Raw genomic sequence first — 66836 nt, 5'->3', positions numbered from 1 at the left:
GAGGACAGACTTTGGCAGCTCTCCACCACGCAGGCTTCTAAACTTCCAGAGAACAGATACCCGGACCTAGATTTGTTTTTTCATTTGTGAATTACACACACAGACACGTGCTCAACGTTGCATAAATAAATAAGATTCACAGTTCCAGACCTCAGACCAGCACGGAGCGGCGCAGGGCCCACCGCCCAGTTACTCCTGGCTTTTAGTCGAACAGACTTAGGATTTAGATCTTCCACTTAAAAGCTGGGAGCTCTTGGGAAAGCTAATCTCTCTGAGCGGGTTACCTCGTCTACACACAGAGAATAGTAAAACCTACTTCCCTGGGCTGTTGTGAGAGCATTGAGACCTTGCATTGTATGTGAAGTGCCTTGCTCGGCCCCTCCACCCACCTATGCTGCAGAGCTAAGTGGTAGAAGCCGTTATTACGATCATTAACAGGTAGCTACTGTTACTATTATTACTGATCCAGTAGGTAATAAAAACTATATGCAAAATGTAAACTAACGGCCACCTTTTCATCTGAGAACACCCCTTGTGAGTGTGGAATTGTCACCTACCCAACAGGGCCTCTCCAGTCCCTCCTCTTCCCCATCCCCAAGAATTAACTAATTGGTACTGGGTTTTTTGAAGACCTGTAGAATCAGCTCTCCTACTGGTTTTCCACCTGGGTTTTGGTGGCCAGTCTCTTAATTAACAGTGTTTATTTTCTTGTAAAGGCAGTGAATGCTTAAGGGTTCTGCAAGCTACAGCCTCTACTGTTTCCTCATTGCCCCTCTCTCAACACCTGGAGGTGTCTTTTCACTTCTGACAGTCTCCTTCCTGCTCTGCATGGAAAACAGCAGTGAGTGCAATGAAGTTGCATTAGACAGGACTGGGCTGGAATCCCAGCCTGTCCACCTTCGGTTTTCTGTGCCTCAGTGCCCTGAGTTGTAAACTGTGGAGAATGATCCATCTGTGGCATTGAGAGATTGGTGATCCAATCTGTGAGTGAAGTGCTTGGAACATAAAGGTGTTTACTAAAAGGCAATTGTTGATTTGTTTATTTAATCAGCATTTAGGGAGCATCCTAGGTGGTGCTAGTGGTAAAGAATCTACCTGCTCGTGCAGGAGACGCAGGTTCAATCCCTGGGTCAGGACAATCCCCTGGAGGAGGAAATGGCAACCCATTCCAGTATTCTTACCTGGGGAATCCCATGGACAGAGGAGCCTAGTGGGCTACAGTCCATGGGGTGGCAGAGAGTTGGACACGACTCAGCATCTGAGCCTAGCATAGCACAGCTCGAGGAGCATCCACTGAATGTCATACATTCTGGGAGAATGAGAGAAAGAAACATGGGTGAGGTAGGATTCCTGTCCTCAAAAGAGACTGAGGTCTGCTCGACGAGAAGGGCACCCACATCCTTGGGCCGAGGGGTTGGGAGGACATAGACGCTGCTAATATGAAATTAGAAAGCCTTAGTTCCAAACTGAGAGAGTGGTACTGCAGTAAAGATTGCTTTAATTCATTATAATTGCAAATGATATTTTCTTCTAAATATGTACATAACTTTCCAAGGCCACTGCAAAAATTAATGAATAATTTTATGAGGCAAGCAGAACCACTGGATGTAGGATTTAGTCCCTTAATAAGGTGACTCCAAATGCTTCCTTATACTAGCAATAACATGAACATTGTGTCTTTGTGAAAGCACCATATAGGTTAAACTTGCATGTCTTGCAATGCGTATCTAAGAGGGACAGTTCACACAGTCACCCTAATGGCCTCTGATGACTCTCACCTCCTTATGCATGTCCTTGGTGTCGAGCCTCCTCTGTTAAGCCTGGGCTTGGCCGCTGGGACATCCACAGACGTGGCAAATGAGGGCTGTTTGACTAGCACTTGTGCCTCGCTCCTTGCCTTCTGGAAATGCTATGAAGAAAGTGGAAAAAACCTGGTCCAACCTCCTCAAAAATGAAAGCCTGAGGCAGAGAGAGGTTTGTCATCCCAGCTGTAGCAGTTCCCCAGCCAACCCACCAGCTGAATGCCGCCATATGACAGAGGCCAGGCAAGTCTAGCCAAAATGACCCAGCCGTCCGAAGAGTTGTGAGAAATAAAATGGTGGATGCTTTAAGCCACTGAGTGTTAGCAGCAATAGATAAACTGATAGACGATGCAGGAGGAGAAGGGGGTGACAGAGGACAATATGGTCAGATGGCATCACCGACTCAATGGACATGAGTTTGAGCAAGCTCCGGGAGTTGGTGAAATCAGGGAAGCCTGGCGTGCTGCAGTCCATGGAGTCGCAGAGTTGGACGTGACTTAGTTACGGAGCAGCAGCAGACATATCACACGCAGCCATTTCCACAGTTCCAAGATCTTGGCTAAATTCAGCCAAGAGTCAATACTCTCACTCGTGTTTTCTGTCACGGAACACTCAGCTGAAGTTAGTATGTCTCAGCTTAACAGAGTATCACACTTCAAGTACTGCCTTCTCCCAAAGTTCTACATTGAATGACTACTCAGCCTGGTTAAAATCCTTCTGCAGCCAATAAGACAATGAGCTGGCAAAACCAGCTTAGAAACCCCTTTAAACATAGATCCTTGGAATACAGCAGGGGTTATAGAGGTTGGGTGTTCGTATCTCCCGTTTGATTATAAACTTCTTGATGATGAGCACTTCATTCTATTTGACAGGGTTTCTCTGTAGATCATGAAACATCCAAGGAGAAAGGGAAATTAAAGGTCAGCTAATCCCCTACCTCATTTTGCAGAGGAAGGCACTGGGGCTCAGAGAGATTAGAGATGAGAAGAGCCTGACAAATTCTCAGGGTCCTGGAGCTAGCTTAGGGCAGAACTGAGAAGACCAAAGATCTTCACACTGTTCATTGGACTGGATTGTTTGTTGGGTTGTTTTTCCCCTGTGACACTGGTTGCTCCCAAAAATATCCTCCCTGTGCTCAAAATAGCTTTACAACTTTCCTTTGTATTTAGGATAAAATCCAAAGCCTTCATCTGGCCCCACGAAGCCTGGTGCAGCCAGCCCATCGTTTCAGCGCCTGCTGTCACTCGGCACGCCCTGCCCTCTCTGACTGTCTTCCGTCCTGTGTCACTCCGCTCAGAGTCCAAGCCCTCAATGAAAGCCAGCTTGACCTGGCTTGGTCACATGACCTAGCTTGATCACTGCACCAACCGAAGAAGAATGGGACTCCCATAAAGAAAGCCCCCAAAGACAATCATCAAGTGTTGTCATCAAAAGAAGAGAAAGCGAACCAAAGGTGACCAAAACCAGTGGACATCTACTACATTATCTCAGGCCTCGGCTCAGCTGTAGCTTCCTCAGGAAGGCGTCTCTCGCCTTCTGCATCTCTTACTCTGTCATGACACTCCTGACCTTTCACTGTGCTCATCACATTTCATGACTACATATTTGTTTGTTTGTCATGTTCTCCCCCCATGCGCGAAGCGACCGTGCTGTTTGCCTGCTGCCGTATGCCTGTAACCTGACGTAGAGCCTGCTGCATCAGTGGCTCTCAAAATTTATTAAATGAACGAATCAATGAACGAATAATATAGGCCTTTGACTCTTCTGACTCATTCCATATGACATTAGCTTTATAGGAATGGTGAAAAAATAAAGAGAAGGTGGTGGGTATAGATTTGTGGAAGACACACCATGCTGGGTCCATCCGTGATCCTATGAGGAGGACGTGTACTCACACTCAGGGTGAAGGAGGAAATGATATCTTGCACGTCCGAGACGGGCCGTGTTGTGCTGGACCATGCCAGTCTTTCTTTTTTAGTTGTATTTCTTTATTTTCAGCCGTGCTGGGCCTTGGTTGCTGTGGATGGCTTTCTCTAGTTGCATCAGGCAGGGGCCCCTCTGTTGCAATGTGGGCTCTTCAGCAGGGGGACTCCTCTCATTTCAGGGCTTGGGCCCTGGGTGTGCGGGCCTCGGGAGTTGGGGCTCACAGGCTTAGCTGTCCTCAGCATGTGGGGTCTTCCCAGACCAGGCATTGAATCCATGCCCTGTGAACTGGCAGGCAAACTCCTAACCCCTGGACCACCAGAACAGTCCTGTGCCAGTCTTGGGGAATGAGTTCTAAAAGCTGAGAAGTAAGAAAGGGCTGGTCTGGGATGGGGAAGGCAGCAGGCCTGGGCGCTCACAGACAGGAGTCCTCAAAGTTGAGACTGGGCGCACCCTGGCTACAGCCGCCGGAGCACAGCTCAGCGCCTGGTCACGAACCTGGTCCCTTGGGCCTGGCCCTGCCCAGCTGTGTCATCTCTACAGCAGGATCCCAGGCTCATTGCTGATGGCTGCAGACCCGTGGAGAGGTTTCTGCTACTCAGAAGCAAAATGAGAACTTGTTACAGCAATGTAAAGCTAAATGCATTCGATTTTTATATCAGTGAATATTATACTCATGATGGCTTAGGGTTTTTTGTTTTCAGCAAAATAGAACATTGACAGTCTCAGTTTGCCCCTTAAATATTTTCATAATGTTACAGGGCCGTGCCATCTGAAAGCCTTGGACGTGACTGCCTTATAATCACAGAGATCTGGGTGACCCCCGCAAAGGCTCAGCAGACTCAATACACCGTTACTCGTTCAACTGCTATTGTCTGAATCATGCCTCTGTCTCCTTCTCTCTCACCTACGTGGCGGACACATTAGCAGGTTAGAATATGGAGCCTCAAGAGGCATCGCTCCAGGGACTGCGTCCGTGGCTCTGGGTTAGGAAGAAACTGGGGGTGACCCAGGACTGAGACTTTGGGCTTGGGGTTTGGTCAGTGACAGAGTATGTGTGTGTACGTGTGTGTGCCCATGCATATGTGTGCACACTCATAGGTGTGTGCTTGTGGCAAGGGGAGTCCTTCTCAGGTCACCAAAACTGTTCACCAGAGGGAGGCTACTTGACCCTAAGGGAAGATGTTGTTTTAATCTTACAAACGGGGAACTTCCCAGGCGGCTCAGCAGTAAAGAATCCACCTGCAATGCAGGAGCCACAAGAGATGTGAGTTCGATCCCTGGGTTGAGAAGATCCCTTGGAGGAAGGCGTGGCAACTCAATCCAGTATTCTTGCCAGGATAATCCCATGGACAGAGGAGCCTGGTAGTTTACAGTCCATGGGGTCACAAATAGTGGGACATGATTGAGGTGACTTAAAACCCACACATACAAAGGGGAAAACTGAGGCTTAGCACGTTTGAGACCAAGCCCAGCTGAATACAGAGGCCAAACACTCAACACCTTCGACAATGCTTCCTTCTGCAGGTACTCAACTGGTTAAAATTAAATCCGATGTGAATTCCCAGAAGCTGACATTTCAGAAAGACTCTTCTAGAGCTAAAAAAGGGGTGAAATTTATCTTCCCTAAGCTGCAAGAGGAAAATATCCAACTTCTTGTGTTTTCAAGAGTAGCATAAAGTCCCAAACTTTCACTTTCTCACCAGGAGAAGCCTACCCATGTCATACACTTAGCTGGAATTTTTGAATCCCACAGAGAAGACTGCTGCATAAGTATCAAGTCTTACAATAAAAATGTCTTTTTTCTCACTGATAGTAATATCAGACATACATAGTTTCTAAAAATTAAATAAAAAGACTTTGAGCCAAATTATACCTACTCAGTTCTACAGTAAAGGAAGGCTTGCTCATTTTTATAAAGCTGTAAAATCCCATATAAGGAAACTTTCAGGATCTCTGCTTTCAAGAGTCTGCCTGCAATGCAGGCGATCCAGCTGGGTCAGGAAGATCCCCTGATAGAGGAAATGGCAACGCACTCCAGTATCCTTGCCTGGAGAATCCCCATGGACAGAGGAGCCTGGCAGGCTACAGTCCAGGGGTCACAAAGAGTCAGACGTGAGTGACTAACACACACATTGGAGCAGTAATGCAAAGTTCAACCAAGACCTTTATGCTCACTGCCTCTGATTTTTGAAGTTTAAGTCTTCAGCTAAAAAATGGAAAGGAATCCCTGCTCCACCCCACTGCCAACAACCACAGCAAACTCTCAAGCCAGGAATGCCAGTGGATTCTTTCAACTTCAGTTCTTCACAACTTTCTCCCTGCTGGCAAATGTTAAGTTTCTGTTTGAAGAGAAATAAGAGTTTCATTAACTTGCCTGTCTTTGTAGTCGTCTGATTCCTTTCAGTGTTTCATGGCATTTTTTTTTTTTTTTTTTTGGCTTGAGAAAATAAGACCACAGTAACACACAGCTCCCCAGAGTCCCATTAAAGGCAGAACAGTTGAAACAGTTGGCATGGATGCAACAGAGCAGGAGCCTCTCCACTTTATTCCATAGGTTGTATTTCACTACAGGTTTTCAATTCCAAACCGGAAAGCAATGTTTCTTAATTACCTTAACTCTCAGATTCATAACCCTTAAGATCTGCATCAGTGACATATATACCAGCTGTCCTTTTGGTCTGGCACAATTTTAACATCAAACGATGTTTCCCGTCAGTGGTGCCCTTGTCCTCAACTGAACCTCATCATTATCAGAAAACACTGACGTGGTTTCTGAAACATAAATCACTCAGTCATGTCCAATTCTTTGTGATCTTGTGGATTGTACCCTTCTGTGTCCACGGAATTCTCCAGGCAAGAATACTGGAGGAGGTTGCCATTCCCTTCTCTGGGGGATCTTTCCAACCAAAGGGTTGAACCTGGGTCTCCTGCATTGCAGGTGGATTCTTTACCACCTGAGCCACCAGGGAAGCCTGTAGCCTACACTTAAATCTCTAATCACTCTGCACGTATTTCCTGAGCACTTCAAAGACGCAGACACTGCACTGAGTTTTGTGAATGCAGAGGCAAGCGAAAAAGACACAGTCCTTTGCCTACCTAGAAAACCTTGCAGACCAGGAGAGAGAAAAATAAACATGTAATTACAAATGATCTTAAGTGTTTTGAGGAAAAAAACCAGGTACTATGAGAAAGTTTCATAACAGGATTTAGTTCTAAATTGAGAGGGTGGAGAGGAACTTTCTGGAAGTGACCTTAAAGCAGAGACCTGGGAGGTAAACGGGGGGTTGGCCCTGTGAGGGGCCCAGGGGCCACATGGTCTTCCTTACTCAAAGATTCTGTGTTTCTTGTATCATGACCAAGACAAGGAGTGCAACTTCTCAAAGACTCGTTGCTTTCAGAGAGATGTCCAGAGAGCCCCGTGTGCACACAGGCACAGACCCAGGACAGGGTGCCCAGGGTCTTGCTTTGCTACTCAACCCGTCCCCTGCTCTCTCAATTCCTGACTCCCAGCAGCAGCTCGTAAAGGCTCACCTAACCATAAAGAAGGCTGAGAGCCAAAGAATTGATGGTTTCAAACTGGGGTGCTGGAAAAGACTCTTGAGAGTCCCTTGGACCGCTAGGCAATCAAACCAGTCCATCCTAAAAGAGATCAATCCTGAGTGTTCATTGGAAAGATTGATGCTGAAGCTGAAACTCCAGTACTTCAGCCACCTGATGTGAAGAGCTGACTCCTTGGAAAAGACCCTGATGCTGGGAAAGACTGAAGGCAGGAGGAGAAGGGGATGACAGAGGATGAGATGGTTGGACGGCATCGCTGATTCAATGGACCTGAATTTGAGTAAGCTCTAGGAGATGGTGAAGGACAGAGAGGCCTGGTGTGCTCCAGTCCATGGGGTCTCAGAGCAACATGGGGACACGACTGAGCGCCTGAACACCAAAGTGTGCATCCCTTAGGCTTGCAGTCCAGATGAGTGCTGCACCTGCTTCCTGTGTGTGTGCAGCCTCCACACCTATGCTGTAAGCTCTCAGGGGGCAGGTGACTCTGCCTTATTCTCCCTGTCTGATGCTCACAATGCTCAGAAAAGAGCTGGATTGGTAGCTGCTCTTCAGAGGACACCTGCTTAATTGAATCAGGCTTCATCTCAGTGTTTAGTCATATGGTAAACATCTGACATGAAAAAGGAGCCAAACTAGACAAATAAAGTATGCTTTAGAAGAGCTAAGATGAAAAGAAAATAGCATGAAGAGAATAGGAATGGAAGGACTTTCTGAAGCTTCTGGAAATGTAGCTTGTATGACTCTGTGAGGCCACAGTTCTAAGACTCAGCTGTAAGACACAAAACTGATTTGATATAACAGCAGTTTACTTGTCTGGGCGTGGGGAGGAGAGTTGGGGTGCTTTCAATGTGTGTTTATATTGAGAGTTATAGCCTGATTGCAGAAATAGTAAAATGTTCCCAGAACGTATCTTATAATAATAAAATAGTACTTGTCTATGGTTTTCATGGAACTTAAAAAATTATTTTCTCTTTTTTCTGCCTCATATCCACAGCAATTTTTTTCTTTTCTTTTTTTTTTTTGTGTGTGTGTGCCTCAAATTCCTTCTGAGAAATGCTTCTTCCTCATCACAGACAGCCTGCTGGGGTATTTGATCAAGGTACCCAGTTCTCCTCTAGTGCAGCAATGGGCTCCTAACCTGGCCGAGGACACGCAGATGTTGGAATGATGATTGAGGGTCAAAAGCCTGGCCCCAGATGGAACCTACTTATTCTAGATGTGGAATGCAGATAAGCCTGTCTAGAAGCTTCTGCTACAGCCATCCTCTAGAACTGCAGGCTCCAGGCATTTTCTGTTATCTACAGCCAAGAAATGCTAAGTCATACAGTGCCCTTAACTATTGGTGCAGGTAAAACTGGTGATCTTAACCTGGGGTCCATGGGCTTGGAAATGGTCCACGGACAGGTGTCAGGAGGTCCACAGACATGATGTAATTTTTGTACATGTACTTGTACATGATGTAAATTTTGTACTAATAAATGCATTTGCAGGAGGGTGAGATGGCGTACAGATAGCTTTTGTTAGATTCTCTAAGACATCCATGGCTGAAAATAGATTAGAAACCACCAACTCCAGAATAAGGATTCTTAAGCAACATCAGTGGATGAACTTGGTTGGGGAAAAATGATAACTTTGTTTCCCCTAGCTTCCATGCATGTTCCTTTCCATTATGAATATAAGTGACAAATCACAGTAATATTAGCAATATCTGTAACTTCACCACCAATATAAGATATTTTCATATCACTTTGTAGTGTTACAGATACCTCCAAATATAATTTGCACCTCTCCCTGCTTTAAGATTACAGTATTATTAGACCCACAACTAGGTCTCCTTATTCAATATGTTAATAAAGAAGCATTAAATAAAACACGATCACTAAATACTTTAATATTTTATAACTGAATCTCAATATAATTAGCTTCCTTTGTAATCCTCTATGCTCTATTTTATCCAAATCACCATCCTGAGAGGAAGTCCAAGAGCTTCATCAGACTGCCAAGGGGTTAGTCACTAGTCATACGAAAGGGTTAATAGCCTCGCTTGGGAAAAATTTGGTAGGATGGTAGGACCATCTCCCGCCTTGCCTGTGTTGGCTTCTGCAGCGTTACCTGTGTAGCATCCTCCCTGCAGTCCCTCTCCTTTCAACAACTTGATGTCTTGTCTACCATTTTGCAATCTCAGAATCCCTCCAAAACAGCAGGCATTATTGCCTGTGGTCCAGAGAAACACACAAACACTTCTATGAATCATAAGACAGAAACAAAAGCCAAAAACTAATAAGACATTTAAAAATAGAAGGGTCTGGAATAGGTAAATCCATGGAGACAGAAAGCAGATGAGTGGTTGGTTGCCAGGGGCTGAAGCGAGGAGGAGAGGAGGGGTGACTGCTTAATGGATGCAGGGCCTGCTTCTGGGCGATGAAAACGTCACGGAGCTAGGAGCCGATGACGGTCGGAGAGCACAACCCTGTGCGTGCACTAAATGCCGTTGTATTACCCACCATAAAAGGGCTAATTTTATATGAATTCTCTCTCAATAAAACATAAGATAAAATAATAAGTGCAGAGAAACTCCATTATAAAGTCACCTGGGAATTCAAGGCCCTACTTAGGGGGATAAAGTAAAAAGGTCCCAAAGTTTCAAGCTCTTTTGCTCCCTCTCCTCCCCATCCCGCCCCTCAAGCGGCCCATGGACACTCGTGAATTTGCTAATGTGTACCCTAGGCTACACATGAAATTCTGGTCTGCACTTATGCACATTAAAACACACCACTAAATACTCATCTGACAAGCTATATTTTAAACTTCAAACAAGGCTTTATTGTGCCTGGATGCATTTTAATATACCTACTAAATTTTCACTGGAGTGAAAAACGGCTGACAGTGATGACTGAGAAGAGAGGAGAGAGTCTCTCCCATCCTACCCACATATTCTGCTTTTGCCTTGAGGAACTAGGGATTGGCAGCCCCTACCTCCTGAGAGCTCTAGAGAGTTCTCAGGGAAGGTTTCCAGCGTGATCTGATAGCCTCAAGCAGGGTCTGAGAGGTCGCTGGAAGGCTTCCCATCCCAGTAGCTCTAGGACTTCTGTGTCTCCCACCAGGGTTCTCAGTCCTTGCTGGCCTCCGTCAGAGAAGGCTAGGATTAACCTTCCACAAGCCCCTCTCACATCCTTCATAATTCCCTTTCTGCCTGGGCTTTGAAATCCTTTTCCTGTTCACCAGCTCCTGTGACTCCACACAGCCTGTGGGATAATGCCCAAGTATCTCAGGTTGAAACCGTTTACCTCAGAGGACCCGGTGAAGCTCAGGTTCTTACTGTCTTGTGGCAGAAAGAATTCACTGAGAGACAAAGTGAAAGGTAAGGAGTGGTTTTATTCAGAGAGAAACACACTCCACAGAGCGTGCTGCAGAGGCTGTTGCAGAGGACGGGCGCAGCCTCAGAACGTGCTGTGGTTACTTTTCATGTTATTGTTGTTTAGTTGTTAAGTCATCTCCGACTCTTTTGAGACCCCATGGGCTGTAGCCCACCAGGCTCTTCTGTCCATGGGATTTCCCAGGCAAGAATACTGGAGTGGGCTGCTATTTCCTACTCTGCAGGATCTTCCCGGACCAGGGATTAAACTCACTCCTCCTGGGTCTCTTGCATTGCAGGTGGATTCTTTACCACTGTGCCATATGGGCTGGGTAATTTCATAGGTTCATGAGTGGGAAAATTATTCCAACTATTTTGGGGAAGGGACGGACATGACGAGGACCTGGGCCACTGCCCACTCTTTGTCTTTGACGGTCGGCCCTGGAACTGTCATGGCACCTCTGGTGTCAAGACATTCAGCTTGCCGATGTCACAAGTATATACTAAGGGTCAAGGCCTAGTCGAAGCTGACTTGTCTGTCATTCTGGACCCATTTGATTCTAACTAGTGTACATCGTCGGAGAAGGCAATGGCACCCCACTCCAGTACTCTTGCCTGGGAAATCCCGTGGACAGAGGAGCCTGGTGGGCTACAGTCCATGGGGTCACGAAGAGTCGGACACGACTGAGCGACTTCACTTTCACTTTTCACTTTCATGCATTGGAGAAGGAAATGGCAACCCACTCCAGTGTTCTTGCCTGGAGAATCCCAGGGATGGGGGAGCCCGGTGGGCTGCCGTCTATGGGGTCGCACAGAGTCGGACACGACTGATGTGACTTAGCAGCGGCAGCAGTGTACGTTGTGCCCTCAGGCTTCCAAGGTTGTGCCCTGTCTCCTCTCTTCCTGTTTCGAGCCCAGAACTGTCGTTTCAGGAGGGCCCAGACAGTGCTGGTTGCTGGGCTAGGTTTCCAATCGGGTGTCTTCAGCAGTGCTTGTGAACATCATGGTTTTCTCACGGTCGTTCACAGATGCAGAGACTAGGCTGGGGTCGCACCCGTCAAGCCCTCTCCGTGTCCCGCCACCTCCCTTCCATCCTCTAGCTTCCGTTCCTGTGCTCAGCTTCGGCCGGGCTTCCCCTCCTTGGCCCCTGACTGTATCACAGCGGCTTCACCCAGAATGTCTCTCCCCTCTGCACCCCGAACCCCCTCATTCCTCAGGGTGTGGCTCCCCCTTTCCAGGAAGCTTTCTCAGCCCCTTGGGGTGCCAGCCTCCTCTGAATGCACTTCTTACACCAGCACACACCAAGCATAGCAGGCGTCACCCGCAGCCACACTGGGTCTTGCCTCCCTGCCCTGCCCCACACCACGCCCAGAGGAAACTCCTCACTCAGAGAAGGGCCTGCGTCTTTTTCCTTTGTCTTTACTGCATGCAGTACCTGATAGGATTGAGAGATGGAAATCGCTTGCTTCTCCCATCAGCAGGAGATGGATTTTTTTTCAGACTGAAGCTTCGGGCCTGTTTCCCTGGCCCCTTTCCTTGCACCGGGAGGACTGACAGGGCTCTGAGTTGCTCTACACCGCCCCCCCTGCACAGGGGAGCCGGCCGCACTCGGGGCTTTGTCCCTGCTGCAAGTCCTCTCCCAGATGTGGCCTGTTGCCTTTGCAGCTGGACGGTGGAAAGGGCTCTTTCTCCCTTTACGTGTCCAATGGCATCACCCCTCTCCGGCAGGGACATTGGGAGATTCACGGAAGTGAAGCATGGCTGCTTATTCGGAGAAGGAGCAGGTTGGGCCCTGTGTCCCGGCGATAGCAGGCTGCCAAGTAAGTGGAATGTGTGAGGCAGGGATAGAGAGGCTCCGGGTTGAGCAGCTGGAGTTTGTTGTCTAAGGATAGATGTTCTAAGAGGAGGATAACATGAGAGACTGAGCCTTGCCAATAATAATAGAGACAAGATACTTCTCATTCTTGATGTCAAGGAGATCATTCCAAATACACATGCACAGAAAAACTCCTTGGAGGTCAAAAGGTGAGTGATGACAACCCCATAAGCCTCTTCGCTGGAATCCACCTTGGCTAAGAGATTCAAACGCACACCTAAGAGGATCCTGAGATCAACCAAGTACAGACTTGGAGTCAGACAAGGGAAGGTGATTGGCCCAAGGAAATCTGGAAAAAACACCCCATATAAGTGACTTAAACTCCCACAAGGGTGCGATGCTCTCTGAGTCTGCCTGTGTGTCTATTGACACATACTGTACTCTTTTTCTTCGTAACAAACACTTTACACGTTTTATTACTTTCCGTCTTTGTGGGAGTTCATTTCTGCAAGGTCAAAGGGCCAGAGCCTGTTATTGGGCACCGGTCCCTGGTGTGGTCCAGCGGTTAGGATTCAGCACTCTCACTCCCATAGCCTGACTTCAGTCTCTGGGTGGGAACCAAAATCCTGCTTCAAGCCACTTGAGACCACGAAAGATCATGTGGATCATGCTGGCAAGAAGAAAGGGTTCAGTGGCATTAGGCACCCACAGGAGAGGACAGGCCTTGGGTGGGGGTGGTGCACCGGGAGATTTCACGAGGCGGAAGACCCTACGGGGCTCCTACCACGTTTCTCTGACCTTGTGATGGTTTCTTCTTCTTCCTTTCTGGGCTCAAATCTCCTACCATGTTCAGTTTTTCTCTGTTTTATATTATGTGGCTTCTTCCCTTCTACACTGTCTTGCCTTAGACCCACATGTTGTTGGCAAGGGTAATTAGGGGCAGAGTGGGTATGATGACACGTGTTTTCTGAGATGGGTCCAGCTAGGAAAGGGCAAGAAAGCCCAGAATAAGTAGGCTTCACCCAGTTTCCACACAGGACTGATCGTCCCGCTGGGGACACTTTGACAGGTACCGGCAGTCAGGGGTACAGTAGGAGGGGAAGGCAGCGTCTGTGGGGGAAAGGGCGTGAGACCAGGGGCAGGGGGACAGAGGAAGCGTCTGACGCGGGTCAGCCTGAGCAGCTCCCTGGGACAGGCAGCACCGGCCACGGAAACTCTGCCCTGCAAGGTCAGGCTGAAGACGAGCGCTTAGAAGGGGAGCAGGTTTCTGGCGGGATCGCAGAGCGACGGAGGAGCAGCCCGCCTACAAGCAGGCAGGAAGTCGGAATGAGTGACGTCATGCACCCGCACACCCCCGCCCCTGTCGGAGGACAAAGCTCCAACCCAGCCCCCGTGGGGAGGGGCGAGGCCTGGAGGGGCGAGAGGTGGGGGGCTGGCGTTAAAGAGTACAGCCCGTGCTGCAGGGGCGGGGACTGGAAGGCTGAGCAGCTTTTCCACAGAGAAATCGCTGTGAATCAGGGACACAGCAGAAGCACTGTTGTATGAGAGAAACAAGGTGTGAGGTTTTTTAAATTATGGCAGGATACACATCACCTACCATAAACTGATAAAATTAATCAGTTTAACTGATTTAAAATGTACAGTTCAATGGTATTCATTACATTAACAGTGCCACGCAGCCATCAGTACTGTCTAGCTGCAGAACATTTTCCACACCCTGACCAGGAACCCTAGGCTTCCCATGTGGCGCTAGAGGTAAAGAACCTGCCTGCCAGTGCAGAGAGATGTAAGACACACGAGTTCGATCCCTGGGTCGGGAAGATCCCCTGGAGTAGGAAATGGCAACCCACTCCAGTGTTCTTGTCTAGAGAATCCCACGGACAGAGGAGGCTGGCGGGCTACAATCCCTGGAGTTACACAGAGTCAGACATGACTGAAGTGACTTAGTGTGAAACAAAAACCCCATACCCACGAATTAGTCACTGGCATTCCATCTCCCCACCAGTTCCTGGGCTGCCACTAGTCCGCTTTTTGTTTCTCTGGATTTGCCTGCTCTGGACATTTCATTTAAATGGAATCACACAACAGGTAACCTTTTGTGTCTGGCTTCTTTCACTTAGCATAATGGTTTCAAGGTTCATCTGTGGAGTAGTCCGTGATGGTTAATTTCGTGTGTCAACTTGACTGGGCCATAAGAGGCCCAGATATTTGGTTAAACATTATTTCTGGGTGTGTCTGTGAAAGTGTTTCTGGATGAGATGAACATTTGAATTGCTGGACTGAGTTATGCCCCTTTCCCTGCAGAGTGTGGGTGGGCCTCATCCAATCCACTGAAGAGCTGAATAGAACAAAAAGGCTGTGCAAGGGAAAATTCACCCTCTATCTCTCTGTCTGCCTGACTGATTTCAAGCAGGGATGCTGGTCTTTGAACTTGGACTTAGACTGGAACTTACATTGATTGTCCGAGTTCTCGTGCCTTTGAACTTGGACTTTAAACCATACCATTTTGGTTCCACTGTGTATTGGCTTTCAGGTTGCAGATCTTGGGTCTTGTTAACCTCCATCACCGTGTGACTTATTTCCCCATTTTGTAGGGATAACATAGTATGAATATATAATATATTAATATATTTTATATATTTATATATTTTCCCAAAACTTTTTATTTTGGATTGGGGTATAGCCAATTAATAATGTTGTGGTAGTTTCAGATGAACAGCAAAGGGACTCAGCCATCCATACACACGTATCCATTCACTTCCAAACCTACCTCCCATCCAGGCTAGCATATACTATTGACCAGAGTTCCATGTGCTATACCATAGATCCTTGTTGCTTATTCATTTTAAATACAGCAGTGTGTACATGACCTTTTGAAAGTCACTAACTACCCCTTCCCCTTGGCAGCCATAAGCTCATTGCCTAAGTCTGTGAGTCTCTTTCTGTTTTATAAGTAAGTCATTTCTGTCACTTCTTTTTAGATCCCACATATAACGGATGCCATACAATATTTCTCCTTCTCTGTCTGACCCAAGTATATATTGATATATTAATATATTTTATATATCTCCTAGTGGTAGATGATATGTAGGTACATAGGTATACCAATATTAATATATTTAATTATAAAATGTATATTTTATACATATCCTATTTGTTCCGTTTCTTTGGAGAATCCTGACTAATACATAACATGGATCAGTACTTCATTTATTTAAATGACTGAATACAATCACATTGCAAGGATATACCATGTTTTGTTTATCCATTCACCAGTGGATGGGTATTTGGGTTGTTTCCACCATGAACCAGATTTTGAATCCTGGTTAAGTCGAGTCACTTAATCGTTCTAGGCACCTGTTTCATCACACGTGACGTTTTTTATGAACAGTAAACCAGATAAAGCATGTAGAAGCCTGACATAGATAGGGCAATCAGCAAGTTGGTTTCTTTACCTGGAATCAGAACCCAGATCAGAATGAGTCCAACAGCAGAGCTAACTTGCAAGGGACCTGGGTTCTTTAACTTTGCCCTCAAATCAGAACTGGGCCCGGAGCCAGGGCAGGGTAGACACCTCCAGGTGGAGGACAATCAGTCTTAACTGTGAGTGTAAGAAGTCAAAACCTTCCTTGACCTTCCTGCTCCCAGCAGCATCCTTGAGGACTGAAGATTCTAAATCAGGGCTCCAAAGACGAGTATGGCTTTGTTTCATAGCATCTCAGGCCAATAAATACTGTGAGGAAATATCTCACACTTGCACCGTTAGAAATACCACACATTTTGCCAACATTTGAAAGATAAGGGACACACTGCCATCACACCTTATCCTAGAAATAAATACTCTTCAGGCTTATTTACAACTTTTGTTCAGATTATTTCAGAGCATGCATTCACATTACATAAAACTTGAGAAAAAATAACACCTATCATTCCCTAAATCACAGTAATGTCAGAAGTTTACACTTACATTCACTTTTTTTCACGTGTTCTGTAACTGCAAATGCTGCTCTATAGATATCATAAAAGGCAATCTGAAAAGTGAGTTTAAATGCACTGAGCCTTCTTTGCTCCAGGCACACAGATAGAAGAGCTTACCACCTACTTCACATGCACGAGTGACCAGGTCAATACCAACCTAAGAGCTCTCAAGGCCCGTGTGACGCTCCGGGGGTCGTGCACATGTCCCCTAATGGCGTGGAGCCTGCTTCTGCACCTGGGCAGGCTATTCACTCAGCAGCACTCGCCGAGGATCACAGGGAGCCGCCCACTAGGCCAGGGTCTGGGTTACAGAAGAAAGGAAGAGCTACACCTTCTGCTTTCACAGACCCAGTCCAGCAGCGATTTAGCTAGCACACTCAAGGTCTGACCATGTGCCAAGGGCTGTTCCTGCATTTCATACATATTAACTCATAAGATCCTTCCCACATCCCTACAAGTGGATACCATTACTCATACTATTATTACCTTCATTTCACAAATGAGGAAACTAAAGTACAGGGTGGTTCAGTAACTTACCTGGCTAGTAAGAGACCACTGTGCAGGTACTATGGAAAACAGAACTATCACGTGATCCAGCGATTTCACTCCTGGGTATAGATCCAGAAAAAATAAAAACACTAATTCAAGAAAATTCATGCAGCATTATTTGCAATAGCCAAGATATGGAAGCAACCCATCAACAGATGACTGGGTTAAGGAAATGTGTATCTATTGTTGTTGTTATTCAGTCGATAAGTTGTGTCTGACTCTTTGCAACCCCATGGACTGCAGCAAACCAGGCCTCTCTGTCCCTCACCATCTCCTGGAGTTCACCCAAATTCATGTTCACTGAATCGGTGATGCCATCCAACCATTTCATCCTCTGTTGCCCCCTTCTCCTTTTGCCTTCAACCTTTCCCAGCATCAGGATCTTTTCCAATGAGTTGGCTCTTCACATCAGGTGGTCAAAATATTGAAGATTCAGCTTCAGCATCAGTCCTTCCAATGAGTGTTCAGGGTTTATTTCCCTTAGGATTGACTACATATATATGTGTGTATATGTACACACACATACATACACATGTATATATATACACTTTGTAAACAAAGAGTATATATATATATATATATATGAATATTACTCAGCCATATAAAAGAATGATATAATGCCATTTGCAGCAATGTGGATGGACCTAGAGAATATTATCCTTAGTGACATAAGTCAGAGAAAGAAAAATACTGTAGATATCATTTATATGTGAAATCTAAAAAATAATACAAAGGAATGTATATGCAAAACAGACCTACAATTATAGAAAACAAATGTCTGGTTACCAAAGGGAAAAGGGAAAGGTGGGGGCAAATTAGGAGCATGGGAGCAATAGATACCAACTATTATGCGTAAAATAGGTAGACAATAACAGTTGATTGTATAGCACAAGGAATTATACCCCTTATCTTGTAATAGCCTATAATGAAGTATAATCTGCAAAAATACTGAATCACTATGCTCTGCATCTAAAAGTAACACAAAATTGTAAGAAGTCAACTAAACCTCAGTTTTAAAAAAGAGTCCACCCTGGACTATCCACTCACTGCAGACAGTGCCCCAGTGAGTATTCACATAATAGTCCTCAATGCAAATGACACAGAAACAAAGAGCTGAGCTATTGATTTTACCTGAACAAAGGTAAGGGAGGCATCAGACGTGACTCTGTATCTTGGCCAAAAAAATGAGTAGGGTCTCAGCCAGCACGGAAAGGGGAAAGAAACCATCAAGAGCACAACTCTGGAGGTGGCGCACATGTGACATAGTCAGGGAATGCCAAGAAAGCCCTGGTGAAAGCAGCAAGGCCGCACAGGTGAAAATGAAGCATAGGACACAGGCCTACTCTGAAGACCCTTCTGGTTCTCAGTACTGTGCCTTACTTACAAACTGTATCTATGATCCTTCATTCAAGGACACGCAATGGTTGTCTATCATGCTGGCCTTATGGAAGTACATACCTCTCTATCCCAACACCCAGATTTCCTTTAACCAGTTCATATGATATGTTGTATATTTCATCATGCATATTTCTAACATCTGCTGTTTCCTGAGCAAACACGTAGAGCACGAACCCAGTGCCCAGACCCTCTCCATTCCTACTGCACCGTGGGCCTCACGTCGTGCCAGCAGGCTCTCTCTCTGCAGTCCGTGTCCTCTCTCCTACGTGGCATGGATCCACCATTCTCATTTCCTAAGCTCTTCCCACTTCCACAGCCAACCACAGCTTCCAGTGCAAAGTCTGGCCTCTTCAGCATGGTCCTTAGTACTTCTCCCCACCGTCTGTGTCTAACCTGCAACCTCGTCTCCTGCCTCCCCTCACCCCTCCATCCCCACTCCATCCTCCCCAAGGCCCACCCACATCAAACCACCCCTATCCAAAGAGCAAACACTGTCTTCATTCCTTGGGGCCAAGATGGCTGTCACTGCTCTGTCCCACAGCTTTGCTTCTAAATGCACCGCAGTGCCCGCCTGACCATCCAGTTACCTCTGAAACACTGAGGTGCATTTCCCCAAATCTCCCCTGACCTGCTTTCTGTATGGTTACTCAGGCAACAAATGCATGCCCATCGAGGACCATACTAAAACAAGTCATGCTAATTTATGAATATTAACGTGGTTAGGTGGTCACTACTTACAAAGAAATGTTCGGGATATTTTTAGAATGTATTACTTAATATTCTTAAGACATTTACCAAATATATATTGAGCTTACCAGAGGAGAAGAGGGGAGGGATAAATGGGAGATCCAGACTGACATATACACACTACTGAATATAAGAAAATTAGAGATACCAAGGGAACATTTCATGCAAAGATGGGCTCAATAAAGGACAGAAATGGTATGGACCTAACAGAAGCAGAAGATATTAAGAAGAGGTGGCAAGAATATACAGAAGAACTGTACAAAAAAGATCTTCATGACCCAGATAATCACGAAGGTGTGGTCACTCACCTAGAGCCAGACATCCTGGAATGTGAAGTCAAGTGGGCCTTAGAAACCATCACTATGAACAAAGCTAGTGGAGGTGATGGAATTCCAGTTAAGCTATTTGAAATCCTGAAAGATGATGCTGTGAAAGTCCTGCACTCAATATGCCAGCAAATTTGGAAAACTCGGCAGTGGCCACAGGACTGGAAAAGGTCAGTTTTCATTCCAATCCCAATAAAGGCAATGCCAAAGAATGCTCAAACTACCACACAATTGCACTCATTTCAGAAGCCAGCAAAGTAATGCTCAAAATCCTCCAAGTCAGGCTTCAACAATGCATGAACCATGAACTTCCAGATGTTCAAGCTGGTTTTAGAAAAAGCAGAGGAACCAGAGATCAAATTGCCAACGTCTGCTGGATCATCAAAAAAGCAACAGAGTTCCAGAAAAACATCTATTTCTGCTTTATTGACTATACCAAAGCCTTTGACTGTGTGGATCAAATAAACTGTGGAAAATTCTGAAAGAGATGGGAATACCAGACCACCTGACCTGCCTCTTGAGAACTCTGTATGCAGGTCAGGAAGCAATAGTTAGAACTGGACATGGAACAACAGACTGGTTCCAAATAGGAAAAGGAGTACGTTAAGGCTGCATATTGTCACCCTGCTTATTTAATTTATATGCAGAGTACATTATGAGAAATGCAGGGCTGAAAGAAGCACAAGCTGGAATCAAGAGCGCTGGGAGAAATATCAATAACCTCAGATATGCAGATGACGCCACCCTTATGGCAGAAAGTGAAGAGGAACTAAAAATCCTCTGATGAAAGTGAAAGAGGAGAATGAAAAAGTTGGCTTAAAGCTCAACATGCAGAAAATGAAGATCATGGCATCTGGTCCCATCACTTCATGGGAAATACATGGGGAAACAGTGGAAACAGTGGCAGACTTTATTTTTGGGGGGCTCCAAAAATCACTGCAGATGGTGACTGCAGCCATGAAATTAAAAGATGCTTACTCCTTAGAAGGAAAGTTATGACCATCCTAGACAGCATATTGAAAAACAGAGACATTACTTTGCCAACTAAGGTCCATCTAGTCAAGGCTGTGGTCTTTCCAGTGGTCATGTATGGATGTGAGAGTTGGACTGTGAAGAAAGCTGAGCACCAAAGAATTGATGCTTTTGAACTGTGGAGTTGGAGAAAACTCTTGAGAGTCCCTTGGACTGCAAGGAGATCCAACCAGTCTATCTTAAAGGAGATTCGTGCTGGGTTTTTATTGGAAGGACTGATGCTGAAGCTGAAACTCCAATACTTTGGCCATCTCATGCAAAGAGTTGATTGATTGGAAAAGACCTTGATGCTGGGAGGGATTGAGGGTACAAATCGCAGCATGCCAGGCCTCCCTGTCCATCACCAACTCCTGGAGTTTACCCAAACTCATGTCCATCGAGTCGGTGATGCCATCCAGCCATCTCATCCTCTATCGTCCTCTTCTTCTCCTGCCCCCGATCCCTCCCAGCATCAAGGTCTTTTCCAATGAATCAATTCTTCAATTCCATCTTTCAGCTTCAGCATCCATCCTTCCAATGACACCCAGGACTGATCTCCTTTAGGATGGACTGGTTGGATCTCATTGCAGTCCAAGTCTTCTCCAACACCACAGTTCAAAAGCACCAATTCTTCGGCGCTCAGCTTTCTTCACAGTCCAACTCTCACATCCATACATGACCACTGAAAAAACCATAGCCTTGACTAGACGGACCTTTGTTGGCAAAGTAATGTCTCTGCTTTTTAATATGCTATCTAGGTTGGTCGTAACTTTCCTTCTAAGGAGTAAGCATCTTTTAATTTCATGGCTGCAGTCACCATCTGCAGTGATTTTTGGAGCCACCAAAAATAAAGTCTAACACTGTTTCCACTGTTTCCCCATGTATTTCCCATGAAGTGATGGGACCAGATGCCATGCTCTTAGTTTTCTGCATGTTGAGCTTTAAGCTAACTTTTTCATTCTCCTTTTACTTTCATCAAGAGGCTCTTTAGTTCTTCTTTGCTTTCTGCCATAAGGGTGGTGTCATCTGAGTATCTGAGGTTATTGATATTTCTTCTGGCAATCTTGATTCCAGCTTGTCCTTAATCCAGCCCTGCATTTCTCATAATGTACTCTGCATATAAGTTAAATAAGCAGGGTGACAATATACAGTCTTGATGTACTCCTTTTCCTGATTTGTAACCAGTCTGTTGTTCCATGTTCAGTTCTAACTGTTGCTTCCTGACCTGCATACAGAGTTCTCAAGAGGCAGGTCAGGCAGTCTGGTATTCCCATCTCTTGAAGAATTTTCCACAGTTTGTTGTGATCCACCCAGTTAAAAGCTTTGGCATAGTCAATAAATCAGAAGCAGATGATTTTCTGGAATTCTTTTGCTTGTTTCCTCTGCCTTTCAAAATCCAGCTTGAACATCTGCAAGGGCACAGTTCATGTACTGTTGAAGCCTGGTTTGGAGAATTTTGAGCATTACTTTACTAGCGTGTGAGATGAGTACAATTGTGTGGTAGTTTGAGCATTCTTTGGCATTGCCTTTATTTGGGATTGGAATGTAAACTGAATTTTTCCAGTCCTGTGGCCACTGCTGAGTTTTCCAGATTTGCTGGCATACTGAGGGTAGCACTTTACCAGCATCATCTTTTAGGAGTTGAAACAGTGTAACTGGGATTCCATCACCTCCACTAGCTTTGTTCATAGTGATGCTTCCTAGTGCCCACTTGACTTCAAATTCCAGGATGTCTGGCTCTAGATGAGTGATCACACCTTCGTGATTATCTGGGTCATGAAGATCTTTTTCGTATAGTTCTTCTGTGTATTCTTGCCACCTCTTCTTAAGCAACTATACTCCAATAAAAATTTTAAAAATTACATATTGAGTGTCTCCTCTGTTCCTTGAGCACACTAGGTGCTGGTGATAGAGTAGTGGGAAAAACTAGTGAGAAAGCCACCATGAAGAGCTTACAAAATGTTCCAAGTGGAAAAGCAGATGAACGCAAGGAAAGAAGTAGACATGACCACAGCAGGCCCTAACAAGTCTTCATCATCTGGAAACAGCTTACACCATCAGAACGGCCTCTAAAATGAGGTGACATTTGCACAGACTCCTGACTGGGTGCACAGGAGCCAGTCATGAGAACTGGAATAGAGCGTCCAAGGTCCAGGGCACAGCAAATGCCTAGGTCCAGATTGGGAAAGGGTTCTCTGGGTATTTGGAATAAAAAGGAGCAGAGTGTGTGTGTAAATTCGAGGGCAGGCAGAGCTAGAGAAACAGCTAGGAGAGCTGTTGAAACGAGTCAGTGAGAGAAAGTGTGTAAAGTGCATCATGGATACTCAAAAAGTGCTATCTGTCTATCAACTGTCATCATCATACGAGTTTATAGAGTTAGGTCACCATGCAGGTCACTGCAGCCCTTAGGAAATCTGAGTTTTAATCCAAAAACAACTGCAAGTCATTGATTAGGAGTTTGCAGGTAAGTGACATGGTCTGAGTTATTGTTTTGAAAAGATCCAGGGCTGCTCAGTGCAGAGAGATTAGAGCAGAACAAGAGTGGAAGCAGAGAGAGGAGTTAGGAGGCCTTTATAAGAATCTGGATGCAAGGTTTTACAACATAAAATGTCTGAACACCCATCTCTTATTTTGATCTTTACACAATTCATAAAAATCAAACTGTATGTACTTCTGAGTTGACTGCCCACTTTTGACAAATGTTTGTATCTTCTGACATTCTTCATGTTTAAAGATGAACAGCTTTATGTTGTTCTCTCAAGAAGGCCACTGGCGTGTTTTCCAACACCAGTGACCCATTCCGAGTCTCCAGGCACCAGCTGGGGAACCCACAGGTCAATTCTGATGCTACCAACCTGGAATTAGCGTCTGATCCCTGGTGGCTCAGTTGGTAAAGAATCTGCCTACCACGCAGAAGACCCGGGTTAGATCCCTGGAGAAGGAAATGGCAACCCATTCCAGTATTCTTGCCTGGGGAATCCCACGGACAGAAAAGCCTGGCAGGCTATCAACCAGGGGGTCTCAAGAGTTGGATGTGACTTAGCAACTAAATCATCACCACTCACAATGCAGCGAGCTCAGTTCCTTAAGGCTGCCTGACTTCAGATGTCCATCACAAGTCCTGGGGCCCCTGTACTTCTGAGTGATGGGCTTTAAGGTGGGAGTTCCCACCTCCCCCTAGTCAGCTTGATAATTTGCTAAAATGGCTTGTGGAACTCCGAAGACACTTCACTTATGATTATCAATTTAATATAAAAGCTAGAACTCAGGAAGAGTCCAAAAGAGGGCTCCCTATAGCTCAAGGTGTTTGCTCACTGAACCAGAAGCTTTCCAAACCCTGTTGCTTAGGGCTTTTTTTTCCTGGAGTTTTCATCAGGTAGGCCTGATGGGTTAGTAATCTAACCCATCTAACCCAATCTCTAGCCCCCTCTCCCTCCCCAGAGGCTGGGGAATGAGGCTGAAATTTCTAGACTTCTAATAAAGATTTGGTCTTTCTGGCAACACGCCCCCATCCTGAAGCTATCCAGGGGCCTATCAAGAGTACTTCATTAACATTCCTTGCATCCTTATCACTCAGGAAATTCCAAAAGATATAGGAGCTCTGTGTCCAGAACTGGAAATAAAGACCACATAGATATTTCTGATTATGCTACACCCATCGTTGGACTAATCTAACTATTTTACCTGAGAATAACACTCTTGCTCATTGAGTCTAAGACAAGACGTCTTAATAGTCTGTAGATAACCGCTCAGATCTGCGGGCAGGGCATGTGTCGTGCCAGGCAGTCTTGCTTATTCTGTAAAGTCATTGACGTCCGTAGATGTTACCCTCACAGGACTGTTGAAAGAAAGAAAGAAAAGTGAAGTCACTCAGTCGTGTCTGACTCTTGGAGACCCCACGGACTGGGGCCTACCAGGCTCCTCTGTCCATGGAATTTTCCAGGCAATAGTACTGGAGTGGATCACCATTTCCTTCTCCAGGGGTTCTTCCCAACCCAGGGATTGAACCCTGGTCTCCCGCATTGTAGACAGATGCTTTACCATCTCAGCCACCAGAGAAGTCCTATAGGACGGTTGGCTGCTCCCAAAGAACAGACCTGGTGATCTTTTTGTCTTTCTCTTGGCAAATACTTAGCACAGTTCCTGGTACATAATAGGTCCTCAATAAATGTTTTCCAAATGCACCAGTGAATATTATGTATTATGGACTGAATGCCTGAGTCCCCATCCCAATCTGTAGGTAAGAAAAATATTGTATGACATCTTTTGTATGTGGAATCTAAAAAGAAATGATACAAATGAACTTGCCTACAACATAGAAAGAGACTCACAGACTTAGAGGATGAACTTATGGTTGCCAGGGGAAGAGATAGTTATGGAGTTTGGGATGGACACGTACACACTTCTGTATTTAAAATGAATAACCAATAAGGATCTACTGTATAGCACAGGAAACTCTGCTCAACATCATGTGGCAGCCTGGATGGGAGCAGGGTCTGGGGGAGAATGGACACATGACTAGGTACAGCTGAGTCCCTTCGCTTTTCACTTGAAACTATCTCAACATTGTGACAGTTATACCCGAATACAAAATAAAAAGTGTTAAAATAAAGAACTCCTAACCCTCCACGTGATAGGATAAGGAGGTAGGGTCCTTGGGAGACTTGAAGTCATGATCAGGTCTCACCCGCCATGGACTGGATCTGTGCCCCTATAAGAAGGGAGAAAGGTCTCTCTCTGCCTGCACCCATCAAGGAAGAGGGCGCTCAAGAAGGATCTGATCAGGCTGGCACCCTGATCTCCAGCCTCCAACCTGAGAAATAAATGCCTATTATTTAAACCACCCAGCCTGTGGTATTTGTTACAGAAATCCAAGATGAAACAGACATTATGGGAGCACCTTGGTAAGAAATGGTCCCTTCCCTCAAGGAGCTTGTAGTACATTCAGGAAGGAAAAAAGAGACCTGAACCCTTATATAGTAATTCTTTTTGTGACCCTCACACAAGAGAGGTGCTGATATGTGGTCAGAGCTCTTAGACCCGGAATCAACTCGGGTACTGTGCACCCCTTGGTGAATTGCTCCAGCTCTTTGAGCTTTCCTGTCGCTTTCTGCAAAGGGCAGCTGGGGGAAGTAGATAATCTACAGAAAGTGCTTAGATAAGCACCTGGAACATAGAAAATGCTATCAATTTAAACCCCACAGAGGGGATAATTTTTGTGCTGAGTAGCACAGATGTCAAGGCTAAAGTGTTTGTTTGGGTTAATAAGAAACAAGGTTGATAATGAGATGATGGAAATCACGTGTGACTTGGCATCCTGTGACCCTCACAGGCATAATCCCAACCCACACAGAGGTGTCCGGTCCTCAAAAGAGCAACTGGCGTTGGCACCCCCTCTAGGTGGCCCGGACCTTGGCTGGGCCCTCCGCGGGTCCCTGCTGCAAAGCGTCCGCCGGGGAACAGTCCAGGCACGGCTGTGACTGAACCGTCTCCAAGAAGTCAGTCACTCTGCTTTTGGCTGAAGGGAGGTTTGGGTGGCCACGACTGCCAAGTTTAGCTGGACGCTGGCCACATGCTGTCAGTGAGGCTATGGGAAAATGTGACCTCTTGCTTCATTCTGTTCTGCACGGGCGCGTCTCCAGAGCTTGCTTTCTCTCTGGCATGGAGCTGGTGCAGAGCGATGGAGCAGCGGCCGCTCCTCAGGAAAACTGACTCGCCAGCCTGGGCTCCATGCGGGTGACCGATGACAAGGAGGGGCCTCCTGCCCATCTGATCTCTCTTCCAGACCCTAGCCAGAACATGCTGCCCTCCCAGAACTCCCCCCTAGCTGTTGTGGCAATACAGAGAACTGAAAACACCTCAGCAAGACTCAGAGCCAAGGGGGCAGGCTCCTCCCTCACTCTCACCCCAACCCCTTCCAACTATTGCCATCAGAGGTATGTCACACTTCAGGAAACACACGTGGAGAAGCCCTGCAGAAAACAAAGGAGATGCGGCAAAACACTCAACCTATCAAATTCTTCAGCTGCACTGAAAATGGTACCTGACACATTTCCAGAGCAGAACACTTTACATAAAGCTGGATACGATTACAGGGCAACATGCCCATCTTCTAAAGCTTTTCTTTCTGCCCCAAATCTAATTCAATGACAGTCTACTACTCTTCCTTTGAATCATCTTTCACTTTTCTCTACTTTTATATCATTTAAATGGAAATTTATCCTATGTCTTATGTTTATTATGTGCTAAGTTGCTTCAGTCATGCCCAGCTCTTTGCAATTCCGTGGACTGAAGCCCACCAGGCTCCTCTGTCCATGGGATTCTCCAGGCAAGAGTACTGGAGTGGGTGGTCATTCCCATCACCAGGGGATCTTCCCAGCCCAGGGAGAAAACCCATGTCTCTTCCATTTCCTGCTTTGGCAGGTAGGTTCTTTAGCCCTAGTGCCACCTGGGAAGCCTCTATGTTTATTAGAGGGAAGCAAAAGATCATGGTGATGGAGTCTGTTTGGGCTGGAATCTCAACCTCACCATTTACCCACCAGTGACTGGATCAAGTCCCCTAACATCTCTGCACTGTCTGTAAAAATGGGGCTTTATGAGGCACAAATTAGATCGTGCATTTAAATTCCTTAAGAGGAGCACCTAACATAGAAAGTCCTCAGTGAGTATTTATCAATAATACTCTTCTTCCTAAAGCTTTTGGTCAGTCATTCATATCATCCCCTCTTTTCCTTCTTTAGCTCCACTGACTACTAGCATAACAGGTATTTAGCTCATTCATTTATCATGCTTTTTAATGGATGAGTTATGTACTTTGATTTATGGTTATAATATTAACTAGCAGCGGTTAAATTTATTTAGTGTTTCCCATGTGCTGGGCTTTATGCTCAGCTATTTACACGTATCATCTCATTTAATCCTCCTAATGAATAGCTTCCAGAGGCCAGACATGGACTAGAGCTGGCATGAGACTAAAGTTGCCATCAGTCTAAAAATAAAGCCATTGGAAAACACTGTTCTTTCAAGCTATGTTCATTTAAAGAAATTAACTTTTCCTACTCTTTTGGTGTTAAAATACTCTTATCGTGAGGATAGATGATAGTTTATTTTTTGAAATATTCCTATCTGAAAAAAATAAAAGATTGGCAACCATGCATGAGTCACTAGACTGTTTTTGGCCCACTGAATCCGATAGTCTAAAACCTGTTCCTCACAACTCTAATGGGTAGATATTACTCCTATTTTACAAAGCAGAAGCCAAGGCTCAGAGAGGTTATGGGACTGCCCAAGGTCACACAGCCAGCAAAAGGCAGAGCCCAGCACCCCAGCTCCAAGTCCTTAGTAATAACAGCTTACTGAGTAGCTGCTGCATGCAGGACACACACCTCGTTTTATTCTCACAGCTGCTCTGTGAGGAGGTGTGATTCCCCATTTTACAGAACAATGAACTATGGGGGGTTTAAGAATTTGCTAAGGTTGTAGAGTCTGAAAATACGAGAACAGGGTTGGAGCACAGAATTCTCCGATTCCAGTTCCTGTTCTCTCAGCACCTACAGTGTGCCAGACACCCTGAAGCGCGGCCTGCCACAAAGTCACAGAGAGCTGAAAGACGCGCTCCTGCCTCAGGGACTCACAGTCTCCACAGCCATCATGGTGCCCTGAGAAGCACTGGGAAGGTGAGTCTGCAAAACTTGGAGAGCGCAAAGAGGGGGAACTTATTTTAAGGCCCCTGGAAACATTTCTGACAATATTGGGGCATCTTACTATATTGCATTTTAAAGAAGAGTTGACAGGATTTTTTTTTTTCATTACAAGCATCTTTCTTGTATTATTGGATTGGCCAATAAGTAAGGAAAACCCCAAATGAAATTTGTGGCCAACCCAATATAATATGTTGCTCTGATTAGTCATTTGGTATGAATTTTCTGGGATTTCATAGGCTAATCCACTTTATTTTGAAAGTTAGAAAAGATTTGCTTTAATAATAATAATAATAAAAGCCACCAAACACTTTAGATCCTGCAGCTCCTGTCATATCCTAAAATGACAAAACATTTCTCCTGTACCTTTAACAGTGCAGTTTGGAACTTTGGGAAAAGACTAGAAAGAACTTGATTCTGCTCCCCTTTGCCAGCCCCAGATTTATTTAATAGTTTGTAAATAATAAAATAGGAAACACAAACAGTAACTGAAGGTTAAATTATACCAGGTCAAAAGAGAAGTATAAAAGCTAAATTACACTCTAAGCCCCAAAGAGGTAGCAGGTGAAATGTCTTCAGGCCAAATCCTTTGCTCCAAACTGCACTGCAGAGGCCAAGTCAGATGCTCTGGACCCAAGGAACTCCCTCTGATGTCACTGCATGCTTGGCGACAGGCTGTTAAAGCTACAGGCGGGCATATGGCGGCCCTGATGGCAAAGCCTTGCCCTTGGACTTTGCCGTTGAGGGTTAATGTATCACCGTGCTTTCAAAAGTGTGGGCAGCCAGCTGGCTTCTGACAGGGTTTTGGGAACTGCTAAATCCCAACCTTTGAAGAGAAATATATTTTCTGACCTAATAGGGTAGATGCCTCCACAATGTACAGTGTCCTTGAATCTTGTTCTTTCAAAGTTAAAGATTCTTTGACCCAAAACTTAGAAGCTAGGCTTGCATCATCCTATTTTACTTTATTTTATCCATTTCCAGCAATCTATTCATGATGCTCTTTAACAAATATTTGTTGAAGGACTTGCAATGGCACATGGAGAAGCCAACAGAGGCAAGCATGTCTAAGCTGCACGAAGCTGAGAGTCTAATTAAAAGCTGGACATTAAATCAATCAAGTCAGTCACACTAGCTAATGTGTGCTACTGAATCCACAGACTCAGGAGTGAAATGACATCTTTAAGAGGGAGCAATCAGGGGACCTGGCCTAGAATGAGGAGTTAGGAGTGGAGAGGGTGAGGAAGAGGTTTCCAAGCAAAGGCCAGGGAGCCGGGGGCCGAGAGACCGGAAAGCAGGCAGCTGATGGGAGGGGAGCTGAGAGCCGGGCGGAGTTAGCCCGAGCCGGGCCGTCAGGGCTCTGTGGTTCGTCTGGTCCTCATCCTAAGTTCATATCTGATCAGACAGGCCTCTTGGCAAGACACCCTGGCAGCTGTGCAGAGAAGAGGAGGAGGGAGGTGGTCAGATTGTGATGTGGGAAGACCAGTTAGGAGACTCTAGTGGCGGTCCAGCCAAGGCCTGAAGACGCCTTGGCTGGGAAGATGGTAAAGAGGGTGGAGAGGAGAAAGGGGTATTTAAGTTAAATGTGATGAGGCTGAAGACGGTTGGATATAAGCCTGAGGGAGAAGGAGTCTTAAGGATGGTGCCTGGGCATCTAGTTTTTGGAACTGGGTAGATGCTGGTGCCGTTTAGTGAGATGGGAGCCCTATAGAAGGGCCAGATGCTTCAATGGGAGGTCATTCAGTCTCAGCCACAGGGGCTCTACGGTATCTTCAGACAGACTAGTGAGGATGGCTGTCTCAGCACGAGACTGGAGACAGGCAGGCCAGAGCTGGAGGTGGAAACTTGGGCGTCACCAGGCAGTTGTGGACGTCTAAGATGTGAATGGAATCCTCCAAGCCAGGAGAGAAAAGGGCTTGGGGGTGTCTTCAGGGATTTGACCATGCAGCTTGGAAAAAGCAGATGAGTGTAAAAAGGCCTGAGGTGGTTTTGCCAGGAAATAATTCTCCCACTGGTATAAGCCCCATCCAAGGCCTTTTATTCATAATTTTGTATTCTTTTAAAGAAAGACCCCTACATTGAAACTCTTTCTGTCTCCACAAAATCTGGTCGCACCTCTGGCATTCTTAGAGGTAGGAGGAAGTTCAGGAAAACAAACAATACACAAAATCAGCAGAAGATAGTGTCTTGTGCAGGAAGACTGGTTCCAAGCACGTGAGGCTGCTGAGAGATTAAGTCAGGTGATGGCCACACAGGGAGGAGGCAGGCCGCGAGGCAGGAGAGAGGACCCTGGGCAGGCTTCCAGCTTTGGGACCGGGTGGGTGGTGTGCACAGGCAGGAATTCAGAAAGAGGAGCAGGACTGGTTCAGCCCTCTCTCGAGGCCACAGAGAACTTCTTTTCCATCATGGAAATCAAACGTCAAGATCCCTGTGGGCCTCAACCTCTTTTCTTGAAAGCAACACTTTTCCTTCAAATATCTTCATTACTTTCTTCTGATCAAGCTCCATATTCAGAAACTGAAGCCCGCCTCCCTGTGTGGTCCAAGCAGCCCCAAGAAGCATACTCCATTACCAAGCCCCCTTATTCCATTCTTCATCTCAGCGATTCCCAGCTGGGGCTTCCTTTCACAGCCTTGCTTGCTTGTCAACTAAAAAAACATCCCATTTTCTGCTCATGTTTTGCTTCTAAGCTACATCTCCCCCTTACCTTTGTGCCATTGGATTTCTTTTACCCCAATGTAGCATCTTCCATTTGTCTTCATTAAATTTCGAATCTGTAGATTCAGTCCACCTCCATAGTTTATGAAAGATGCTTTCCAGTCCTGATTCTTCATGTAATGTGTCTGCAGAGATATCTGTCCTGTACTGTGACATGGTCTCCAGTACAGCAGACAACAGTAGGCGAGCTAATGATGCCTCGTATTGTTGCAGGCAAATTAGGAGAATCATGACCGCACAGCATAAATCTGTTCTCTGCTTACAATGGGTTACACCTCATTTAACATTTATGCAGGCATATGTATTTTACCTCACTTAAATTAGAGTTGCATGTAGCAACATGGATAAATCAAAATATAATGTTGAGACAAAACAAAAGAACAACTTACAGAATAATATGTGCAATATTATATTATTTGTACAAAGCTTAAATATGTAAAACCATCATGCACTGTTTGTGAATTCATTCATACACGGTATGCTCCTGCTGCTGCTAAGTCGCTTCAGTCGTGTCCAACTCTGTGCAACCCCATAGACAGCAGCCCACTAGGCTCCTCTGTCCCTGGGATTCTCCAGGCAAGAACACTGGAGTGGGTTGACATTTCCTTCTCCAATGCATGAAAGTGAAGTCTCTCAGTCGTGCCTGACTCTTAGCGACCCCATGGACTGCAGCCTACCAGGCTCCTCCATCCATGGGATTTTCCAGGCAAGAGTGCTGGAGTGGGTTGCCATATAAAAATATACAAATAAACAATAAATACAAAATTTAAGAGAATGAGCACCTTTGAGAGTGAGGAAAGGGGAAGGGAGACTTCAACTGTATCTACAAAAGTTATGTTTAGTTTTTTTAAACCTCTGAAGCAAATAGAGCAAAAATGCTATGATTTGACAAGAATGGGTACCTGGGAGTTTATTATTTGTTATACACTTTGTAAGGTGCTTAGAATATTTCGAAACTTTTAAAAAGTCCCAATCAACTGGAAAAATGAAAAGCAATATAAAAGAGGCATTGTTAAAAGATTATAGGAGGATAGGAGAAGAAAAAATTAATTCCTACAGGAGTTTTTATGATGCTAACTTCATCATCAAAAAAAATATGGCCAATGTATGTGTCTGGTTCTTCTAATTCAAACAACATTTATTAAGCACCATCATGTTAGTTATTAGAGACACACATATGGCTATGGCATCAGATCATACAGTCTAAAAAGGGAACAGTCTTCACAGATAGTGAAATGATAACCGGGCGATGTTACTTTAGGGGTAAGCGAAAGGTCTTGAGACACACACATCTGCCTGTAGATGGAGGAAAGCTTCACAGAGTGTGAATCTCTAAGAAATAGAAATCAATAAGAAGAAAGTACATGCATATTCAGTTGTGACTGGCTATTTGTGACCCCAAGGGCCGTGGCCCACCAGGCTCCTCTGTCCATGGAATTTTCTAGGCAAGAATACTGGATTGGGTTGCCATTTCCTACTCCAGGGGATCTTCCTGACCCAGGGATGGAACCTGGGACTCCTGTGTCTCCTGCATTGGCAGGAGGACTCTTTACTGCTGAGCCACCTGGGAAGCCCAAGAAGAGAGAGAAGGAAGGGCAAACAGGTGACAGGTATAGAAGGTACAAAGAAACGGAGTTGTGAAAGCTCCCAGGGACTAACAATGAGCCTGGAGGGAGACCAGGCCGTGAGAGGCTCCAGCCAGGGAGCATCTGTGAGAGCAAGAAGGGAGGGAGGGAGTAAGCGGAAGCATTTGTCTCAGCCTGTCGACAGAGTGCATCCAACGGGAGTGACTTCATAGGGAGTGCACGTGAACAGGAACAGTGCGGAGGAAAGCACTGGCTGGAGTTGAGGGGAGAGGGGTTGAGGAAAGACTGGAGGCTCTCACCTCAGCCCAGGGAGACTCTGAGGACCTGAACTAAAACCCAGGGACAGAGGGTGAGAGGAGAGATACGTCTGGGGGAAATGTCTGAAGTCAAAGCAGGAGACTTGAATAAATGATTAGTTGGAGGAGGTGACAAAAAGGAATAGAAGGAAGAGGTTGAAAAGTTCTTATTGGCTGGTTAAATTAACTCTACAAAGTTATGCTTTACATAAAGTTAAAATGTGTCAATTTTGATATGTGATTTTGATAAGTTTTGACAAATATCTACATCCATGTAACCACAGCCAAGACCTGAAATATTTTCATCATCCCAAAGGTTCTCTTATGCTCTCAGTCAGTAAACAGTTCCCCTACCTTGCCCAGATTGCATCCAAGTACTGCATTTCAGACTCTTGTTGACCATGATGGCTACTCCATTTCTTCTAAGGGATTCCTGCCTGCAATAATAGATATAATGGTCATCTGAGTTAAATTCACCCATTCCAGTCCATTTTAGTTCACTGATTCCTAGAATGTCGATGTTCACTCTTGCCATCTCCTGTCTGACCACTTCCAATTTGCCTTGACTCATGGACCTGACATTCCAGGTTTCTATGCAATATTGCTCTTTATAGTATCAGACCTTGCTTCTATCACCAGTCACATCCACTGCTGGGTATTGTTTTTGCTTTGGCTCCATCCCATCATTCTTTCTAGAGTTATTTCTCCACTGATCTCCAGTAGCATATTGGGCACCAAGCAACCTGGGGAGTTCCTCTTTCAGTATCCTATCATTTTGCCTTTTCATACTGTTCATGGGGTTCTCAAGGCAGGAATACTGAAGTGGTTTGCCATTCCCTTCTCCAGTGGACCACAATCTGTCAGACCTCTGCACCGTGACCCGCCCATCTTGGGTTGCCCTGCGGGCATGGCTTAGTTTCATTGAGTTAGACAAGGCTGTGGTCCTAGTGTGATTAGATTGACTAGTTTTCTGTGATTATGATTTCAGTGTGTCTGCCCTCTGATGCCCTCTTGCAATACCTACCATCTTACCTGGGTTTCTCTTACCTTGGATGAGGGCTATCTCCTCACCTCAGCCCCTCCTGACATTGAACATGGATTAGTTCCTCTCGGCCCTCCTGCGCCTGCTCAGCCACCACTCCTTGGACGTGGGGTTGCTCCTCTTGGCCACCACCCCTGACCTCGGGCATGGCGTCTGGTCCCATCACTTCATTGGAAATAGATGGGAAAACAGTGGAAACAGTGTCAGACTTTATTTGGGGGGGGCTCCAAAATCACTGCAGATGATGACTGCAGCCATGAAATTAAAAGACGCTTACTCCTTGGAAGGAAAGTTATGACCAACCTAGATAGCATATTCAAAAGCAGAGACATTACTTTGCCAACAAAGGTCCATCTAGTCAAGGCTATGGTTTTTCCAGTAGTCATCTATGGATGTGAGAGTTGGACTGTGAAGAAAGTTGAGCACTGAAGAATTGATGCTTTTGAACTGTGGTGTTGGAGAAGACTCTTGAGAGTCCCTTGGACTGCAAGGAGATCCAACCAGTCCATTCTGAAGGAGATCAGTCCTGGGTGTTCTTTGGAAGGAATGATGCTAAAGCTGAAACTCCAGTACTCTGGTCACCTGATGTGAAGAGTTGACTCATTGGAAAAGACTCTGATGCTGGGAGGGATTGGGGGCAGGAGGAGAAGGGGACGACAGAGGATGAGATGGCTGGATGGCATCACCGACTCGATGGACATGAGTTTGAGTGAACTCCGGGAGTTGGTGATGGACAGGGAGGACTGGTGTGCTGCAATTCATGGGGTTGCAAAGAGTCAGACACGACTGAGTGACTGAACTGAACTGAACAGAACCTTGCCCAGATAGCCACTGATATATTTACTTTCTGTCCTTGTAAATCAGTTTTCTTCTTTTCTAGAATTCTACATAGGTAGAATCTTACAGCATGCACTCTATTTTTGTATATGCCTTCTTTCACTCAGCACAATAGTTTTGAAATTCATGTAGGATATTGTCTGTATCAGTAGTTTGTGCCTTCATTTCGCTGAATATTATTCTGTTGTTTTATGTGCCCCGTTTTATTTGTTCAGTCACTCGCCAATGGATGTTTGTGTTGGTTTCAATTTGAAGCTGTTACAAACAAAGCTGCTTCTTTGTGTGAAATATGTTTTCAATTTCTTATCAAGGAAATAGCTTGGAGTGAATTGCCAGATTACAGAGTAAATGTAAAAGTAACTTTATCAAAAAACTGCCAAATAGTTCTCCAAAGTGGTTGCACCATTTTGAATTTCCACCAGCAATAGATGTTGCTCCATGTCCTTGCCAACACTTATGTTGTTGGTCCTTTTAATTGTAGACATTCTTGTGCACAGAGTCTAATATGACTGAAGTGACTTAGCAAGTACTCATGTGGGTATATAATGGTATTTTATGGTGGTTTTAATTTTCATTTATTTGATGACTGATGATGTTGAGCAATGTTTTCACGCACTTGTCCATTTGTATGTATTCTTTGTAAAGCATCTGTTCTGGGGGCTTTCCTGGTGGTCCAGTGGTTAAGAATCCACCTTGCAGTGCAAGGGACACTGGTTCGACCCCTGGTCCAGGAAGATTTCATATGTTGTGGAGCAACTAAGCCTGTGGCTGCAACTACTGAGCCTGTGCTCTAGAACTGGGGATCCGCCACCCCTGAGCCCATGCACTGCAGCTACTGAGGCCTGCGTGCCTCCAGCCTGTGCTCCACGGCAAGAGCAGCCGTGCAACTAGAGAAAGCCCCTGTGCGGCGACAAAGACCCACAACAGCCAGAAAATAAACTAAATAAATAAAAATTTTTAAGGTGAAAAATATAAAGCGCCTGTTCTGTCTTTTGATTATGAGTTAGTTATATACCTTGAGAGACGGGGAAAGTAGAGAAGGCATTAACTAAGATAAGCGAGCCGTAGAGAAAGAGGTGGACATAGCATTCTCAAGCCTGCGAGAGAGTGATCCTAAAACAGGGTGAATTTCAAGAAGTAAATGCTCGTTTAACATTAAATATCACCAAGAGTTCAAGTAAAAAAAGATTGAAAAATGAATGGTTTGTTTTCAGCCATGGTTTTGAAACTGTGGATGACAACCTGTCAAAAGTCAGGTTAGTGGAGCTTCACCAGTATTTCTTTTAATGAAATAGATTGGAAAAGTACCTTGCAGGTACTGAGCTTAAGTACAGTTTCATGAAACTTATTTTGTTATATACGTGATTAGGTAATGGGTAACAGTGTAAGATATAATTTTTGCTTTGGATTATGGTGGAAGAAAATCTTGAAAGAGGGAGAGCACAGAAGTTCTTCCCAATGTTATCCTTGTACAGGGTACAAGGCTGAGGATATAAACTCATCTGTGTCTGGGTTTAAGCCCTGGTGTCTTCCTCTTTGTTAGATATTTGTATAATCTTGACTATTATGGAAACTCTCAAATTTTCCCTTTCCTTAAGTGTAGATTGGAAAAGGAAATGGCAACCCACTCCAGAATTCTTGCTTGGGAAATCCCATGGACAGAGAAGCCTGTGGGCTACAGTCCATGGGGTCGAAAACAGTCAGACCCGCCTGAGTGACTAACACTACACACTAAGTACAGTACGAGAACGAGGATAGTTAGAAAAAAGAAAATTAAGTTGCTCAGTTGTGTCCAGCTCTTTTCCACCCCATGGACTGTAGCCTGCCAGGCTCCTCAGTCCATGGAATTTTCCAGGCAAGGGTATTGGAGTGGGTTTCCATTTCCTTCTCCAGGAACAAAGATAATATTTACCCAAAGTGCTGGTGACAGAGTTGCCTTTGTGCACAGTGGGGAGCCACGGCCTCTCCCTCAGAGCACACACAGCCACCAGAATCTGGGCTAGTTTTCAGTTCCCAGCCCCTCTGCTGGGCCGTCTGATGTAAGGCTAACCTACACAAGCTTTTGCCCCATGAGGATTAGGTGGGGTTATACTCATAAACTGCTGTGCACAATACCCAGAACAGGGCAAACTCTCCATCACCATTGGCTGTAGTCGATACTAGCTGTTATTCTGGTTAAGGCCAAAGCCAGATCCCACTAGGTTAAGGAAGTGGAGATAATACGTAGGGGCTAGCCTTAAAAGGTTTGGTTGGTGAACAGGGAATATAGCCAATATTTTATAAACAGAAAGTAAACTTTAAAAATTGTATAAAATTTTTAAATTTTTAAAAAGAAAAAAAAATGGTTGGTTGATGGAAACAACCCAGAGTTCATCAACTAAAGAACAAAATGTGATGCAGTGGAATACTATTCAGTCATAAAAAAGAGTGAGGTATTAACACATGTCACAAAGTGGATGCACCTAGCTAAGCAAAGGAAGCTCTTTGAAAAAGGTCACAGACTGAATAATAAATATTCGGAACAGGCAAACCCATAGCGATGACAAGCAGGTCAGTGGTTGCCAGAGGGTGGTGGGAAGAGGGAACGGGGACAGACTACTTAAAGGTGGAGGGGTTCCTTTTGGGGAGATGAAAGGCTCCTGGACCTGGGTAGTGGTGCTGTTTGCCCAGTATTGTGGATGAAGTAAGCGCTGTTAAACTGAACAGTTTAAAATGGTCAAAATTTTACATTTCATATGTATTTTACCGTAATTTTTTAAAGCACGATTCAACTTAAGGATGCTTCTTGGTTCTTTCATAACACATCCCCAAGCTATTTCCAAAAAAGAGAAAAAAAAATCAATTTGATTGGGAGCACAATGAGCAAGATTAGCTCAAGAAGGAAATTTCTGTGCAGCTCTAAAAGCTTCTTACGGAGATATTACCTGCTAAATGGTCCTCGGTGCCAATCCAGGACAATCTCCCTGTTGAAAGGACCCTCAAACAGTGAGGGAGGCACGGATGGCGCCTTCCTGCCCTCATTAAATGTGGAGCATACACTGTGGCTCTTCCTCAGGGAGAGGGGCGGGATTGGGAGATAATTAACAGTGATCCCCTGTGACTGCCTCTCTGGCTGTGGCCTCAGGAGCTTAGAAGCTAAATAGCTCTTTATTATACACTGATTTCTCAGTGAATGAGGCTATTGGTATTAATAATTAGAGCTAATTTACCATTATGTACATTATCGAGTGGCACAATACTGTGTATAATTTGGAGCACATGATGACTTTTTTAATGCTTTGCATTGTGTTCCAGGTATTTAGGGGCTTACCTTGTGGCTCAGCTGGTAAAGAATCCGCCTTCAATGCGGGAGACTTGGGTTCGATCCCTGGGTTGAAAAGATCCCCTGGAGAAGGGAACGGCTACCCACTCCAGTGTTCTGGCCTGGAGAATTCCATGGGCTGTACAATCCGTGGGGTCGCAAAGAGTCGGGCACGACTAAGCAACTTTCACTTCACTTCACTTCCAGGGGTTTGACTCCCCTCTAAGACGTTTCCTTCTTTTAAAGTTAATTCATTTACTTTTGGCTGCACTGAATCTTTGTTGCTGTGCACAGGCTTTCTCTAGTTGTGGTGAGCAGGAGCTGCTCTCGAGTAGCAGTGCGTGGGCTCCTCACTGTGGGGTCTTCTGTTGTTGCAGAGCGTGGGCTCTAGGACACGCAGGCTTCAGCAGTTGCAGTGTGTGTGCTCAGCAGTTGCGGCCCCCAGGCTCTAGAGCAAGGGCCTCGGAGTTGTGGCGCTCAGTCTTAGTTGCCCTGTGTCATGTGGGGTCTTCCCAGGCCAGGGACTGAACCCATGTCCCCTGCATTGGCAGACGGATTCTTAACCACTGGACTGCCAAGGAAGCCCCAATACATTTCCTTTTCTGATTCTGTCTGATGCGGGATAATTTGAAAATCACTTTACATTCCCAGAGGTGGGCCATGCATACATCTTCCTTCTGGCTTCTTTCCTCCCCCAAACATGCATGGTATGGCCCATTCTAAGAAATTTTAGCCTTAGGCTAAAACCAGTGGGTTTTTTTTTTTTATTCTGTAAATAAAATTATTGAGAGTGGGATATATTGGATGATTATGACAGTAATTAATATGGCTCTGATTAATCTGCCATAAGACATTTTGGCAGTGCCTGCTAGTCAATATTTAAGTCTCCTTGTTAAGTTAATCATTCAATATTTGAGGCCAAGTAGCAGGAGCAGGAGATGCAGAAGTAAATAAGATGTGAGTATTGTTCTCCAGGAACCACTGGTATAGAAGAGGAAACAGGCATAGAAAGAAATATATGCCCACAAATTTAGTAAGTATAAGGAAAAAGCAATCAACTCAACCTGGGGTGAGGCTTTCGGGGAAAATACACACGAGCACTGTCTACAAATATTGCCTCCCTGCAGCCCAAAGATATGATCCCGCTTTCATTTATGTAGATCCAACCCAATCTGAGATTAAAATTCACCCGTCTTCAGTGAGCTGAGACTCTTCTTTAAACTGTTGCTGATGAATTTGTTTTTTTCATTTATTATTAGCCTGATTGCATTAACAGTGTTGCTTTTGTGGACACAGCCCAGCTTCTCTCCATCAGCCTAAAAGAATGACAGGCAATAAAAAGCTCCACTGTTTTCCTGGCAAATGTCTCAGGCCTGAAGTTTATAAAAAAGAGCTTTCGGCCAGCTGCGGGAAGACGGATGATCACATCCAGACGCCAGTTGTGGGCCATGTGTGTTACCACCCCGGGCTCTTGAAAACTCTTTAATCAATAGATGTTAATGAGGCCTTTCTGGGGTTGGGCTACAGCACAAGGGGATGAAAACAAGAAGCAGGTGTTATTGTTCTCTATCCACCTGGGGCCAGAGGTGAGCTGGTGCCTTTTTATTTTTAACTTTTTATTTTGTATTGGAATATAGCTGATTAACAACGTTGCGATAGTTTCAGGTGGACCCCAAAGGCCCTCGACCATCCATTCTCTCCCACACTCCCCTCCCATCTAGGCTGCCACATAACATGGAGCAGAGTTCCCTGTGCTATACGGTACCTTGTGATTATCCATTTTAAACGTAGAAGAGTTACATGTCAATCCCAAACTTCCTGTCTCGCCCCCCTATTCTCCCCGCCAAGTCCCCAAGCAACCATAAGTTCCTTCCCTAAGTCTGTGAGTCTCTTTCTGTTTGTAAATAAGTTCATTTGTACCATGTCTTTTTGATTCCGCATGTAAGGGGTGTTATCTAATGTTTCTCCTCTCTGACTTACTTCTCTCAGCATGTTAATCTCTCGGTCCCGCTGTTTCCTTAACTGGGGTGAGGACAGGGGTAGGTCGGTGAGTGGGGCGAGAGGTGTAGCTTAGGGGGTCTGCTCCCCACCCCCGGCGGTGTGCGTGCAGGGAGCATGAGCAGTAGCCCGCCTTTGCTCCCGGCACCTCGGGAACGGCCATTGGTGTCCTGTTCTCCTAATTGTCCCAATTGCACATGCATGCAGTTATTTTTCGGTCCTCACAGTTTCTTTGTGTTTGGTTGCTGGAGGAGACTTTGTCCAGGTGCAAGCACTCTTACTTTGGCAGCGGTCCCAGGTCCCAGCCTGTGTCACCCGCAGACGCCTGATCCGCGCAGGGCTCTTGACGGGGTGGTTGGTGGACGACGCTTGCTCTCGGCTGATGGGCTGCCCTCCTCCGTGCCTGACCTGTCTCAGGGTCGTGCAGTCCGGGGACAATAGGTTCAGGGTACTGTTAACACTTTGGTGACCAAGACATTAGTAGGATGATAAGTGAGCATAAATTTCACCTCTCCCAGGCCTCCGTGAAGATATCATGGTGGATAGCATTCCAGATTTTTATGCCTCTGGCTGGGGCAAAGTCTCTTCAACACTGTCCAAGTGAAAGGATAAAGAAGACAAGGTGATTCTGTGGTTGGAATGGACCTTAAGGTCTTCTCAATTCAGCTCAGTTGTTCAGTCATTGATTCATGCATCAGTATTTAATGAGTGCCCACAGTATGCTAGGGACTGTGTGTGGTGCTAGGCTGATCTATGGAATTTACAGTCTAGCAGGGGAGAAAGACAGGAAATGAGGAAACATAAATAAGTCAATACAAGACCTCAAATCAGTGTAGGAGGATGGGAGTGGCAGGCACCTTAGATAGGGTGGTAGCAGCAGTTAGGGCCAGGCGATTAAGGCCAGATGTCACCAAAGTAGGATTGGGAGTTCTGGCTGGAGAAGTGGAGAGACTATAAGTTTCGCTATTCCACCCTGGTGCTACAAGAAGTCTCAAAAAGGAAGCTGAGGGACTTACCTGCTGGTCCCTTTCCAGGCAGTCCAGTGGCTACTTGTCTGCAGTCCCAATACAGGAACCCAGGTTCAATCCCTGGTCAGGGAACTAGATCCCCATACTGAAGTTAAAGCTCCCATGTGCCGAAACCAAGACCCAGCGCAACCAAATACACAAAGAATAAATATTTTTTAAATAAAGAAGCTGAGCCTGGAGAGAGGTATGACCTAGCTTTCATCAGTAATAGAATTGTAGAGATTATCTAGCTGTTAGGGGCCAAAGTTTTCCTCCTACCCAAATTCATATTTTGAGCCCCTAGACACCAGAAAAAAGACTTTGTGAACAAATAGCAAGAAGCTGCCATTTGCAAGCCAAGAGAAGAGGTTTCTGGAGAAGCCAAGCCTGTCAATCACTTATCTTGGACTTCTACCCTGCAGAACTGCAAAAAGACTAATTTCTGTTGCTTAAGCCACCTAGTCTGTGGTCTTTTGTTGTGGCAGCCCTCCCAAACTAATACACTAGCCTAAGGGTTATTCATATCAGGTGTTTATTAATAAACATAACTTTGGGTCCTGTGCTCCACTCCACGTAAAAATAAAAAATAAAAGTTTACATGGGGAATCGGATGTATGTATGTGCTCGGTCCTGTCCAACTCTGTTGGACCCCATGGACTGTAGCCCACCAGGCTCCTCTGTCCGTGGCATTTCCCAGGTGAAAGTACTGGAGTGGGCTGCCATTCCTTCCTCCAGGGGGTCTTCCTGACCCAGGGATCAAACCTGATCTTCTGCATTGGCAGGCGGATTGTTTACCACTGCGCCACCTGGGAAGGCAGGGAAGGGGCTAGAAAGCTGGAATTTAAGCAAGCACCCTCTCAAAAATAAATAAATAATCCAATAATTGTCAAAATTTTCATCTGCACTGAAACTTGAAAAGCGCTACAATTAAGATCAACCTGCTCGTTTGATCCCAGGAGGCAGGCAGGTTGGGGAGCAGGACGTGCCAGCCAGGTCTCCCGATGCTGAGCTCACTGCCCTGTGCCCTGCCTCGGCCGGGCCTGGGAGGTGCGCTGCTGGGAGTCAAATTCCAGACTCAGCAGAGGCCGCTGAGCGAGCATTGCTCACCAGGTAGTTGGCAGGAGCGCCTGCAACCATCTGTCCCCTGGAGCTGAGACTGAGGGCGTGTGGGTGCGGTGGGTAATGAGATCAACAGAAAGCAGCGTGAGCGGGTCCTTATCTCAGAGCCACGCCCTGTGCTAACACTGCAGTCACATGGATGCTTAGTAATTCTGGAATGAGGTTCCACTGTAGCCTCTCAACATTTCTGGCTATAGCTAAAACCTACTCCTTTTTTCCTCTTGGCAAAGAAAAATAACTGACCACTATTGTTTGTAATAACCTGCCCTATAACAATGGAGAAGGCAATGGCAACCCACTCCAGTACTCTTGCCTGGCAAATCCCAGGGGCGGAGGAGCCTGGTGGGCTGCAGTCCATGGGGTCGCACAGAGTTGGACACGAGTGAAGCGACTTAGCAGCAGCAGCAGCAGCAGCAGCAGCAGCCCTATAACGAAAGCCACTGACTGGTAAATTTCCATTTTTTTCCCCTGAACAAATACCCATCTTTAACCTTTCAGCAGAGCTCATTTTTTACAAGAGTCTTTATCAATTTGTTGGTTTTTATAGTCTTTCAAATGCTTCCCATATTTGGGGACCCCAAACTAGCCAAAATAAAAATGTAATCCATGACAACTGAATAATTATGTCAATAATGAAGAAACAATTCTCCTTTTTATTGCTCCGTTCTTCTAGGCCATGTTTGTGGTTTAAAAAAAAAAATCTATAAGAACATAAAAGAACCCATGCATTTACTCACAGAAGATTCATCGTGCAAAATGTTAATTTGTGAGACATAAATGCTTCAGTTTTAACACATAATTACCAGCTTGCACTGACCTGGTCTCTCACGGCTTTATGCAGTTCTTTAGATGCCATGTTCGTTTCTTATTTTCTGATCGCCTTGTCTTTTACCTCAATCTTGTTTTGATCACTTTTCACTATAAAGCACTTTTTCTTTCTTTTAGATAATGAGAAAGTTGTTGTCATGGGAAACCAGAGTTCTGCTATTTACTTAGCTGGAGCAGGGGCTCCCAGGCAGGGAGGGAGGGATCTTTGGGGACGGGAGTAGATCCCAGGCACCAGCCAAGGTGCTTTCACATATCCAGTCACTCGACCCTCTCCCCAGCCCCAGTCCCTGTCATACAAAAGGAAACTCAGCAAGACTAAGTGACTCTTCAATGCACAGGAAATGGTGTTGCTGGGATTCCAACTGTGTGACTTTCAAAGTCCCAGGTGGCACTAGTGGTAAAGAACCTGCCTATCAGTGCAGGATGTGGGTTCTATCCCTGGGTCAGGAAGATCCCCTGGAGGAGGGCATGGCAACCCACTCCAGTATTCTTGCCTGGAGAATCCCGTGGACAGAGGAGCCTGGTGGGCTACAGTCCATGTGGTCACGAAGAGTCAGACTGAACGACTAACACTTTCACTTTTCATCCACATGAGGACAGCTATCAAGAGAGAAAACAAATGGAAGCAGAAAATCACTCATCAAACCAATTTTGCTGCATTGTTGTTTAGGTGACTAATCTGGGGGTTGGGTCAAAACTGGAAGAGAAGGATCTGAATGCCAGACCCTGTGAACTTTGGTGTTTGCTTTCCAGAGACTCGGTCTCGGTAGCTCAGTCGTGTCTGACTCTTTTGTGACCCCATGGACTGTAGCCCACCAGGCTCCTCTGTCCATGGGATTCTCCAGGCAAGAATACTGGAGTGGGTTGCCATTTCCTCCTCCAGAGAATCTTTCCGACCCAGGGAACGAATCTGCGTCTCGTGCACTGGAAGGCAACTTCTTTACCACTGAGCCACCAGGGAAGCCCTAGGCAAGATTGAGGACACTCGAAAAAATGAGCGAAAGTGTGATTGGGCTGGCTGCCAGTAAGACAGAGGTTACAAAGCAGAGCTCTGGAGCCTGACAGAGTGAATCCCAAACAGCTCTAGCACCTAAATAACCATATTTAGGTTCTCTCCCCTTCACTTTCCTCCTCTATAAAAGTAGTATAAGAATGACTTCTACTTACACCCTGGTTAAAACAATTTACTGAGATAAATATACTTCAGGTATTTAGAAAAGTGCCTGGTATTAGTTGTAAGTAACTGAGAGTTTCTCAATACATAAAATTCTCACAGAGTCTTTGGGCAGCTATTATTAGCCCTCTTTGATAGCTGGCAAAGTAATGCTCAAAATTCTTCAAGCTAGACTTCAACAGTACATGAACCATAAACTTCCAGGTGTTCAAGCTGGATTTAGAAAAGGTAGAGGAACCAGAGATCAAATTGCCAATATCTGTCAGATGATAGAAAAAACAACAGAGTTCCAAAAAAAGCATCTACTTCTGCTTTATTGACTTTGCCAAAGCCTTTGTGTGGATCACAACAAACTGTGGAAAATTCTTCAAGAGACTGGAACACCAGACCACCTCACCTGCCTCCTGAGAAATCTGTATGCAGGTCAAGAAGCAACAGTTACAACTGGACATGGGACAAGACTGGTTCCAAGTAGTTATGGCTGTATATTGTCACCCTGCTTATTTAACTTATATGCAGAGTACATCATGCAAAATGCTGGGTTGGATGAAGCACAAGCTGGAATCAAGATTGCTGGGAGAAATAACAATAACCTCAGATATGCAAATGACACCACCCTTATGGCAGAAAGTAAAGAGAAACTAAAGAGCCTCTTAATGAAGGTGAAAGAGGAGAGTGAAAACGCTGACTTAAAACTCGACTTTCAAAAAGCTAAGATCATGGCATCTGGTCCCATCACTTCATGGCAAATAGATGGGGAAACAGAAACAGTGAGAGACTTTATTTTCTTGGGCTCCAAAATCACTGCCAATAGTGACTGCAACCATGAAATTAAAAGATGCTTGCTCCTTAGAAGAAAAGCTATGACAAACCTAGAAGCATATTAAAAAGCAGAGATATTACCTTGCCAACAAAGGTCCGTCTAGTAAAACTATGGTTTTTCCAGTAGTTATGTATGGATGTGAGAGTTGAACCATAAAGAAGACTGAGCACCAAAGAATTGATGCTTTTGAATTGTGGTGTTGGAAAAGACCCTTGAGAGTCCCTTGGACAGCAAGGAGATCAAACCAATCAACCCTAACGGAAATCAACCCTGAATATTCATTGGAAAGACTGATGCTGAAGCTGAAACTCCAATACTTTGGCCACCTGATACAAAGAACCGACTCATTGGAAAAGACTCTGATGCTGGCAAAGACTGAGGGCAGGAGGAGAAGGGGATGACAGAAGACGAGACTGTTGGATGGCATCACTGACTCAATGGACATGAGTTTGAGTAAACTCTGGGAGTTGGCAATGGACAGGGAAGCCTGGTGTGCTTCAGTCCATGGGATTGCAAGGGGTCAGACACAGCTGAGCGACTGAACTGAACTGAATGTACATAATGTCAACACTGTACACAGAGTGAACCTGTTGACTCAGAAAGTGAAGAATCTGTCCACAATGCGGAAGACCAAGGTTCAAAAACTGGGTCAAGAAGATCCCCTAGAGAAGGGAATGGCTACCCACTCCAGTAATCTTGCTGAAGAATTCCATGGACAATGGAGCCTGGTGGGCTACAGTCCATGGGGTCACAAAAAAGTCAGACTTGACTGAGCAACTGAACAACAACGTAGCTGAAGAAACAGAGATTTAGAAAATTACGTAACTTGCCCGAGGTCACTGAGGAGTGCAGATTTGATGTCTCCAAGGCCCTCTTTTCACCTACATTTATAATCAGCAAGAAAGCTCACAGCCCAGGAAAATCAGCTCCACCAGGTCAGGGAGTTGAGTGGTGAAGAAGACGGAGAAACGGAAAGCGACGAACATAACACAGGAATGAAACCAGGGATTTCAACCACTAGAAGCCCAAATTAAAGCCTAGTTAACAGAAGGCAAGTTCAATGGCTTAGATGAAACCAATGCAAACATGTTGACTGGAGAGTATGCTGTGCAGATGACCAGTACCTTGGTCCAGAAAGAAAGCCCTTCAAGACTCCAGGTTCCTAACGCCTTCATCCAGATGGGATGTGGTCCCCAGGGATTCTGTCTCTGGGCCCCAGCACCCTCACCCCTTTAATATAAAGGTCCTTTAATAAGGAACTGTAAGGATCAGAATATGACACCCTAAAATGTGCCATTTTGGCATAGAGATTATCTCTGAGTTAAACAAGTTAAGAAGTGGCAAATTCAGAAGCAGCTCTTTGCCCTCACCCTACCTGCCTGAAAGCTGACTAAAAAGTTTTCTTTGCGAACATTTTCTCCTTCCTCTCTTCCACACCAGGAGAACAGCCAGGAGGAGACAGAGAGCCCCAAGATGGGTCTGCACAAACAAGTCTTGCTAAAATAGCACCCGACTTCCATTAGTTTTCTCCAGCTTCCCTTGTGGCTCAGCTGGTGAAGAATCTGCCTGCAATGCAGGAGACCTGGGTTCGACTCCTGGGTTGGGAAGATTCCCTGGGGAAGGGAAGGGCTACCCACTCCAGTATTCTGGCCTGGAGAATTCCATGGACTGTATAGTCCATGGGGTCACAAAGAGTCAGACACGACTGAGTGACTTTCACTTTCAAATATTTATCTTTCCACAATTTATTGCCCTTGTCTTGTCATTTTTCTATAAGTAATTGCCCTTTGATACAACAGTATGTAAGCCCCCAGGTTTAACTGCCTTGTTGAGCCTTCATTTTTCTGTGAAGGTCTCTGTGCATGTAAAAAATTAAATATTACCATCAAATAAAATTTGTGTGTGACATTTCTCCTCTTTATCTTTGTTTTAATGTTCTTTATTGTGATGGAAGTCACATAATATAAAGCATACTATTTTAACCATATTTGACGGTACAGTTCAGTGGCACTAAGTACATTCTCATTGTTGTGCAACTCTTACCTTCATTCATCTGCTGAATTTTTCATTTTTCTAAACAGAAACTCTGTCCCCACTAAACACCAAGTCCCCCTTCCCCCACTGTTATTCCCAACCCCCGAAACCCTGGCATCTACCAATGTCCTTTCTGACTCTATGAATTTGACTATAAGTGGAATCAAACAGTATTTGTCTGCACCTAGTGTTGGATGTGACTGAAACAGTCAACTTAGCAGCAGCAGCAGTGTTTACTGACATGCATTTTTCAGTTCAGTCACTCAGTTGTGTCCAACTCTTTGCGACTCCATGGACTGCAGCATGTCATTCCTCCCTGTCCATCACCAAATCTCAGAGCTGGCTCAAACTCATGTCCATTGAGTCGGTGATGCCATCCAACCATCTTATCCTCTGTCAAACCCTTCTCCTCCTGCCTTCAGTCTTTCCCAGCATCAGGGGCCTTTCCAGTGAATCAGTTCTTTGCATCAGGTGGCCAAAGTATTGGAGTTTCAGCTTTAGCATCAGTCCTTCCAATGAACGCTCAGGACTGATTTCCTTTAGGATTGATTGGTTGGATCTCTTTGCAGTCCAAGGGACTCTCAAGAGTCTTCTCCAACACCACAGTTTAAAGGCATCAATTCTTCAGCGCTAAGCTTTGTTTATGGTCCAACTCTCATATTCATACATGACTACTGGAAAAACCATAGCTTTGACTAGACAGACCTTTATTAGTAAAGTAACATCTTTGCTTTTTAATATGCTGTCTAGGTTGGTCATAGCACTTCTTTCAAGGAGCAAGCGTCTTTTAATTTCAAGGCTTCAGTCACCATCTACAGTGATTCTGGAGCCCCCAAAATAAAGTCTCTCATTGTTTCCATTGATTCCCCATCTATTTGCTATGAAGTGATGGGACCAGATACCATAATCTTAGTTTTCTGAATGTTAAGTTTTAAGCAAACGTTTTCACTCTCCTCTTTCACTTTCATCAAGAGGCTCTTTAGTTCTTCTTCGCTTTCTGCCATAAGGGTGGTGTCATCTGCATATCTGAGGTCACTGATATTTCTCCCAGCAATCTTGACTCCCACTTGTGCTTCATCCAGCCTGGCATTTTGTATGATGTACTCTGCATATAAGTTAAATAAGCAGGGTGACAATACACAACCTCGATGTACTCCTTTCCTGATTTGGAACCAGTCTGACTTTCCATGTCCAGTTCTAAGTGTTGCTTCTTGACCTGCATACAGATTTCTCAAGAGGAAGGTCAGGTGATCTGGTATTCCAGTCTCTTGAAGAATTTTCCACAGTTTATTGTGATCCACACAGTCAAAGGCTTTGGCATAGCCAATAAAGCAGAAGTAGATGTTTTTCTGGAACTCTCTTGCTTTTTCAGTGATCCAGTGGATGTTGGCAATTTGATCTCTGGTTCCTTTGTCTTTCCTAAATTCAGCTTGAACATCTGGGAGTTCACGGTTCACGTACTGTTGAAGCCTGACTTGGAGGATTTTAAGCATTAATTTGCCGGCTTGTGAAATGAGTGCAATTGTGTGGTAGTTTGAACATTCTTTGGCATTGCCTTTCTTTGGGATTGGAATGAAAACTGACCTTTTCCAGTCCTGTGGCCACTGCCGAGTTTTCCAAATTTGCTGGCATGTTGGGTGCAGCACTTTCACAGCATCATCTTTTAGGATTTGAAATAGCTCAACTGGAATTCCATCACCTCCACTAGCTTTGTTCATAGTGATGCTTTCTAAGGCCCACTTGACTTCACATTCCAGGATGTCTGGCTCTAGGTGAGTGATCACACCATCGTTATTATCTGGGTCCTTAAGATCTTTTTTGTACAGTCCTTCTGTGTATTCTTGCCACCTCTTCTTAATATCTTCTGCTTCTGTTAGGTCCATACCATTTCTGTCCTTTATTGAGCCCATCTTTTCATGAAATGTTCCCTTGGTATCTCTAATTTTCTTGAAGAGATCTCTAGTCTTTCCCATTTTATTGTTTTCTCTATTTCTTTGCATTGATCACTGAGGAAGGCTTTCTTATCTCTCCTTGCTATTCTTTGGAACTCTGCTTTGAAATGGGTATATCTTTCCTTTTCTCCTTTGCCTTTAGCTTCTCTTCTTTTCTCAGCTATTTGTAAGGCCTCCCCAGACAGCCATTTTACTTTTTTGCATTTCTTTTTCCTGGGGATGGTCTTGGTCAATGCCTCCTGTAGAATGTCACAAACCTCCATACACAGTTCTTCAGGCACTCTGTCTATCAGATCTAAACCCTAAATCTATTTCTCACTTCCACCTTATAACTGTAAGGGATCTGATTTAGGTCATACTTGAATGATTTAGTGGTTTTCCTTACTTTCTTCAATTTCAGTCTGAATTTGGCAATAAGTTCATGATCTGAGCCACAGTCAGTTCCCAGTCTCGTTTTGGCTTACTGTATAGAGCTTCTCCATCTTTGGCTGCAAAGAATATAATCAATCTGATTTTTGTATTGACCATCTGGTGATGTCCATGTGTAGAGTCTTCTCCTGTGTTCTTGGAAGAGGGTTTTTGCTATGACCAGTGCATTCTCTTGGCAGAACTCTGTTAGCCTTTGACCTGCTTCATTTTGTACTCCAAGGCCAAATTTGTTTGTTACTCCAGGTATCTCTTGACTTCCTACTTTTGCATTCCAGTCCCCTACAATGAAAAAGACATATTTTCAGGATGTTAGTTCTAAAAGGTCTTGTAAGTCTTCATAGAACCGTTCAACTTCAGCTTCTTCAGCATTACTGGTCGGGGCATATACTCAGATTACTGTGATACTGAATGGTTTGCCTTGGAAGCAAACAGAGATTATTCTCTTGTTTTTGAGATTGCATCCCAGTACTGTGTTTCAGACCTTTGTTTACTATGATGGCTATTCCATTTCTTCTAAGAGATTCTTGCCCATAGTAGTAGATATAATGGTCATCTGAGTTAAATTCACCCATTCCAGTTTATTTTAGTTCACTGATTCCTAAAATGTCTATGTTCACTCTTGCCATCTCCAGTCTGACCATTTCCAATTTGCCTTGATTCATGGATCTAACATTCCAGGTTCCTATGCAATATTGCTCTTTACAGCATCAGACCTTGCTTCCATCACCAGTCACATCCACAACTGGGTGTTGTTTTTGCTTTGGCTCCATCTCTTCATTCTTACTGGAGTTATTTCTCCATTGATCTCCAATAGCATATTGGGCACCTACCGACCTGGGGAGTTCCTCTTTCAGTATCCTATCATTTTGCCTTTTCATACTGTTCATGGGGTTCTCAAGGCAGGAATACTGAAGTGGTTTGCTATTCCCTTCTCCAGTGAACCATGTTTTGTCAGAACTTGCTTTGTCAGAAATGCATTTTTAAGGTGAATTTAATATATGTCCTATAAATAGATTGTACCATCTTTTTCCCCCCCCCTGTGCTATACATAAGTTCTCATTGGTTACTTATTTTATGCATGTGCTAAGTCACTTCAGTCAGGTCTGGCCCTTTTTGACCCTATGGACTAATACCCGTCAGGCTCTTCTGGCCATGGGATTCTCCAGGCAAGAATACTGGAGTGAGTTGCTGCGTCCTCCTCCAGGGGATCTTCCTGACCCAAGGCTCAAACCCGCATCTCTTAAATCTCCTGCATTGACAGGCAAGTTCTTTACCACTAGTGCCATCTGGGAAGCCCATTTGAGACACAGTATATATATCAATCCTGCTGCTGCTGCCACTAAGTTGCTTCAGTCGTATCTGACTCTGAGCTACCCCATAGATGGCAGCCCACCAGGCTCCCCCGTCCCTGGGATTCTCCAGGCAAGAACACTGGAGTGGGTTGCCATTTCCTTCTTCAATGCATGAAAGTGAAGTCGCTCAGTCGTGTCCAACTCTTCACGACCCCATGGACTGCAGCCTACCAGGCTTCTCCATCCATGGGATTTTCCAGGCAAGAGTACTGGAGTGGGGTGCCATTGCTTTCTCTGGGAAGTAAGTAAACAAGTAATGATAGGACTTCCCTGGTGGCTCAGATGGAAAAGCGTCTGCCTACAATGTGGGAGACCTGCATTCGATCCCTGGGTTGGGAAGATCCTCTGGAGAAGGAAATGGCCACCCACTCCAATACTCTTGCCTGGAAAATCCCATGGACAGAGGAGCCTGGTAGGCTGCAGTCCATGGGGTCACAAAGAGTCGGACACAACTGAGCAACTAAACTAAACTTTAAACAAGTAATGAAATAAACAAACAAATAATATCAAAATATTTTCTGGGCTTCCCTGGTACTTTGGGGTGAAGAGACCACCTGCCAATACAGGAGACACAGGCTCAATCCCTGATCCAGGAAGACCCCACATGCCTCGGAGCAACGAAGCCTGAGCGGCCAGACTATTGCGCCTGTGCTCCAGAGCCCGGGAACCGCAACTGCTGAAGCCTTTGTGCCCTGGAAACTGCAAGTTGCAACTACTGCACCCGCATGCTGCAGCTACAGCAGCCTGCGCACCTGCAGCCCACGTTCCACAGCAAGAGAAGCCACCGCACTGAGAAGCCCGCACACTGCAGCTGCAGAGAAGCTCGTGCGGCTGTGAGGAACCGGCACAGCTAAAATAAGTCAATAAAATTATTTTTAGTATTTTCTAAGATGTTTTAATACCAGCAGATAGTAAGTGCTCAATAAATAAATGAGGAAATTAAAAGATGTTACAAGAAAGGCAAGTCATGAAAGCAAAGAAAATCAAGTGAGCCCCTTTCACAGTTTTATTGAATCAGCTTTGTGACAGTTACTTTTGGCTGTGTGTGGAAGACTTGATGTCTCTGGCTTCCAGTTGTTTAGGAGAAGAAGATACTCCAAAAAGAAAACAGCAGGATGGTTGGGGGCGGAGGCTGCGCCTTGCACAGACAGAGGAACAGGGGATCACACTTTCTCATTCTCAGTCAGGAGACCTCCCCATGACACTGTGCAGAAAGGCCCCCTGGAGGTCAGACAGGAAGAGGGCGCGGAGCCCAGCAGACAGGCAGAGGCGCAGAGGCCTCAGAGAGGCGCTCGGCCGGAGCCGCGCGGCAAAGCTGCATGGTCCTTCCCAATGGAAGGTCTGGGGACACTGCTCTCTCCCTCGCGTCGTTGAAAGTTTCGGCGGTAACGAGATGGCGGACAGGGTCAAACCTTTCCGCAGGACCTTGTGAAGGGAATCAAAGATGCCATCTGGGGAATCTGTGCCCTCTCAAAGCTGGATGCTCAAATTCAGCAAAAGAGAGAAGTGGCTTCAGAGAAGGGCAAGAGGTGTCCTGGCTCAGAGAAGAGCCCAGAGCTAGGGAGGAAGCAGGAGGATGAGCCACGTGCTGTTAGCAGAGATTTTCAGTACTGAGCTTGGAAGGGTGGAGTCGTCTGGTTCCGGCTCCTCTTGTTTTATCCAGTGTTTATCCCTGTCCTCAATAAAGGCCCAGATTGGTGATCTGGGTGATCCAGATTGGTGATCCGTCACTACCCAGGGATGTCTGCTGGTGGCTGGGGTTCTTCCTCACGTCAGTTTTCAGGGCTGTCTGGATGCTCCCCCTCTCTGTGCTCAGCAAAGTCCTCGGTGCGATTTGCTTTCAGGACATAGCTGACCTGGCACTCGAGCTATCGGCGAGGAGGCCTCCCCCATTCCCTGGCGTGGCTGACACGCTCTTCAACCTCTTGCTTGAGGCCCTCTTCCTCCTGCAGGAATTGAAATGCGCCTGGGGCTGTCAGACATAGAAAGGAACTGGCCTTGCCACTTTGGATTGGTTTGTCCGACTTTCCTCACAAGGCGGTCCTCCCGCATTGACAGTGATCCTCTTCTCTGGCCTCTTTCCTCTAGTCATCATCAGTGACAGTGAAGCAAAGACCCCGGCAAAGCATAGCTTTTCCAGGTGCACCTCTTCTCCTTGGTGGTTTTCTTAAGCAACAGCCTCTTCCACAAGCTGGTCTACCTGCGAGTGGCCCTAAGGAGCTCCACTTCTGTGGATAAACTCCCCTCTCCACACTGAGACTAGGACTGAAGGCTGCTGGGGCTGCAGAGGGGGTCACCTGCCACCCACCACCCGGCTGGGCTGGAGGGCCACCGGCTCCCCTCCACCCCCTCCCAGGGGAGGCACGGCCTGCCCGCCAAGAGCCCTGCCCGCCAAGAGCCCTGCCCGCAGTCCCTTCCCTCTGAGGAATCTGGATTTTTGTCTCTGGTGCATGTAAGGCAGAATCTTCCTGACACCAGTATGGATTTTGAACACCAGTGAGTCTGAAAGGACCGCAGGTTTTTCTGCAGCTCTTTTCTAGCGTTTGCCAGCCCCGTGCCTGGACTGACTTGAATACCCTTTCTCCCTGCACCATTTCCCCTCCCACTTCCTCTGCCTGCCTCCTACCACCTTCCTGCCGCCCTTGGATGAATGGACTTTTGTAATTCTAGCTGTTGTATTTTGTGGACCTGTTATTGTTATTTTTCTGTGAAGCACATATGTTGGATGCGGGAGGGACGGAGGCTCCGCTGCTCCTGGTCACTCCCTTTACAGGCATCTACATTTAAAGTTCCCCCAAAGATAGGGAGGTACCAATTTCCGACAAGTGCCACTGCAACACAGAATGCTCAGAGAAGCTGAACTTTTAAACTCTGGCGGTCTGAACTTGACTGTTGGCCACTGCTGGGTCTGTCTGGTGTTTCAAAGGAATATTGGGTGCTGCAAATAGAAACTAAAGGCATAAACTTATTAAACCCGTTAAACCTTTAAAAAAGGCGGGGAGAGGGGGCATCACCTCATGTAAGTGGTGCTAACTACCCACAAGCCTCTTCGCTATACCCCATGTTGGCTAAGAGATGTATGTGCACACATGGGAGGAGCCTGAGACATACCAAATATGGACTCAGAACCAGGCAAATCAAAATGACTGGCCAAGGAAACCTGGAGAAAATGCCCCAGTTAAGTGACTTACAGTACCACAAGGGCACAACTGTCTCTGAGTCAGCCTGTATGTCTACCCACATGTACTATACTCTTTTTCCTCCTCATAAATACTGTACTTGTTTCACTACTTTTTGTCTTTGTAGGAATTTTTTTTTCTGCAAAGATGAAGCACCAGGCCTTGTCACTGACCACCGATCTAGGGGCTAGGATTTGGAGCTTTCACTGCCATGACCCGCCCTCAGTCTCTGGCTGGGAATCAAAATTCTGCTTCAAGTCACTGCAGACCAAGGCTGCCAGAGATCAAAAAGACAGTGATCACAAAGAAGTGGTACACTTGATTAGGATTATTTAAAAGTAATACAAATGTTGGCGTATGTGTGTGTCTCTCCAAATATTTTTGGAGCTAATTGGTAAGGGATAGTTTTAATAGAGTGCATAGATTGAATAACCCTACAATATTTTAAGGCTAAATAAATGTCTGCGATATTAGCTGAACACAACTGAATACATAAATGAAACCCAACTTTGAAAGAGAGTTTTCAAGCAGAGTAAGCTTTGCCTTAGAACATGGTTCAGACTGGTTTTCTGTATCTCTTGGGTTGGTACATTATTTTGGTGCAGCCGAAGAGTTTACCCTGAGCTGAGAAGTAGCTTGATTCTCTGAAACAGGCCTCCTCCTGTTTTAGTGTTTTCTTCCTTTTCTTTCTTCTCTGTTTCTCCTCTGTTCCTTTTCCCTTTTATTCTTTTAAATCTATAACATTGCCCTAAATGGTTTTTCTCTGTTTATGTACACAGTTCAGTTCAGTTCAGTCGCTCAGTCGTGTCCGACTCTCTGCAACCCCATGAATCGCAGCACGCCAGGCCTCCCTGTCCATCACCAACTCCCGGAGTTCACTCAGACTCACGTCCATCGAGTCAGTGATGCCATCCAGCCATCTCATCCTCTGTCATCCCTTTCTCCTCCTGCCCCCAGTCCCTCCCAGCATCAGAGTTTTTCCCAATGAGTCAACTCTTTGCATGAGGTGGCCAAAGTACTGGAGTTTCAGCTTTAGCATCATTCCTTCCAAAGAATACCCAGGACTGATCTTTAGAATAGACTGGTTGGATCTCCTTGCAGTCCAAGGGACTCTCAAGAGTCTTCTCCAACAGCACAGTTCAAAAGCATCAATTCTTCGGCACTCAGCCTTCTTCACAATCCAACTCTCACATCCATACATGACCACAGGAAAAACCATAGCCTTGACTAGACGGATCTTAGTAGGCAAAGTAATGTCTCTGCTTTTGAATATGCTATCTAGGTTGGTCATAATCTGTACTAATGACTGAGCATTTATTTACTTACAACTAAACTTTCCCCAAAAGAAATGCTTTGGGCTGTGATCTGGCTCTTATGGGTCACTCATAGCTCTTCATTTCCCTTTCACCCAGGAAACATTTCCCCAGGTCTCATTTGAATCCTAAACGTTGCTAGACCTGTGTAAGTGGTTTAAGATCAACTGGAACCTGCCTTCCTTCAGGGATCTGAGACTCTTTTGCCACCAGGAAACATGGGCACGGAGGCCCTGCTTCTCCCATGCTTTCTGGGTCAGGACACTCTGAACAAAGCCACTCAGAAAATTTGCAGATGGGAGGAAACCATTATTTGAAAGTTTTAGAAACCTTGTGGTTTTTGGAAGCCCTGAGCCAGTGGAAACTCCTGGCTGTTTTATCTGAGGATGTTTGCTGATGACAGCGCAAGCAGGACGCAAGGACCTGGGGAAAGGCAGCCACACCAGCCACCTCTGCCCAGGACCTGAAGTTGCTTCTTCTTCCTGGGTCTAGGAACACAATCACGCCCTCCCTGAAGATGTCTGCATCCTAATCCCCAGGATGTGTGCTCCCTTACAGGGCAAAAAGGCCTTTGCAGATGAGGTTTAATTGAAGGTCCTCACAGGAAGGAGGCGGGGGAGGCTCAGAGGCAGAGGAGTTGTGACGACAGGAGCAGAGGCTGCAGGGATGTGCTTCCAAGGCGAGGGAGAGGCCACAAGCGAAGGAACGCCTCTAGGGGCTAGACAGGCGGGGAAAAGACCCTCCCCTGCGGCCTATGGGAGGAGCATAGCGCTGCCCACACCTTAGTGTTAGCCCAGGGAGACGCATTTTGGACTTCTGAGCTCCAGAACTTGAAGATGATCGATTTGTGTTGCTTAAAGCCGCCAGTTTTGAGAAACTCTGTTCATCCCTTCTTTCAACTGTTCCAGCAGCACTGGGGACGGAGGCAGTGAAGCGGCGACAGGAGGAAGAAAAGCAGAGAGGTTAAGACCCCTGGGCCTCCCGCCTATCGCCCCTCCGCCCCAGATTTCAGGTGCTCCCTTCCAGCCTTCAGGTGGGGGCGATGTCACTTACCGGGCGGCAGAGAGAGGCAGAGGACTGTGCTCGGCGTCCACCAGCCGGCGGATTCCACAGAGGATTCTGGCGTTGGCAGCCCAGGCAGCGCGATCGCAGGACTAGCAGAGCTGCTCAGCCCGTCTGCCCAGGACAGACGTGATCAACAAAGATGTCCTCTGCGGCGGGACGGGGAGAGAGGAGGGGATAGCTTTGAGGTGAATCTACCTGCTGCTCATTCTAGGCGCCCAGGCCCCGCCAGGCAGCAGTCACATGCAGTGTCAGGCTGGCCCGTGGCCAACATTGCAAAAGAGGAAAGGCCTGGTTCCCCTGCTGTGTGCTCAGCATTGCCCAGTGCAGCTTGTGGGGGGGGGGGGGGGGGTCTCAACTCAGCCTCACAGTGGAATTGCTGGGGAACCTCAAAGACCCCACACCCAGCCCCCAGCCCCAGGAATCCCCCAGGGATTCCCCCAGGGGGGGCCTCTGGCACCAGAAATTTTTTCTGAGTTCCCAGATGGTTCTCGAGTAGGACAACTTGGGAACGCCTCCATCAGAGCCTTCCTAGAGCGTGTGGGTCAGTCTCTATCCCCGGACCGTGAGGGGGAGCAGGGGAGCCAGCCCCCCGAGAACCCGGACCAGGCAGAGCCAAACAAGCAGCGCCAATTTCAAGCAGGCAGTAGACTGCAAGGCTTGGGTCACCTTCTCCAAATCAGGGAGGGATCTCCAACCCCACAAACAGGCAGACTGAGGCTCTTAGAGTAAGCTGCCACCTGCCCTCTTTCGTACAGCATTCTCAGGCGCTTGAGTCGTAAATCCCACGCCCTCAGACCCCCAGTCCTGAAGCCCTGCCTGCACCCAGCGAGGCGGGCTGGTTGAGGCTCTTCCCTAAGCTCCACCCCTCAGGGCTAGGCCCCGCCCAATCTTCCGTTTCCCTGCCTTTAAACTCCTCGGCTCGCTGCCTGCCATACCCTCCCCGCCTCTCTGTCTACCCAGGAATCCCCTCAAGTTCCCGGCAGTGATCACTGCCCCCTCTTTCCTATTGGCCAGCTATGATCCTGTCTCCTCCTGGTTTCTGAACCCCACTCCAGCTCTCCCACCCTGCCTGGCACCTTCTGGGTGTTCTGGTACACTTCACCCCTCCATGAGGATGGGGACCCCTGATGCCACCCCAAGGGGCTCATTCCCCTGGTGTTTCCTGAGAAAGCAGCAAGATCGGGGCCCTGTACTGGGGAGGAGACTCTCACCCCAGCAGGAGGCCGGGGGGAACCTATCAAAAGAGGTTCTTGTTTGGCCAAGGTTCACAGGATACACAGAGAGCCCCCCACCCCTTACCTGGGGACTCAGGGGAGTCCTCAAGAGGAGATGGGGGATTGCACCGGAAGCGTGTCCCAATCCAAGAGGAGAGATGTCTAAACAGGAGGAAGGTGCAGGGGCACGCTTGATCAGGCCAAGGCCCTGGAGGGGTAGGGGAGTGTCCAAGCGCGTGGGTCAGAGCGGCGATCCGGAAAGCAGGGGAGAAGGGAGGGCAGTGGGCAGGGCACGGCTCAGCCACCGGGCACAGGTCACCCCCTCTCAGGGAACAGGCGGGAGAAATGAGGCGGTTCTGTTGTAGCAGAAGATACGATAAGTAACCTACATGTCCAACAGGGAATCCGTTAAACCACTCATCACCCAGCTATATGTGGCCATAGAGAAAAAATCAGCTGGAAATCAGACCACCTGAAAATACAGTATTTCCTTAATGTCTTAATATAGACATATCTCCGCCACATCAACTTTTGTTGAATGGATAAAAATTATGAGCAAGTAAATGACTGAGGAAAAGAATGAAATAAAAGAAAAACTAGTGTTTTTCTATCTCTGTCATAAATTAAATATCCCTTATCAATAAAATTTACAGCAGAGGAGGGATAAATTGGGAGTTTAGGATTAACACATACACATTACTATATATAAAATAAACAACAAGGACCTGCTGTATAGCACTGAAAACTATTCTCAATATCTGTGATAACCTTTAATGGAAATGAAAGTGAAGTGGAGTATATAAATGTGGAACTGAGTCACTTTGCTGTACACTTAAAGCTAATACAACATTGTAAATCAACTATATTTCAATAAATTTTTTTTAAAATAAAATTTAAATGCGTTAGAAACTATACTCCAAAATATTTTGATATTTTGGATATCTTTCCCACCTTAACATGAGTTCAGTGGACATAAACCCTTCTTTGCTTGATGACTCAGAGTCATATTTCTCTGTACTATAATATAGAAATATATGGAGGGATTCTTGAAGCACTTCCCCCTCTATGTCAGAGACTCTGGAGTGGCAGATGGTGAGTTTGGACATCTGCTAGACATAGTGGGCTATAGCTGCTCCTTCTATTAGAATTACAGGTGATACTACCAGCACCTTAATGGAACAGGTTGCTGCTAATCTTTAGTTCGCTAAGAGACCAGAAACCACTCATCAAAGTGAGTTAAAATTGTGTCCAATATAAGAATAGAGAAAAATAGTACAGATGAATCTATTTGCAAAGCAGAAATAGAGACACAGATGTGTACAACAAATGTATGGACACCAAGAAGGGAAAGGGGGTGGGATAAATCGGGAGATTGGGATTGATGTATACACACTGCCGTGTATAAAATAGCTAGTGAGAACCTATATAGCACAGGGGATAGAAAAGGAAGGCACAAAGCTGTTTGTAGGACATACATTAAGTTAACCCTAAAAATGCATTCCAATATACATTGCTCAGTCACTTCAGTCATGTCCAACTCTTTGCACCCCATGAACTGTAGCCCACCAGGCTCCTCTGACCATGGGATTCTCTAAGCAAGAATACTGGAGTGGGTTGCCATGCCCTTCTCCAGGGAATCTTCCCAACACAGGGATCGACCCTGCGGCTCCTGTGGCTCCTGCATAGACGGCAAATTCTTCACCATTGAGCCACCAGGGAAGCACAATATGCAGACAAATACTGTTTGATTCCACTTACTTGAGGTACCTAAACAGTCAAACTGAGAGTCAGAAAGTACATTGGTGGAGGCCCAGGGCTGGGTGGTGGGGAGGGGTGGGGAGGGAAAATAGGGAGTTAATGTTTAAGGGGGACAGAGCTTCAGTTTAGGAAGGTGATGAAAATTCAGGAGATGGATGATGATAAAAATTGTACAGCAATGTCAATGTACTTAGTGCCATAGAACTGTACAGTTAAATATGGCTAAAATAGTATGTTTCATATTATGTAAATTTTACTACAATAAAAAACTTAGAAAAAAATATATTGACTCTGAGTGAAGAATCATGAAGCTGGACTCTTAAGAAAAGCGCGTGAGCTTAAGTTTGCTGATTTGAGTCTATCTGTTTTACTCGCTCTGTATTTGGTTTTGCTTCAGGGTTTTTTGTTACTGTTTTTGTCTTGAGGGACACTGGTTTTGGGGTTTTTTTTCTTCTTTGTCTTTATTCTAGGTCATCTACTTTTTTCAGTGAGTCAAGGCTGCCACTTAACTGCCTCCTGATTACTCGCTGTCCCAGGGCCTAATCCCAAGCTTCTCTGTGTCTTTTCAGGGAGCATATTTTGATATTAGATGATTAGAATACTAGATTACAAGAATCTCTTTTCCCAGGTGGTTGTCCTGACTGGAACCGACAGTAATTAGCATAGTGACTGTGCCTGCAGTATGTCGAGATTTATAAATTCTGGATTCTAACACCAAATCACCTAATTCATGGTCTGGAGCACAGCATACATTCAAAAAAACCAATTCACCTCCCTTGAGACCATGTTCTTATCACTATGCCCAGACCTTATATGACATTGTGGCCTATAACTTGGTGATAACTTGCTGTTTTCTTTTTCTCTTTCCTGAGTTAAAAATAAAATGACTAAAAATATATATACAAATGTGCACACACACATACACACAAATAAATCCTCCTTGAGGTCCCACTAAATTTTAATTCATGGAACAGAGACATGACTAAAGCTTATTCCTAAAAGTTTACTTACTAGAATAAACAAAGTTGCAGGAAGAATACTGAGAGTAAAAAGTGTGCTTAAAGACAGTCCTTCAGAAGCATCAACATATTGCACACACAGTCCCTATGCTAACTACCAATCATTGTCAGCTCCAGTCAGGACACCCACCTGGGAAAGTGTATACCCAGATTGAGCTATCATTGAGTTATTATTTGCGTTTAGGAGTATAAAAAGTGAATTTCTTTGAAAATATTCCATAAGTCAGACAATTCTTCTCCCTAGCTAGTCTCAATAAGCCAGGCTTGGCAGAATGGCCTACAGAAAGGGATTGAACCAGAGCGATGCTGAATACACACTTTCTTCATCGTTTCCTTTCATCTTACAAAAGGAGATGAATTCTAGTCTTTTGATTTGCCTGATGTACTTTGACAGCATGGATGTTCAGCTGTTCTTCCAAAGATGCTGAGTCCCAGTCAGACCTCTAATACAGCCATTAGTTCTTCCCCCTACTCCCAAGCATGGCACCCTCCCCAGATAATGATCCTTATACAAATAAGACAGTCTGTATTTTAAGAATCTCTTATGTAGTTCAATCGACATAATGGGTATACTGCAGGAGAGATGCATTTTAAAGTATTATTACCAGGAGAGTATTTCACAAATCCCTAAGTCATAAGGATAGATACAGCAATTTAGAAAGAGTTGAGCACAAAGTCTTTATGTGTGCATTTCATGAAGTGGATTGGACTTCATGAATTTCAATGTGGCAGAATCTTCACTCTGCTGTCCTGCCATTACCAAACAGGATGCTTGTTATAAAAAAGAAAAATGCGTGACTGGTGAGGACATTGTGTTATTAATGACCGTGTTCTGTTCTCTGTAAAATCCTTCATTGGAAGTTGTCACCTGCGCTAAAAGATATGCACAAACTTTCTTACCTAAATTATCTTGCCGAAGACAGCCATAAGATGCTAACTCCACAAATCTCTGAATAAAAAGGCAGTTTAACAAACCCTCGTGTCCTTAGATTTAATGTAGGAATAAAATGCCAGAATTCTGACATCTGTGGATGATTCTTCTCTAGTGGGCTGCAAGATATTTCTCTTTGTTAATTGCTCCATGAAGTTAGTTTTAATAAGCAAAAGCTGTGTAAAAAGCCAAGAGACTTATATTTTTAATTTGTGAAAGTATGATTGGCTTATGAGGTGCTGTTTGTAATAAAATGCATGGAGCTAATTACTCTGAGGATATTAGGGAGGACATCTACAGAAGAGGTCAGGATTACCTCCACTGTGGGCAGGGAGGGGGTGTATCTGTGAAAGAAGCCCATGTGTCTTCCTTCTGACAGCAACCCCTCCTTTTGCTGAGCTCTTGGTTCCACCTTTCCAGGCCCTTTCAGGGTATTGTCCTTTGTAACACTGCCAGCCTCTCTTTTTTCTATCGGCTCCTCCCTCTCTGCACACAATCCCGCTCAAATCTTCCCTCACCCGAGAACTCTCCATGGTTCTCCAGGTGGACAGATGGCTCCACTAGCCTACTCCTGCAGCCATCACTTTTTTAACCTGCTGCTCATTTCTTCAGGGCTTCCCTGGTAGCTAAAGAACCTATTTGCAATGCAGGAGATCTGGGTCTAATCCCTGGGTTGGGAAGATCCCCTGGAGACTGGACTGGCTCCCTACTCCAGTGTCCTGGCCTGGGAAACCCCACAGACAGAGGCGCCTGGTGGGCTACACAGTCCATCGGGTCACAAAGAGTCAGACACAGCTAAGTGACCAACAGTTCATTTCTTCATGTCGAAAGAACTGTGTTCACCTCTACCTCTCCTTGGAAATTACACTATGCAAAAACACAAATGGGCTTTTAATCCCAAATTTAACAGCAGGTGTGCTGTGTCCTCAATCTCCTAGTCTCTCTGGATCTACCGTATGGCTGGTGTTTCTGAGGAAGGAGGACCTCTCGGACTAAGCACGTGCAGAAAACTTCCTTCAAGGTCAAAATGGGAAGAGGGGTGCCATCCCATAGTAAGTGATGCTAACTACCCACAGGCCTTTTCAGTAGAATCCATTTTGGCTAAGATGTGCACACATAGGAGGATCCTGAGACATAGCAAATATGGACTCAGAACCAGGCAAATCAAAATGATTGGCTATAGGAAACCCAGACGAAATGCCCCGTAAAAGTGATTCAAACTAACATGAGGGCCCAACTCTCTCTCTCTCTCTCTCTCTCTCTCTCTCTCTCTGAGTTCAGCTGTGTGTCTGTCAACGTGTCCTGTACTCTTTTTTTTTCCTCCAAATAAGACACTTTACTTGTTTCACTACTTCCCCTTTTCATGGGAATTCTTTGTTTGCAAAGCTGAAGAGCAGGACCTTGTCACTGACCACTGGTCTCAGTTCAGTTTACTCACTCAGTTGTGTTTGACTCTTTGCAACTCCATGGACTGCAGCACACAAGGCTGCAGAACAAGGCTTCCTTGTCCATCACCAACTCCCAGAGCTTGCTCAAACTCATGTCCATCGAGTCCAGCCATCTCATCCTTTGTCATCCCCTTCTCCTCCTGCCTTCAATCTTTCCCAGCATCAGGCGCTTTTCCAACAAATCAGTTCTTCGAATCAGTTGGCCAAAATATTGGAGCTTCAGCTTCAGCATCAGTCTTTCCAATGAATACTCAGGACTGATTTCCTTTAGGATGGACTCGTTGGATCTCCTTGCAGTCCAAGGGACTCTCAAGAGTCTTCTCCAACACCACAGTTCAAAAGCATCAATTCTTCAGTGCTCAGCTTTCTTTATGGTCCAACTGTCATATCCATACATGACTACTAGAAAAACTAGCTATGACTAGATGGACCTTTGCTGGCCAAGTAATGTCTCGGCTTTTTAATATGCTGTCTAGGTTGGTCATAACTTTTCTTCCAAAGAGCAAGCGTCTATTAATTTCATGGCTGCAGTCACCATCTGCAGTGATTTTGGAGCCCAAAAAATAAAGTCTGTCATTGCTTCCATGTTTCCCCATCTACTTGCCATGAAGTGATGGGACTGGGTGCCATGGTTTTAGTTTTCTGAATGTTGAGCTTTAAGCAAACTTTTTCACTTTCCTTTTTCATCAAGAGGCTCTTTAGTTTCTTCACTTCCTGCCATAAGGGTGGTGACATCTGCGTATCTGAGGTTTTTGATATTTCTCCTGAAAATCTTGATTCCAGCTTGTGCTTCATCCAGCTCAGCATTCTGCATGATGTACTCTGCATATAAGTTAAATAAGTAGGGTGACAATATACAGCCTTGACGTACTCCTTTCCTAATTTGGAACCAGTCTTCTCTTCCATGTCCAGTTCTAACTGTTGCCTCTTGACCTGCATACAGATTTCTCAGGAGGCAGGTCAGGTGGTCTGGTATTTCCATCTTTTTGAGAATCTTTCACAGTTTGTTGTGATCCACACAGTCAAAGTCTTTGGCATAGTCAATAAATCAGAAGAAGATGTTTTTCTGGAACTCTGTTACTTTTTTGATAATCCAATAGATGTTGACAGTTTGATCTCTGGTTCCTCTGCCTTTTTGAAATCCAGCTTGAACATCTGGAAATTCATGGTTCATGTTCTGTTGAAGCCTGGCTTGGAAGATTTTGTGCATTACTTTGCTAGTGTGTGAAACGAGTGCAATTGTGTGGTAGTTTGAACATTCTTTGGCATTGCCTTTCTTTGGAATTGGAATGAAAACTGATCTTTTCCAGTTCTGTGGCCACTGCTGAGTTTTCCAAATGTGCTGGCATATTGAGTGCAGCACTTTTGCAGCATCATCTTTCAGGATTTGAAATAGCTCAACTGGAATTCCATCACCTCCACTAGCTTTGTTCATAGTGATGCTTCCTAAGGCCCACTTGGCTTTGCACTCCAGGATGTCTGGCTCTGAGTGATCACACCATCATGGTTATCTGGGTCATTAAGATCATTTTTTCAGTGTTCAAGGCAAGGCAAATTAGGTTTGAATCAACATCCAGTCTTAATCAGCCCTGGTTAAGTCCCATGTCACAGCACATCTGGAGTCCCAGTTGGGAAAAGGTCCCAGGCAGCACATCCACTCCATGGGTGAGACTTCAAAGATTACAACCACTAGTTTAGGGACTAGAATTTGGTGCTGTCACTGATGCAACCCAACCTCAACCTCTTCCAGGAACCCTGTTTCAAGCTGCTTCGACCAAGGCCACCCAAGATCATTTCCTTCTTGAGACTCTACTTCATCTGGCCCTTATTGCCATCTGTGATCGTGGTTCCCAGTTTCTTTCTATCTCAGAATGATATTTACGTCCCTTTGCTCTCAGAGTCTCCCTAGACGTGGGCAAAAGCCTGGATTCAGTCCTCTCCTCTTTCTCCACTCTCTAGAATCCACCTATTCTCATGCCTTCCACAGATACGTGTTGTTGCTATTGTTGTTCAGTCACTCAGTTGTGTCTGATTCTTTGTGGCCCCGTGGACTGCAGCATTCCTGGCTTCCCTGTCCTTCACTATCTCCCAGAGTTTGCTCAAACTCATGTCCATTGAGTCGGTGATGCCATCCAACCATCTTGTCCTCTGTCGCCCCCTTCTCCTCCTGCCCCCAATCGCTCCCAGCATCAGAATCTTTTCCAATGAGTCAACTCTTTGCATCAGGTGGCCAAAGTATTGGAATTTCATCTTCAGCATCAGTTCTCCCAATAAATACTCAGGGTTAATTTCCTTTAGGATTGACTGGTTTGATCTCCCTGGTGCATGACCATCAAATCTTTCTCTCTGTGCTTCTGCCCAAGAACTAGTGAAGCGTTTCCAGCTGCTTGTTAGAAAGTTCTCCCTACATGTGCTTCCAGGATCTCTCATTCATCTAAAACTAGATCTGCCGGATTTCTTTCAGACCAGCTCTTTCTTCGAACTTTCTTTTCTCTTTCTCTTAAAGATACCCAGCAGCCTAGACAAGACACATTTTGATCCTCTTCTGTTTGGCCCCTTCATCCAGCCAGTCACCAACCCCTGTCCTTGTCTGCCTTCTTGAGGCATTTCCCAAGTCCTCTGCTTATCCCTACTGTTACCAATTGTGGCTAATTTAGTTAGGCTAGAACTTAATATTTTTCCCTATATGGTTTCAGGTTGACTCATTGGAAAAGACCCTGATCCTAGCAGGGATTGGGCGTGGGGGGAGAAGGGGACGACAGAGGATGAGACGGCTGGATGGCATCACACACTTGATCCACGTGAGTTTGGGTGAACTCTGGGAGTTGGTGATGGACAGGGGGGCCTGGCATGCTGCAGTTCATGGGGTCGCAAAGAGTCAGACACAGCTGAGCGACTGAACTGAACTGAAGACTTGATCAAGAGAAGAATGTGGTGGCTATGAGAAGATTCTTGGATTTCCATCTACAGGGAGTGCAACTGACTGGTGCCAGATGCTGGATTTTGAAATCCATCACCACGTAAGCACCCAGGCTTCATTTCCCATGGGCCACTCTCAGTGACTGAGTGTGGCAGGGATACTAAAGCAGCTCATATCTATGAGATGGAAGGTTCCTCTGATGAACATGACTCTGATTTTGCTTAAGGAATCCCGTGGTTTTGCCAAAGTCTCTTAGAACTATGCTGATCCATCCAACCATCATTTCTCCCTTCTCTCTTTCACCCAGGACCAGATATGCGTCATGGTCTGATGGCTCTTTCGCCTCCCTCCTACGCTGACTCTCCAGTTTCCTGCAGAGCTGGTTCCCTTAAAAGTCTCTTGCATCATTAACCCCATTTTGGCTTCTACTTCCCAGGGGACCTAGAGTAATTCAAAGAATCTGTGCAAGTCTTGGAACGTGGAGTGAATTCGCAGCCATTGCTCTCTGAAGGTCATCATGATGAGAAGTGGAGACAGATAGATGCAGAGGAAGAAGGGTGTTCCTTCTTATCTGGACTGTCTTGCTCTTGCATACTAGATGATTAGCTTTCATTCCCAGTTGTTGGCTCTGATGACTAACAGTAGCCCAGGCTCACTACCAAATACATGGCTGCAGGCCAGAGAAAGAGTAGCTACACAGAAGTGCCAACGTCCCACAGAGTTGCCTACCACCTCTCCTTTGGGGTCCCACCCTGGAGGCTATGTACACCTATCCTCCAAGCTGAAGCTCTAACTTTCCACCCACGCCAGTGCTTCAGGTGGACTAGTTAGTGACTTTTCCTGAATGTCCCAACTCCCCCTGTTGGACCCTTACTTCCATGGCTTCTCTCATGATGCTTAATGTCTTCATCTATGACAAATCCTTATTCCATACGCTCAGAGTAGCTCTGCTTTCCAGATTAAACCTTGACTGATCCACCAGCCCTCCGGTGCCTTTATTGTCAAGACTAAAACCACTGCAAGAGTGGCCTAACTCTCTCTCTCCCGTCAATGCATCTGGACCATTGCTGCTAGACTCATCTTTATCATGACACTCAAAGGATGAATGGTAGCTCTCTATTGCCTACAAAATAAATCTGAACCACTACCAGGATCCTCTCCACAGGCTCACTTTCCATGTTTTTGTTCCTCAATCCCCCTTCATGAATTTTTTCTTCTGCCAAATTGACATACTCACTTCCCCCAGATACTTCTTAATTTTACTCATTCTGCTTCTTTGGCAACACGTCCTATCTTCTGTTTCTCTGATCCATTTCTGATCCATTTA

General features: G+C 45.5%; 1 pseudogene; it reads left to right on the top strand.

Moving 5' to 3' along the window:
* The first annotated feature begins 12398 nt into the window (after positions 1-12398).
* Positions 12399-52919, top strand: LOC128069064 (etoposide-induced protein 2.4 homolog; annotated as a pseudogene).
* Positions 52920-66836: the final 13917 nt, after the last annotated feature.

Source organism: Budorcas taxicolor, chromosome 25 (assembly GCF_023091745.1).
Source record: "Budorcas taxicolor isolate Tak-1 chromosome 25, Takin1.1, whole genome shotgun sequence".
Lineage (NCBI taxonomy): Eukaryota > Metazoa > Chordata > Mammalia > Artiodactyla > Bovidae > Budorcas > Budorcas taxicolor.
The sequence above is the reverse complement of the archived record's forward strand: the minus strand, read 5'-3'. Positions and strand labels throughout refer to the sequence as shown.